Source organism: Lontra canadensis, unplaced genomic scaffold (genome assembly GCF_010015895.1).
Source record: "Lontra canadensis isolate GAN:19392208 unplaced genomic scaffold, GSC_riverotter_1.0 scaffold53, whole genome shotgun sequence".
In the NCBI taxonomy this organism is placed as follows: domain Eukaryota; kingdom Metazoa; phylum Chordata; class Mammalia; order Carnivora; family Mustelidae; genus Lontra; species Lontra canadensis.
Window position 1 is genome coordinate 9,046,901 of NW_022631047.1, and position 65,517 is coordinate 9,112,417.

Consider the following 65,517-nt stretch of genomic DNA (forward strand, 5'->3'; position numbering starts at 1 on the left):
AGAAGTAGAATCAAAATGAAATATAAAATTGATGATCTGATTCCAGGTTGGTCTCTCCAGCTCTGACAACAATGAATACATTTCTCATTAGTCTAAGAAGAAATCACATTTCATCAACCAAGTATATTTTTTTCTCAGAGAGAACTTTTTTAGAATCATGTTTTTAAAGAGTATGTTCACATATTAAAGCATTCAGTTCACTTGAGTTTTCCCCATCTACTTGTGGAATTTCAACCTCGTTATCATGGTGTCAAAGAGTATGAGCTATTTCCCAAGCCCTGCCGTACATTACAGAGTCCCTAGAGTACAAGTCAGGATCTGCCAGCTCCCTTTAGATTCTTTCTGAACATACATCCCTGCTTTAATACAGGGCACATCTCAGTCTCTACACACATGTATGTGAATACACACACACACACACACACACATACACCCTCATAATTGGATTGTAAAATTCCTGTATGACATTTTATGTGCACTTTCAAAATTAACAATATATTTTAAAATCCTTTCTGTCCTATTAGAACATCTATATTATTTGTATGGTTGCCAGTACTTCCCTGTATTATTGAGTCATAACTTATTTATCTAATTCCATGTGTTGTATATTTATTTTTTCAATTACAATGCTATGAAAAGGTTTTATGAACCTAATACATTTGTTCTACATTGACCTAATGGAGAAGTCATTATTATTTTCTCAACATGACCATTCTGAAGGTCTCTGATATAAATTGCCTAACAGAGCATCAAAATACTTCAATCATGACAAGTCCCTCCACCCACATCTATAAAACCCAATAGTTTCTGATTTATCTATCTATATTCCTTCTAGATCTCCTCTACCTGGGTCTCTTCTTTACCTTCTTGTTCCACTTGGATACAAATCTATGGGTCAGTGCCAATTTGCCCTTTATCAACTTGCAGTAAAGAAAGATATCAGTTGATATAATTCACTTAGAAGGCTTTATAATTGGACAGACAGGAAATGACAATGTCCTGAAGAAATAAGAAGTGATGGAGAGGAAAGACAGAATTTAAAAGGAGACGATGACTCACTTAACATGAGAGAAGAGTGAGAAGGAATCTGTATGGGCTTGAGTAATAAATAAGAAATATAACCTAGGGGTGAAATAAGAGATGAAATAGAAAGAGATAGTTATGAAGAATTGGATTGAAAAAAGGTGGGTTGTTTTGTTTTGTTTTGTTTTGTTTGAGAGAGAGAGTGAGCAAGCACATGAGCATGGTGGGCAGGGCGGGAGAGGGAGAGGAGAGAGAGAATCCTAAGCAGACTCCACACCAAGCTCAGCGCTAAGCCCAAAACAGGGCTGGATCTCCTAACTGTGGGACCATGACCCAAGCCAAAACCAAGAGTCAGACGCTTAACCAACTGAGCCATCCAGGTGTCCCGAATTGGACTTTTAATTGATCCATGAAAATTTCAGCAGGGTAAAGAAAGCTTTATCCACTCTTTCCCCTACCCAATCTCCCATCCTCAACTTTTAAATTCCTAGGCACATCTGGTGCCTAGGAATTGCTTAAAAACAGATGATACCACATCTCAAAGGAAGAGCATACATGAATGTTCAGGATTGGTTTTTTTCCCATGAGTTAGTCTTGGTGAGAATGAGGGTATGAATATGGACCAAGTTTAGAGTCCTTTGTCTAAGAAAGAGAGACTGGAACATTCATGAACCCAGGCAAACTAAGCCCTTGAGTAGCCCATTGGAGAGGTAAGAAAACAGGTTAGTATACTCACCTTGTATTTCTTTGGAGGGAAACTGAATTGAGATAAAACTTGCAAAGTAATCAACAAAGCAAAAAGTAGTTTATTCAGAATATTTCATTTTAAGTAATTTCACATAATACAATTATAAGTCAGCACTATTCTACTGAAATACAGGCAATTAGAGTATCTGATTTTCAATTCAATAATTTTCAATTATTTTATTTTCAATTCAACATCATGAGAAAACCATAGTGGATGTTTGAGGGGCATTTAGTTCAATGTCATCATATCCAGGACCCCCCTCTTCCCCCTGAAGCAGCCAGGGACTAGCTTCTTCTTTCCCAGGACCAGCTACTCCTCTGGAGAAGTGTAGAGAAGAGCCTGAAACATTAAAGAGAAGTTTGATTAGAACGGGGACAAAGAGACAGGACAGTGCCCCATGGTGGAAGCAAGTCAAGTCATGATGACAAAGCATCAGGTAATATTCAAGAAAGCTCAGACAATTTAATATAGTTACAGCAAAGTTATATCAAGATTATCCTATCGGGATCCAGTCCATGTGGGTCTCCAGAAACACTATTATTACAGGAGATCTATGGCCAACACAGGTGTTCTATAAAGACATATTTCTCAGCGAAGAATGGCCTAAGAATGGTAAGAATCAGAAGAAGGGACATACAAGTGTGCCTGGGTAGCTCAATGGGTTAAAGCCTCTGCCTTCGGCTCACCCAGAGTCCTCGGATCGAGCCCCACATCAGGCTCTCTGCTCAGCATTGAGCCTGCTTCCCTTCCTTTCTCTCTGCCTGCCTCTCTGCCTACTTGTGATCTATCTCTCTCTCTTTCTCTCTGTCAAATAAGTAAGAAATAAAATCTTAAAAAAAAAAAAAAAAAAAGAAGGGACATGCAAATTTCTCCTTTCACAATTGACAGGTCTGAATTCAGAAACAGGGTACAGGAGACCTGGAAAAATCTCAGGTCCTCACTGACAATCCCACTCTGCACTTGATGGCCTTGACTTGTGTTCCTAAATGCACCCCAAAACAATCACAGCATCCTTCCATAGTTTCCACACCCCCAGGGTCACATTGGCCCTCAGAGGGAGAAATACTCTTCTCTGGAGAATGAGTATCTTCATTTGACCACTGAAATGTCTGGAACAGATTGGCCCTGAACTGCCTACAAATTGAGACTCTATAATCCACCACCATGGCTGTAATTTTCAAAGCTATCATATATGATAGACTTTGTACATATTAGTGCTAACATGATTGCAGTGCTTCTCAAATGATCAAATGCCTCACAAATTCCAATATTGCAATATTTCTTAAGTCTCTGAATGCCTTTCAGAGATAGGACAGTGCAAAAGTGTTATAAGAACAGTCATTCTGTTTTTGGACTTGGTAAACTAACCTATGTCTCAAGGCAAGCACCTCAAAGATGAAGATATGCAGATGCAGATACTGAGAATATAGAGTGATTCTCTCCCACCCCCAACACCGCCCCCAAGGAATGTGACAGCACAAAAGAAAGGAAGATGGTCAAAGGATATGGGATCATCTGAATTTTGAATCTATAAGAAGGATCAGCAATGAGGAGCTCAAATTAACCCTTTCCAGGACAGAGACAAAAGATTACAAGAGATCAACTAACCCTACTCACCTGTTGGAGAGGCCCTCACCACATTCTCCTCCCCTGGGGGCACTTCCCCCTCATTCATCCAGGAGGCAAAAGGAGCCTCAGGCACTGGGACCTCTTCAGCATTATCATAGCCCTCACTAGGGACATCAGTCTTCTGAGCTGGGGGTTTAGATGGAATCACAGTAAATGGGTTGGCCTGGAAAATATCTAAAATCCCTTCTGCCACAGAGAATCTGATAGCTGCTAACCAGAGGCACTATTCACTCTGTGTTTTAAAAGGTCTTTTCCAAGGTCATGTATTTCATTTTGATGAGTCCATAAACCAGAAAAATAATCCAAACCTCTCAATATTTCCTGATTAAAACTACATATTTCAGAGAAACCCTTGCACCAGTATGCCTTAATAAAATATTTGTTCAGTTACACTTTCCAGATGCTATTTTTCAAAACAATGTGTATGTTGGAACTGAATGAGGATCGTTCTGGACACAGACAGCCCAGCCTCACCATGAGGCACATCAGAGCAAGCAGAGAAGAAGGAGAGAAGAGATCCCACTAATCCCGGTCAAAGGAAGACTGTCTCTCTTGAATCTCATTTCTATGAAAGGAAGTCCCCTGCCCCCAATACCCAGCCGAGACAGTTCACCTCCACTACCTGGAGCAGGTTGAAAGTCAGTGTTGTCCTCACCATCCCCAGTGTAATATGGCAGTTTAGTCACAGAGTCATCTGACAGGGCCCCTAATGTGGAGAAAAACACAAAACGAAAAAAATCATAAAGCAGACAGCACACACCCGTGGGACCTGTGGTAAGGCTGAGAAGAAATGCTGGAGCACGTGTAGCTCCTGTGGTATAAAGAGAAGGCTCAGAGCTCACAGGAGCTCAGCGGAAACCCATCCATTGCCTTTGGAAGGGCTGCTTCTGTGAGCATGAGGGAGTATGGGGTCTGCAGAGAAGCCTTGGCTCACAGACAGTGTGGATGGGGGAGGGGCTGACATCTAGAGGGCCCAGGAGGGCAAGGAAGGGATACACACCAGTGCTGCCCAGCAGATCTTCCTTCGTTGCCACAAGATAGTCAATCTCCTCATACACAGCCTCGTTGGGAACGTCTTCGAAGATGGCTAAGGCTGAGCAAACCACCAGCAAGTGAGAAATGTCCCCGAGTTCATCCCTGAACCAACAAGCAGATCATTCTCCCCAGCGGTCAACATGGAAAAAGCCTCAGGGCTGCCAGGACTCCGGTAGAGTCTCCTCACACCCCGTGTGCCATGTCTGCACCTCTCTGCCTTGTCTGGCCCTGTGTCCACAGCTCAGCCCCTATTCTTTCTTGTCTCACAGAGAAGCCATGACTGACGAGTGTTCAATCCTAAGACAGCCCTTAGAGTTTCATGTGGGGCAGATGGAGGTTTTCAAACACAGTTTCCCCCTCCCACATGGCAGGTGTCTCTGGCCCTGGCCCTGTCTCTGGCCTCCATACACTTTCCATGTTACCCTGTACCCCTGTAGCCCACCTCTGCGCTTTGCTCTCCATCTATACATCTGAATCACCAGGATGATGAGGACCAGGAAGAGAAGGGCCCCCAGGATGAAGCAGAGCATCTCAGACAGGGAGAAGATGCCATGGACAAGATTTGGGCCTCGTCTGATCCCTAAGGAGAATAAAGCCAATAGGATTTGGAGAAGGGCAAGGGCATTTCCTTTTAGCATTTCCAGCCCGGGCAAGTCCCAGCCTCAGACATAACAGGATTGACAGTGACCCTGGTGGATACTCCCCCAGGCTTTATTCTGAGATAAACTGAATTCTACTCCACTGAGGTCCAACGGAGTGCTGGGCCAACTTACACAACTGTAGCCCCCTTTCTTCAGGCTTCTCCAGACCAGAGCATCAAGCAACTCCTGGGATAGGCATCTTGCTGCAGGGGAGTGACACTCATGGGCAAGTGGGAAAACCTTAGATTCTGAAGCACAGGAACCAGCCTCCCTTGGCCCAAGGGCAGTGGAAATTTGAAGGGAGTGAAGGGAAGTTCCCCAAGGAAAATGCCCTAAGACCTCCCACCAGCAGATGGCTCTTTGGGGTCTTTCCTTTCCTGTCAGATTCCACAGAACAGGTCCCCCAAATCTGAATATTCTCCCCTGCCTCCAGATTGTGGCACTGTACCTCCTGTAGGAGACTGCAAGCTTCTTCTTCCACCTAGAGAGAAAAACAGGAGTTTGCAGTCCGGGATTGGATCAGAGTGCAGGGCAGCCCATTTTCTCTACCTGAGCCCTGGAAATCACTCCTCAATTACCACAACCTCAATGTTGAGACCTCCCCCTCTCCCAGATCCAGGGCTGACAGCATCTAGATGCAAACGCAAACTTCCCATTTTATCTGAGCCCACCTCACAGTCCCACCCTCGCTCCAGCTCAGCCAGAGCCACTCACCAGAGCACCGCACCCCAGCGTCCTCCTCGTGCTTGCAGTTGTTCTGGCCCCAGGGGTCCGTAGCACAATCCCACAGGGAGGGCTCCCTGCCCCTGCATTTCACCTCATCCAGCCAGATGCTCCCATTTCCCGGCCCAAACGCCGCCTTCTGCAGTGCCTCGAGGGCAGAGCCACAGCCCAGCTGCTGACACACCACCTCCGCCTCTGCCAGGCTCCAGGAGTCATCACACACCGTGCCCCAGGAGCCCTCGTGCCAAACCTCCACTCGCCCTGAGCACTCAGTGTCTCCTCCCCTCAGTCGGAGCTTCTCTTTGTCTGAAAAGGCAGCAGCATCTTCTGTTACTGCCCATGGTGGGAAGGAAGGAGCCCTTGGGAGCCAACAGGGGAGAGGGGAGGGGCTTTATGTACCTGTGCAGAGAGCAGCCGTTGGACAGCTCCTGGGTCTCACTCCTGCAGAAGCAGACAAGGGGGCACTGCTAGATCCGGGACAGCAGGGGGTGCTCTTCCCCAAACAAGATTATCTGAAATGCTTGGCTTCAGCCCAAAGGACAAGTGAAAATAACAGCCTTCCTAATTAGTCTAATGGGCTGAATTACTGAGACATTCGCTAAAAATCATAGCCATTATCTGTTTATTTGTTTACTTGTTTCTCAGTTTCCACATTCCACAATAAAACACAGACGTGTGTGCATACACACACACACACACACACACGCACACAAACTCCATGAGAGGAAACACTTTGCATGTTTTATTCATCTCTATGTTTCTGCTATATGTACGTGGTATATTGTATGCATTCATTCAACAAGTGTGCATTGAGAACCTTTTATAAATACTATGTATAGGGGCTTGATAAATATTTATTGAATAAATTGGTGAATAAAATTCAGTAAAATATAATTCCTTTAAATTCTTGCTAATAAGTAAGTTAATAAAGGGAATAAAAATTGATATTAATGGTTTGTGGTAATAATAGTGGATTTTTTTAAATCCTGAATCACATACATAAGTTGCATTCACTATTCCATTTATATTTTTAATGGAAAATTACATAACAGACTATAAACTTTTCTTACCTATTTTTCAGTATGACATGTGCACAAGCAAAGATTACTATGTTAAGAGGATACTTTTGGTAAAGAACTGGAATAAAGAGGATTCAGAGAAAAACGGTTAGGTAGACAAACTGCTAAGGAGTGAGACAGAAATGTTTACATGATACACAAATATATTGACAAAAAACTACATGGAGAGAGGACACAGATAACAAACATGAGATGAAAAAAAGACAAAAAATGGAAACCAAAGGAAGAACAGAAATTCAAAAAATTACAAGAAAACAGAAGCATACATGGTACTTGTCATAAAATACCAGAATTGGCATATACTTTCCATGTGATCCTATCCAATTTCCTACCCGGTGAACATCTCAGAAAATGATGGCAGGACCTCTTTGGGTGGTCGCTCACTTTCAGCACTGGAGTCTTCACTATCACTCAACTCATCAAGTTTGATTGTAGAAAATTATCATCAATATAAGGTCTTAGAATTTAATATCCCTTCGGCTTTTAGGGACACAGAAACAAGAAAAGGAGGTAAGGAAAGAGAAGCAAGGAAGGGAGTGAGCTCTGCCTTTGAAATATCTATCACCATGCTGTCTCCTGGCTGTGGACTTCAGGCAACTCCTAGCCTATCCCCCAAGATATACCTGAGCTGGCAGGGAAGGGGGAGGGGGAAAGAAGGAACTGGAAAAGAATGTTAAGGGAAAGGAAAACACTACGAAAATGCAAAAAAAGTAAGGAAGAGAGGGAGAGAGGGAGGAAGAGGAAGAGGCCATCCCATCGTGACTCCAGTGTTCTTTTACCTCACAGTATTGTTCATTCCCTGAGGGACCATCACAAGGTGAGATACCTTTATGCTACTTGTACTTAGAATGAACTCAAATCTGCCTCCTTGTAAGCCCCATCTATCAGCCTGGTGTCCTGCCCCCTGCATCAGCTAGTTCATGGTGATTCTTCTCCTTCCATGGTAAAGTCCTTCAAACGTCAACAGTCAAGTTACATCTATTCTGGCATTTCTGCTAATTAGCCTAGTTACAGACTTCCTATGACATGGTTTCCAGTTGTTTTCGCTCTAGGGACACATAACCCAGACAATGAAATGTGCCAGTGTCACTTCTAAAAGTAGATCACCCTAGGGACGCCTGGGTGGCTCAGTGGGTTAAAGCCTCTGTCTTCGGCCTAGGTCATGGTCTCAGGGTCCTGGGATCAAGCCCCACATTGGGCTCTCTGCTCGGCAGGGAGTCTGCTTCCTCCCTCTCTCTCTGCCTGCCTCTCTGCCTACTTGTGATCTCTCTCTCTCTGTCAAATAAAGAAATAAAATCTTTAAAAATAAATAAATAAAAATAGATCACCCTATTACACAACAACAAATCAATCCACTTGGTAATTAAAATAAATCTATTTCCCACACTGAATACTACACTTCAGCACCTTACTTCTCACTCTTTGCCCTTCACAGTTTCTCAAAAGTGTTGTATACTTTTCTAACCATCACCTTATTGATACTTTTACTTCTGGTTTCTACCCTGCTTCAAAAATGTTCTCATTAAACAGTCAATAACACACAATGCCCTAAATCTGTTGGGTATTTTTCAGCTCAAGTGTTCTTGAAACCTCAGTAGAATTTAATATATATAAACATCCCCCTTTCCTTGAAAGGAACCCGAGTTCCAAACACACAGAGTTTGGGTTCCTGTTTCTCTGTCTGCTCTGTATCAGACTCCATGTCTGTTCATAGACTGTACTATCTTTTAAAAGTTAGTGTTCCCTGGAGTCTGTTTAAGGAGCATTTATATTCCCAGTGATCTCAACTCCTATCTAACAATCAGGGAGATGGAGTGACTGCCAAGAGAAAAAAAAAAATGAGAAGGAATGAGAAGCGAACCTGCTGAACACTGCTGAAAATTCATGAATACTGGAGAGGAAAGTCTGCTACATTTCATTATCAATTCAAAGGAATAGTGGACCCTAACACTTAACTGGATGAGTTTAGAATAGTAGAAGAGGGGAAATCGTTGAGGACCCTGAGTGGTTACTGATCATACTTTGAGAAACTTGGCTGTGGACGAGGGAGAAAAGAGAGGGACAGTAGCAAGGAAGTCAAGGAAAACTGTTCAGGTCTTTCTCAAAATGTGAGTCACACAAACCCATATATATACATTGATGAGAATAAACCAGGAGATGGGGGAAGTCGACGGCACTAGAAGAGGGAATAAAAGTGAAGACTTTGACAAGTGCAGTTAGGATCCACAGCCTGAGCAGAAGAGCTGGCCTACCATGAAGCCTGAGGCCACTGATCCAGGAGGCCAAGCAAGTACAGAGTGGGTGCAGAGACCATAAGTAAGAAGATTTGGTGAAAGGCAGAGGAAGAGTTTGCAGCCAACTGTTCTAATTTCTCAGTGAGGTAAGAGGCAAGATCATGATTTGAGACTAGATGGTGGGGATCAGGTGTTGACAATGTGAGGAAAGCAGAAAATATATAAAACACAATTTTAAATTTAGGGCAAACACACATATTGAAGAAGTATAATAGTCCTCAGAGACACTATGGAACCCCCAGTAGAGATTGGGTCCATGAATTCAAAAGTAGAGTAGCCACTTGACTATGTGTTCTTTCCCCACCTTTGCCTTAGTCCAGTGCAGACAAGGAGTACTCAGGTAGTTGACTTTAACCAGGTTTGGAGTTTGTCAGGTGAGGCTGACAAAGAGGAGGCAAGGGAATTGTATAAATTAAATGAGAAGGATTATAATGTTGGATCATATTATCTAATCTGACTAAGAAAAAAATGTGTGGTTAGATGGAGAGTAGAAAAGTAAGAAAAACTGATAGGGGAAAAGTTTGGGCATCTCCATTAGCACAAGAAATTATTTGAAATGGAGCATTCTGGGTTAGGAGCCATAAGGATTGGAAACACTGGTCAGAGAATGGAAAAAGGAAATCAAGATTTCAAGCTGTACTGTTGCTGGATATCAGTGGTGTATGCATGAGCAGAGATAGGAGGAAGCCAATGAGCTGAGAGGTCAGGCTGCTGTCTCAGTTGTATTTAAGGATATTGGAGGAAGTACCAGTGGTTCCAGGAGTAAGACCGAAATGAGGAACCTGGTGAGTCTGGTGTTGCAGTCTTCAGTGGACAAGGGGAAGTGACCTGAAAGTTAGGATGATGACAGCAACAAGCAGAAGTACTAGGTGGTATTTATTGCCTCATGGCGTGAATTTCAAGTAGCTGGATATTAAGAAGAGATACAGAGGAGGAATATTTGAAAATGGCAACTGAGAGCAAGAAGTATATCTATTCCAAGTCTCAGAGAAAAGAGTGTTGAGAGGGGGAAAAAAGAGCCTCCAGGTGAGGGAGAAATCAGTGTTTTCAGGGAAAAAGCAGGTTTTGATCCAAACACCAAAGTGAAGGGAACTTGGAGGACATAAGAGTGTTTGAAGATGATGGGCTCCAACTACAGCAGGCTCTGTAGAACATTTTGGAAGAGTGAGATGAGGGGGACAGATTAAGCACTTGGTAGTTAATGAAAGGCTCAGAGGATATAGGATCAGCCCCGAAAACTGATCCTGAGGGCCACTTAGAAAACAGAAATTCAATCAGAAAGTCATGGCGTTATGAGGCTACTGACTTCTCAGCAGTTCTCCATGATGAGGCAACCAAGAAGATAAACAAATTCCTCTCTAACAAGAATGTCTTCCTGGGCTCTGCCTCAGAGAGGTCTCTGGCTCTGCTCATCATTCCAGGGGAACCCTGCTTCCCTCTCCCTCACCATTTTCTGCTCTGGCCATGATGGGATTTTTTTCATGCCTCAAAGATGCCATGTTTCCTCCTACCTCAGTATGTACACTGACCCAAGCGATCTCTCCACTTTCTTCCTCTGAGAAACTCTTACTCACCCTTCACCTTTCACTCTAACTATGATTTCCTCTTTTACACCAATTCCACAATTCCACAGCACTTTCTAACTCTTCATGAAATTTCTGCCTAATGAGAGTTTTCAACACTGGACTGTAGCTCCATGATGGCAGAGACTACATTTTCTTCTCTTCTCCATCCTCTCACCTGCAGCATAAACTTGTGCGTACAAGGCACTCAGTTACTATCTACCAAAAGGCTGACCGGAGGGCTAGTCCGATTGGTGTGGATACACTCCAGAGTAAAGTTACCATGAGCTTAAGAGACAAAACAATCAGGGTTGATTCCTTACTTGGCCCCTTATTCACTTTAACGTGTTGGGATATCACTTAACTATTCCTAACTAATTGGCAACTGCTTAGAAAGTTTATCAGAGTATTGCTTGTTTTCAATGCAATCCTTCTGGTATTTTTCATATAAACTTCTATTGACACCAGTTTCTTTATTTTTTCCTATGAAACGAGATTGGAACATGTAAGATAAATAATCATCCAAACTTCATGTTGTACTCTTACCTTAAACTTACCCTTTGATTTGAAGATAAAATCTCACTAACAACATCCTACAGGACTGGTACAGACACATGGAAACAGTAAATTACCTGCACAGGAGATATAAGCTTCCTCTTGTGAAGAACATGAGTTGTGTCTCCAGGGGTCAGAAGGACATTGCCAGAGAGAGGAATCGGTTTTCCGACACTGGATTTGATCCACCCACCGAAGTCTAGAACCTTCCCTGGGAACTATGGAATCGCTGACCGTCCCACTGTCTCCACAGCCAAGATGTCTACAGATGATGGACAAGGTGATGTCTGCCATGGGGCTGCGGCAGACACTGCCCCAGGTCCCATTGTAGAAAACTTCCAGCCACCCACCACACTCCTGGTCCTCGCTCACCATCCTGAGCTTCAGGAAGTCTAAATTGGAAGGCAAGAGAGGGGGAAAGAGTCCACAGTAAGCATTCCATTCAGTGCCCTTGATTTTTTTTCTCCATGCCAGAGACTATTAACACTCATCCCTGACTCTGCTGAGGAAGGACCCACTAGGTGGCAAGACTGAAACTGACCTCCCTTTTACCTGATTTTGTGTGTTTGTGTCTGGGTTTCTATTTCCCCCCAGTGATGTAGTAGAATATGAACAGAGAAGAATAGCCACCTGGGCACTCTACCCAGAGGGAAAGCTGAATCCTGCTTCCTGACAAAACTTCTGACAGAGTATATGAAAGGGAGTGTGGAAAGTGGGGTGATAAGCAGAATAATGGCCCCCCCAAAGGTGTTATGTAAATATGTTACTTTACATGGCAAAAGAGACTTTTCAGACATGATTAAGATAAGGACCTTAGGATTGTGAGATTAACCTGGAGCAGTGTGGGTTGACCAGCTAAGCCCAAATCCAGTCATCTCTTCAGATCTACTATCCTTAAAAATGGGAAATCTTTCCAACTTCAGTCAGAGGGAAATTGAGTGAGGAAGAATGGTCAGAGGAAGGCAACTTGTTTTCAGCCTGAAGAGAAAGAAAGGGATCTACCCTTCAGCCAGTGAATGCACATGGCCTTCTGAAACTAGAGAAGACAGGGAAAAGGAATCTCCCCCAGAGCCTTCAGAAAGAATGCAGCCCTGTTGACACCTTGATTTTAGTCCAGTAAGACCCTTGTTGGACTTCTAATGTACAAAACTATACATTGATAATTTGTGTTGTTTCTACCACTCATTATATGGTAATGCATTTCAACAGCAATAGGATCTCAAGACTTTACCACTAAAGAAAGCTGAAGATGGAGCCCTGCTTTCAAATGGAAACTGTAGGAAATGGCTCTGTCAGGAGCTCTTGCTGTGAAGGAAGGACCTGAATCTCAGATGCCACAGGAGGAAAAGAAAGCACCTAATCTTTATATCTAAAAAGACAGGCAATGTGGAAGGAAGTCTTCTCCTCTGGCCCTTTCAGCAGCACCCCTCAGGGCTCAGACTCCCATCCTCCAGAGCCCACACCTCCTCTCCCAGCTTGTAGACAGAGCGCAGGCAGACCTGAGCAGATGACCCCTGCATCCTTCTTGTGTCTGCAGTCATGTTGTCCCCAGCCCCGGGAAGGACACTTCCAAATGTGGGACTCCTTTCCTGTGCACTCCAGGTCGTCCAGCCATATAGGGCCCAGTCCCTCCCCGAAATGAGCAGAGACCGTGGCATTGAGGGCTTCTCCACAGTCCAGCTGTCTGCACACCACGTGGGCATCACTCAGGTCCCAGCTGTCATCACAGATGGTGCCCCAGGAGCCCTGGTAAAGGATCTCCACTCTGCCGGCACAGGGACCGCCTCCGTCCACCAGGCGGAGCTGTCTGCGATCTGAGGAGAGAGTCAAGCCACTGGAGCATTTCACAGGAAAGGAGAAGGACTTTCTTGTCCCTGGGACCCCTTACCTGAGCAGGTGGCTGCACTCTCCTGTGAGACTGCAGAGCCCTCGAGTTCAGACACAGAGTCGTTGCACTGGGGCAGCACCTGGGTCTGGTTTCCTGCAGAAATAGCACGGTCAGAGGGTTAGGAAGGTTGAGGAACAGGAAACTGAATTAAACTCAAGAGTAACCTAGTGCTGGGGTCTGAGATGAAAGCTGAAACATAACAACAAGTCTACTAGAATTGTAGATTTCACCTCTTTACGGAAAGTTCTGCTTCTGACAATGCCAAATTTTTGTTATGCAGGGTTAGGAACCAGAAAACTTATACATGCCATAATACTGAGCATTTACTGAAGACAAATGAAATGTTTGTCTTCAAAAGGACTTGAATAGGCATGTTCATAGTATCTTTATCCGTAATAGCCCCAAACTGTGATGCCACCTAAAACATGTGACATTCTTGAAACAAAGTAACAGGCAGAAGCTGGATGGGCTGGGTCCATGCTGTCAATGAGGACTTAAGGTGGTAAGGAAAATGTGACTGAAGCTGGAGGGGAAATGAGCAGTGATCTATGTTATGTAAATTAACATACAGTTGCTTTAAGTGACTAGATTGGGAAGAAATTTATTATGCAATAGTAACCAGAAAATACCTTCCATCAGTCTCAGTAACTGAGAGCAACCAGCAAAATCAGTTAGTAAATATTTATTTACCTCGAACCGACAGAATACACATTATTCCCAGGGCATACAGCTCATTTAGCAAGGCTGATCACATTTTATATTCCCCCCACCCACACACAAAATGACATTTTAAAAATCATTAAATTTGTTTTTTGAAAACAATTTTGAAAAATCATTAAAATGTGTTTTTGAAAAAAAATATATTTTTTTGACCAAAATAGGATTAAGCTGGAAACACAGGATTTATACTGTGCAACAAAGTAAGGAAGATTGGTGTTCAGTAATTGACTTTGCTAATACTTTCAATTTCTACTTTGAAAACAGCCAAATCCCAATTTGCATTCAGGCAGGATGGTATGTAACACCAATTTACCATGCTTCCACTATATTTAATTCTCCTGATTATGGCCACAACTCAAATTGAAAGGAGAGTCTACATAATAATTGGCCTGCATTCTTTAAAAAGTTGATGTCATGAAATACAAAGCGAGATTCAGGAAGTGTCCCTGATTAGAGAACATTGAAAGGAAGACAACTGAAGGCTGCATATTTCCTCAACTCTTTTTTTGTTGTTAAGTACATATTAGGGACAGTTGGGAAATTCTGAATCAGACTTATGAACTAGAAAATAGAATTACAACAATGGTAATCTGTCAGAAGATGAATGGATAAAGAAGATGTGCCATATATAATGTAATATTATTCAGCCATGAGAAAGAAGGAAACCCTGCCACTTGGGGCAACAGGGATGGATAGTGCAGGCATTACACTAAATAGGATAAGCCAGAAGGAGAAAGACAGGTACTACATGATATCATTTTTATGTAGAATCCAAAAAAAAGAAAACCAAAATCAGTATGATGCTAATAAGCAAAATAAGTCAGTCAGAGAAAGACAAATACCGTATGATTTCACTCATATGTAGAATTTAAGAAACAAAACAGATGAACAAAAGGGAAGGAGAAAAAGAGAGAGAAGCAAACTGTAAGACTCTTAACTACAGAGAATAAACAGGGTTGATGGAGGAAGGTGGGCGGGGAGAAGGGCTAAATACATAATGGGCATTAAGGAGGGCACCTGTGATGAGCACTGGGTGTTGTAAGTGATGAATCACTAAATCCTATGAACTAGAATTTAAATAAAAATTTGAAAGAGAACCAAAATCAAAATCATAGAAATGTGGAGTAGCATAACTGTTGCCAGCGGCTGGGTGATGAGGAAGTAGCGAGAGTTGTGGAAAAATGTACAGACTTCCAATTATAAAATAAATCAGTTCTGAGGGCCTCATGCATAACGTACTGACCATAGTTGATAACACCGTATTGTATAATTGAAATTTGCTGTAAGAGTCTAACTTAAATGTTTCACACATACACAGAAAGGTAAATTTGTGAGGCCATGGCTGTGTTAATTAACTAGAATGGGGGGAATCCTGTCACAAAGTATATGTATATCCAGTCACCTCATGGTACACTTGGATGGTCCTACAGTTTTGTCAGTTATACCTCAATCAAGCTGAAATTTTAAAAAATTTTTGCTAAGAAATTGTCCATTTTGGTTGAGATTGGAGTTAATTTACAGATGAACTTTGAGGTAGCTGACTATATTTAATATTTTCAATTCAGTTATATGGTTCATTTTAAACATCTTTAATCTCTCTTGGTGGTTTATGTTTTTTATCTTATCAGGACTAGTACATCTTTTCATTTTATCATCTTTTTATTGATACTATTTGCTAATGTTAATTTTAAAAATTTTGTATATATTTTGTACATGATTTTGTATCCAGCAATGTTATAATTAGACTGTAACTGCTAGTAATCTAACTACAGATTCCTTTGAGTTTTATGCATTTGTGCATTTTTTGCAATCATGTTGTAAATTTTATTTCTTCCATTTTAGTTCTTATACATTTAAATATTTTTGCCCCCCAGTAAATTGTTGGATTAAAAAGGTAATAGATATTAATATCATCTCCCTCATCCCAGGGAAAAATATTTCAATATTTCACCATTAGTGTGATATTTGCTCTGGATTTTTGTTATATGGTCTTTAACAGACTGAAGAAAACTCCTTCTATTTTCAATACGCTAAGAGATGTTATCATGTATCATTCTTGAATCTTTCCAAATGCCTTTCCACATCTGATGAAAAGATTGTGTGATTCTTTTCTTGTTTAGTTTTGTTAATTGGTACATCTTATACTAACTGCATTTCTGGGACAAACTCTATCTGGTTGTGGTGTATTAATTTTTTTACATCTCCAGATTTAATTTGCTTACATTTACTTCATGAATTTTGAATCCATAAAGAAAAGGTGGTCTGTAATTCACCTTTCTTCTAATATCCCAGTCAGATTTTTATATTTATGGGTCTTTTCTGATATTTACAAGATTTTTGCAACTTTTCTGTAAGGTTGTGTTTGTTTAAAAATAAAAAGTTTAATGCAAAGGAAAAAAAGAATTAATACCCAGTCTTCTAAAAAATTAAAAAAGAGAGAGAGAATAATTCCTGCCTCACTTATAAGAGTTGGAAAAGTGTGTCTGTAAGAGGTGGTAAGCTCAGGAGTCTCTTATGACTCCTGGACAAGATCTTGGACAAGATCATCAAGCTCTTTTTGGTGAAAAATAACAAGCTAATTATAAAATTCATATGGAAAAAAACAAGAATGATCAACACTGATCAACAACGATCTTGAGAAGAAAAACAATGAAGTTAAAGGTATAATTTTACCACATATCAAGACATACTACATGGACATTGAGGAGGGTATGTGCTATGGTGGGTGCTATGGTGAAGTGTGTAAGCCTGACAATTCACAGACCTGTATCCCTGGGGTTAATAATACATTATATGTTAATAAAATTTTTTTAAAAAGACATACTACAAAGTTATAATAATTACTGAACTGGGGCATTCATGCCAGAATAGACAATGATACAATAGAAGAGATTGGAATCCAGAAGATGACCCAGATATACTGTAGACTCATTATGACCAAGATGGCACTGTAGTGGGGAAAGTGTCTTTTTAAGAAAGGATTCTGAATGGCTAAAATTAACAAGTCAAGGAATGACAGATACTGGCAAGGATGCGGAGAAAGGGGAACCCTCCTACACTGTTGGTGGGAATGCAAGCTGGTGCAACCACTCTGGAAAACAGCATGGAGGTTCCCAAAAAGTTGAAAATAGAGCTGCCCTACAACCCAGGAATTGCACTACTGGGTATTTACCCTAAAGATACAAATGTAGTGATCCAAAGGGGCATGTGCACCTGAATGTTTATAGCAGCAATGTCCACAATAGCCAAACTAGGGAAAGAACCTAGATGTCCATCAACAGATGAATAGATAAAGAAGATGAGGTATAGATATACAATGGAATACTAAGCAGCCATCAAGAGAAATTAAATTTTGCCATTTGCCACAACGTGGATGGAACTAGAGGGTATTATGCTGAGTGAAATAAGTCAATCAGAGAAAGACAATTATCATATGATCTCCCTGATATGAAGAGTTTGAGAGGCAAAGTGGAGGGTTTGGGGGGTAGAAAAGGAATAAATGAAACAAGATGGGATCGAGAGGGAGACAAACCATAAGAGACTCTTAATCTCACAAAACATACTGAGGGTTTCCAAGGGTAGGGGGTTAGGGAAAGGGTGGTTGGGTTATGGACACTGGGGAAGGTATGTGCTATGGTGAGTGGGTGAGTGCTGTGAAGTGTGTAAACCTGGCAATTCACAGACCTGTACCCCTGGGGCTAATAATACATTATATGTTAATAAAAAATAAAAAATTATAAATTAAAAAAGGAAGGATTCTGAGTCTATTGGATATTCATGTAAAAATGTGAAATTTGATCCCTATCACATATGAAAACCAATTCCAGGACTGTATAACAAAATGTGAAATAAAGATAACTAAACCATAGAGGAATATCTTCAGGATCTTAGGGCAGACAAAGTTCTCTTCAAAGGACATAAGAAGCAGTACGTGGGGGAAAAAAAGTTGATAAGTGGAGCCTTATTAAATTCAAGAACTTGGCTTATCAACGAACACCATTAAGAGAGTAAAAATGAAAGGGCAAGAGTTAAACACCCAAAATAAATACATACATATTTATACCACAAGTCATTGTCACAGTTATCTGCAACATCACTATTTGTAATCATTGAGAGGTGGAAATAAATAAAAACTCCACTGTCAGTTGATGGATCAATAACTGGTCACATGGGTCATTCAATGGGATATGCCACAATAATAAAAATGAGTGAAACACGGTTATAAACAACTACATGCATGAATCGCACACACAGTATGGAATCAAAGAAGTTAGATGAAAAATGAAACATACTATATGATTTTATATAAACTTCAAAATAGGAAAAAACTATTCTATAGCATAGAAATGAGGAGACTGGTTTTCTTCAGACAGAAGGGTGGGCATAGGGAAGGGTAGGGTATGAACGTGGCTTCCGGGGTGCTGCTAATGATCTCTTTGTTGATCTGGGTTGGGGTTACACAGTATTCATGTTGTTATGATTCATTAAAGTACATGCTTACTACTTACAGACTTTCTCTGCAAATAATACTCAGATTTTTTTTTCAATTCTAACGCTTTTTTTTTAATTCTTTTCAGCGTAACAGTATTCATTGTTTTTGCACCACACCCAGTGCTCAATGCAATCTGTGCCCTCTCTAATACCCACCACCTGGTTCCCCCAACATCCCACCCCCCGCCCCTTCAAAACCCTTAGATTGTTTTTCAGAGTCCATAGTCTCTCATGGTTCACCTCCCCTTCCAATTTCCCCCAACTCCCTTCTCCACTCCATCTCCCCTTGTCCTCCATGCTATTTGTTATGCTCCACAAATAAGTGAAACCATATGATAATTGACTCTCTCTGACAGATATATTTAAATAATAGGGTTAATTTTTAAAGATATCCCTCTTAACATTCCTTGCCTTGAACTGAAAGGCAAATGAACAATGAAAAGAACCATGTTTTATCATGGATTATCTCATTTTTAAAATAATTTTTCCACAATCTCTGCTTTTAAGGACATTTCACTCAAGAAGCATCCTGATTACCAGTTAGCCCTTTCCTCTCTCTTACCTGAGCAGATCACTGAGGCTGTGTTTCCACGGGTACAACTAGGAATGCCCAGGGCAGTCACAGGGCAATTCCACAAAAAAGACTCAGTCCCTGAGCAGTGAAATCGAGCTTCCCAAATTTTATCACCTCCTTCCACAGAGTATGCTCCTTTTGGAGTAGAGACGGCAACTCCACAGCCAAGCTGTTGACAAACAACATTGGCATTGGCCATATTCCAATGTGAGGCACAGAGCGTTTTCCACTGTCCAGAAATATGCATCTCCACTTGTCCCTCACACTGAGAGATGCCATTTTTCATGAGCCGGACTTCTGTGTACACTAATGGGAGAAGACAATATTTCAAACAAATCTCATGTCTTTTTTACCCCAGGAGAGTATGTGGCAAGGTTGAAGTCCCACTCTGCATCTCACCTGAACAGAAAACTTGAACAGCCCCACGGTGGCATGCATCTCCTGGACAGGACTCGCTGTGGCAAAACCGGAGCCTGGGTTCATGCCCCTTACACTGGAATTCATTAGGCCAGACTCTATCTGACTCTCTGATAGACATGTCCTCCAGGAAAGACACAGCTTTGCCACACCCCAGCTCTGCACAGATGACCTGGGCAGTGAGTAGCGTAAAGTTCCCATCAGACAGTGGAACCCAGTCTTTTCCAGAAAGAACTTCTACCCTCCCTAAGCAGGGTCCATCCCCTTCAGCTAGACGCACAAATCCTAAAAGAAAAAAGAAAACCAAAGCAAGTAAGTGTTCATGATTCTGGTTTGGCAATTAGAAGTGGCAAGTCATGCATAATAGTATATGACCATTACATGTCATAGTTAAAGGTTTTACTTTTCCCAGGCAGTGGGAAGGAGAGGAGGACTTAACAGTTGGTATCAGAATGGGACCTCCCTCAGTCAGTTTCTGAAGACAGATTATTTGGAGTAGCTGAACACTAGGAAAATATATTTTGGGGTTGGTTAGAGAAGCAAATTCCTAATCTGAGACCAGTTAAACTGCATAATATGTAGGCATTCAAACCTGACTACAGAGGTATAAAGATCAGAACCAACAGAGGGACATGGTTGAGTCCATGACTGAGGATAAGAAAAACCATGAGATCTGAATCCATGAATGCATGACAGCCTGCAGACAGACTGATGCCTTGATATTAGAAATAGAGACATTATAACTAATCCATAGTTGTGATTCCAAATCTTATCTATCTGATAATTTTTTATGCCAAAATATTCCATGAACAACTTAGGTGACCTAAGTGGGAAAGAACATGAGTCTAGATGCTAAGAAAGCTCAGAGAGTCAGGAGAGGAAGGGCAGGGTTCCAGCCATCTCTCTTGAAACCCTAGGATATAAGAATAGCCACCTTCCAATCCATGAACACACGGTAACTTTTCCATTTATTTGTATATTCTTTCATTTTCTTCATAATTTTTTTAATTTTTAAAAGAGTGAGCATTTAGGGGTGCCTGGGTGGCTCAGTGGGTTAAAGCCTCTACCTTCGGCTCAGGTCATGATCCCGGGGTCCTGGGATCAAGCCCCGCATCGGGCTCTCTACTCATCAGGGAGCCTGTTTCCCCCTCTCTCTCTGCCTGCCTCTCTGCCTACTTGTGATCTCTGCCTGTCAAATAAATAAATAAATAAATAATCTTTAAAAAAATATATTAAAAGAGTGAGCATTTAGGGGTGCCTGGGTGGCTCAATCATCAAGCATCTGCCTTCTCCTCAGGTCATGATCCCAGAGTCCTGGGATCAAGCCCCGCATCAGGCTCTCTGCCCAGCAAGAAGCCTGCTTCTACCTCTCCTACTGTTCCTGCTTGTGTTCCCTCTCTCGCTATGTCTCTCTCTGTCAAATAAGTAAATAAAATCTTTTTAAAAAATTAAAGAGTAAGCATTAAAAACATGCAGAAATTGGACAGATGACTGAATTAGCTGACAAAGTCTTTAAAGCATTTATTAAATGTACTTAATGAAACAAAGCAGCTTTTTAAAAACTAGAAAAAAACAAATGGAACTTCTAAAACTAAAAAATACAATAGCTGGAATGAAAAAATTATCTAATTAACTTAAAAGATTAGACATTGTAGAATAAAAGAATTATGAAATTAAACACAGAACAGTAGAAGTTTTCTCTCTGAAGCCCAGAGAGACAAAAGACAGAAAAATCACCTATGAAAATGCATCTCAAAACTGAATGAAAATAAAAACATTTTCATACAAATAAAAAATGATAGAATTTGAGGCCACCAGAACTGCATTACACAAAAATGTTAAAGTTCAAGCTAAAGGAAAACAGTAACAGATGAAAACATGAATCTATGTTTTCAAAGCTATAAAGACCACTGTGAATGATTATCTGTGGGTAAATATAAAAAAAATTTTGTCTCATTTTTAAAATAATAGAATATTTAAGGCAAATATAACAGCAATGTGTTATAAGATTTATGACTTTATAAGTAAAACGTATGACAACAATAGCAGAAATGATAAGAGAGAATGGAAGCATACAATGTAAGGTCTTATATGTTGTGATATAATATCATTTGAAGGCAAAATGTGATTACAGAGTAATAATTTCAACATTATGGTAAACTCTAAGCAAAGCAATATATCTAATAAACCAATAGAGTAAATAAAATAGAATACTAAAAATATTCAAAGATTAAAATAGGAATAAAGAATATATAAGACAACTGCAAGTCAGTAGACTTAAACCAAGCATATCGACAATTACATTAAATTAAATAATTTAAATACTTCAAATAAAAACAAGATAACCATACTGGATAGAAATAAGACTACCACTTCAATTATATCTCAATAAAACTGGGGAAAAAGAGGGGCGCCCGGGTGGCTCAGTGGGTTAAGCCTCTGCCTTCGGCTCAGGTCATGATCTCAGGGTCCTGGGATCGAGTCCCGCATCGGGCTCTCTGCTCAGCGGGGAGCCTGCTTCCTCCTCTCTCTCTCTCTGCCTGCCTCTCTGCCTACTTGTGATCTCTCTCTGTCAAATAAACAAATAAAATCTTAAAAAAAAAACTGGGGAAAAAGAGTAAGACACACCACATGTTGTCCACAAAAACATATATACATTAAATATAAACACAGAAAGGGGGGTGTCTGGGTGGCTCAGTCAATGAAGAATCTGACTCTTGATTTCAGCTCAGGTCATGATCTCAGGGTTGTGAGATCAAGCCCCGTATCCAGCTCCATGCTGAGGGTGGAGCCTGCTTGAGATTCTCCCTCTCCCTCTCCCTCTGTCCCTCCCCCTCCCTCTCTCTCTAAAATAAAATTAAAATTTAAAAAAACTAACACAGAAACCAATTAAAAGTGTCAGAAAAGATAAACCATGCAAGCACCAATCTAAGAAGGCTGTCATTATCTATGTTAATATCAGACAAACTAAGACTATAAGACAAGGAATATGTTCAAAAATAAAGAAGAAACATTTCACGATGATAAAATACAAAAGAAATCATTAAATATCAAAATTAGAGGGACACCGCTAAAGCAGTGCTTAGAAGAAAATCTAGAGCCTTGACACTTCCTTGATACATACATTAGAATACAAAAGAAAAATTAAATATAAATGGTCTAAGATTCCAACTCAAGAATCTACAAAAATAACAGCAAATCATAACCAAAAGAGAAGACTGTAAACTAAGAAACAAATCAGCGAGGTAGAAAACAAATACAATAAAGAAAATCAACAGAGTACATTGGTGATTCTTTTTAAAAGAATAGTAAAATTGATCATCTTCTAGTAGACCTGATCAAGAAAAAAATGAGGAAATAAACAAATTAACAATATCAGGGATGAAAAGGGGGTTATCATTATGGATCCTATCAATATGTAAAAGATAATAAGATATGAACAAATTTTGTCCTAATTTGAAAATTTTATTTATAATAGGATGAGTTCTTGAAAACTAATTAATTGAAAAACACAATTTATCAAAAAATAAAAAATGGCTCAGTGGGTTAAAGCCTCTGCCTTCAGCTCAGATCATGATCCCAGGGTCCTGGGATCAAGCCTGGCATCGGGCTCTCTGCTCAGCAGGGAGCCTGCTTCCTCCTCTCTCTCTCTCTGCCTGCCTCTCTGCCTGCTTGTGATCTCTGTCTGTCAAATAAATAAATAAAATCTTTTAAAAATAATAATAATAAATAAATAAATATAAATGGAAATAAAAATAAATAATAAAAATAAAAAATAATAAATGGAAAATCCAAGTATTCCTATATTTGTTAAAGAAGTAGAACTCATATTATATTGAGGCACGTGGGTGGCTCAGTTGGTTGAACATCTTCAGCTCAGGGGTCAGGTTGTAGTCCACGGGTCCTAGAATCAAGCACCTTGTTGGGTTCCCTGATGAGCAGGGAGCCTGCTTCTTCCTCTCCCTCTGTCCTACCCCCCTGGCTCCTGCTCGCTCTCACTCTCTCTCCTTCTCTCTCCCTCAAATAAATAAATAAAATCTTAAAAAAGAAAAGAAATAGAGCTCATATTGCAAAAACTTCCCACAAAGAGAATTGAAAGCTTCAAATACCCGCGGAGCTCAAAAACAACTCCTGCACTCCCACAGAGGAAGAGAGGGAAAGAAGAAATGAGAACAAGAAGTCTAAAACAGTAGCTGTAGTGAATGTATGAATTAACATGGATCTCCGGTCCCCAGCCTCGCCTCTTGAAGTTAATAGCGCGACTTCATCCTCTTGCCATTTTGTACCTCAGTGCTGTAGCCCCTCCTAAGTTGTGAAGCCCCTCCCCAATCTTTTTCCCAGAACCCTCTGAAATCCCCTCTTTATTTCAAACAAGCTCCTCTGTACTCTTCACAGATCATTCTTTCTACCTCTGGATTTCGGCTAAACACAATATTTCTAACGATCTACTAGAGGCTGAAATTTCTCTTTCATACCCCTTTCCTTAAAATTGAGAGAAAGGAATTCCAAGAATTCAATTTCAAATTTTGCAGAAGGTGTGGTTTCCTATTCTTATCAATGCTACATCACCACCACTTTGACTTCCCTTTATATCATTAAAACATGTTCTGGAAAATAAAGAAACAGACTGGAGAGTAAAAACTGATGACAAAGAGATCAGTCAAAGAAAACTGAAACAGTTCATTAAAATATGAGAATTTAAGTCAAAGCAATGGTAATGGTAATCAGGGAGTAAAAATCAAAACCAAAGTTTAGATGCTGTACCACGTGTCAAACTCTTTTTATCTTTACATATGCTTTAACTGGAATTAATATCAAAAGCATCAATTTTCTTAAGATAATAATAGAAGTAATAATAATAATAATAAAAGATAATAATAGAAGTGCCAACAACACATTACTCAGATACTGATTTATCAAAATAAGGCAGGTCCCCTGTAGTGTTTCCACAATTTATCTGCAGTTGATACCCATGACTAGGACATCATGACAACAAGGAATATTACCTGAAATGTCAGAAAACAAGTTTTCTTTAAAAAAAAATCTTAACTGAAGGTAGTAAACTCAAATGCCCCTTGAAAATAATTATTTTTTTTAAGATTTTATTTTTTTAATCATTTTTTAAATTTATTTTCAGCATAACAGTATTCATTGTTTTTGCACCACACCCAGTGCTCCATGCAGTCTGTGCCCTCTCTAATACCCACCACCTGGTTCCCCCAACCTCCCACCCCCGCACCTCTTCAAACGCTTCAGATTGTTTTTCAGAGTCCATAGTCTCTCATTATTCACCTCCCCTTCCAATTTCCCCCAACTGCCTTCTCCTAACTCCCCATGTCCTCCATGCTATTTGTTATGCTCCACAAATAAGTGAAACCATATGATAATTGACTCTCTGCTTGACTTATTTCACTCAGCATAATCTCTTCCAGTCCCGTCCATGTTGCTACAAAAGTTGGGTATTCATCCTTTCTGATGGAGGCATAATACTCCATAGTGTATATGGACCACATCTTCCTTATCCATTCGTCTGTTGAAAGGCAATATAATTATTTTTTAAATAATAATAAAGAGAATGGGAGGAAACTTTTGAGATGATAGATAGTTCTATGGCATAGATCATGTTGTTTTCACAGATGTATACTTACCTCCAAACTCATTGAGTTGAATATATTAAATACATACAGTTTTTACATGTCAATCATACCTCAATAGAGTAGCTCTCAAAAAGGAAAATTGTGTTCCTCTCTCTCTCTGCCTGCCTCTCTGCCTGCTTGTGATCTCTGTCTGTCAAATAAATAAATAAAATCTTAAAAAAAAGGGGGGGGTGCCTGGGTGGCTCAGTGGGTTAAAGCCTCTGCCTTTGGCTCAGGTCATGATCTCAGGGTCTTGGGATCCAGCCCCACATCGGGATCTCTGCTCAGCAGGGATCCTGCTTCCTCCTCTCTCTCTCTCTCTGCCTGCCTCTCTGCCTGCTTGTGATCTCTGTCTGTCAAATAAATAAATAAAATCTTTTTTAAAAATTGTGTTTAATTTACCTGAGTTAGTATCATCAAAGATACACTGAAGCTACAATTTGAAAAAAATCACTTTTCCAGTGATCTTCCTCATGCAGATCACGAAAATGCTGGCTGGCTATAGGATCGTATTGTTAGGTTGCTATAGACCTAGTCAAGTGTACTCATGTCTCCACCTGTCCCTCCACTTCATCAGAGGGACCCAACTATCCAACTACCTACCTTAGGGAATTCACTGTGATATCTAATAATATCTTCCTCAAGTCAAGCTGTTCTGATGACACCATTGATGGATCCTTTCATCAATCATTGTGATAACTACTGAAAACATCTCTGGCAAATACCGATACCATTCATTCACACTCTAGTTTCATTGTTGTCTTTACTGCCTCCACTTTGGCACACGCCAAATACACTTAGACAGTATTGAGCACTTCTTAGGTGCCACCTCAGGTTCTCATGGCATCAGTGCCTTTAGTATTTCCTTTGCTCCAGCTACTGTACTGTAAATTTTAAAATTTCATATTTTCTGGGGCACCTGGGTGGCTCAGTCAGTTAAGCGTTTACCTTCAGCTCAGGTCATGATCCCAGGGTCCTGGAAACAAGCCCCACATGGGGCTTCCTGCTCACCAGGGAGTCGACTTCTCCCTCTCCTCTGCCCCTCCCCCCTGCTCATGCTCTCTCTCTCTGATAAGTAAAATCTTTTTTAAATAAATAAATTTAAATTTTTCTCATATCTTCCTGCTGCTTCAATGTCTTCATGAACAGGCTGTGAGCACACCACCCAGGTGACCAGGTGTACCAATGAGATAAGGCTGACATCTGCCACCAGTCCCCCTTCTTTCCCTCTCCTGACTATGACCTAGTAACATTCAAATGTATCAGTGAAATCTCCTTATGCCTTTTGCTTGTGTACTCCCCCTTGAGCCCCAATATTGGCATTAACCCAGTAGGTCTTGACTCTCTTTCTTGGCTCTCTAACTGCTTGGTTGAGCTGGCTCCCTTGGTTCTTCTCTCATGTGGCCCCCTTGCAACATTAAGTGACTCCATCTCTCTAGGACTTGTAAGTATAATAAACTTTTTTTCCCTGCACCTCTCCCATGTCTCCTCTTGTGGCCACCCATGAAGGGCCCAGTGATCCAGAGGTTTAGATCCCTCACTGTCCAGGACCAAGCAAGTCCTTAGGCTGCCTTGAGCACCTAAAACTCTAGGAGTCATTGTGTGACTGAGGTTTTCACCCAAGTATGTGATCCTGTTAGTTATTCTGGGAATGAAACTGGAACTATTCCTACTGGGTATCTCTTTGACAAATCAGACAGGCTTTACCTGAGCACACTACTCCAGCATCCCAACTATGGGAGAAGTCTTGTCCAATAAAGTATTTGGGAGGATAATGAGAACAGGCATTGAGAGTTGATTCTGTCCCTTCACAAAAAACATATGCAAGACAAATAGGCCCATTCCCTGATCCAAAATAAGCCTCTCTGAGAGCATCAACAGCATGTCCACATCCCAGCTGTCTGCACACGACATCTGCAGCCTTCAGGTACCAATCGTAACCATACACTGTGCCCCATTCTCCTTCATATTTCACTTCCACTCTCCCCTCACAGCGGTGGCTCCCATTCACCAGCCTCAGCTCCGTAACTGTAAGAGAGACACAGACACAGAACACAGGACACAGGAGAGATTTTAGGCTTTTAGTGGTATGTTGGTAAGTTTTTTAAAATGAGCTCTCTGGGGGAGAAAAAAATCTTTCATGTATAGCATTTGTTGATTTCTGTGGTATAAATATTCCCATTGTGGTCAGTTTTAAGCTACTGCTGTGACACCACTGAACAAGAAGCTAGGAAGAGATGCACGCTGTTACTTCTCACAAGCAGGTAAGACTCAGCTCCATGCAAACCATTAAGGACAGGCCTTCAGATGACTCTAGATGCTGCCTTCCCAAGTAGGTATGCATAAGGCTGGTAGGGGTCCAAACTCCCCCATCTCAGTTACAGTTCATGGCCCAGGAAGTCAGTGGAGGAATATTCACATTCCTTCTCTGTCCCATAGGGAACCGTCTTATCCAGGTTTAGAAGAGAGGACTGTGGTAAGCAGTCTCAAAAATGTCCTGATTATTCCTACTTCCTGATATTCACACTCCTACATAATCCTCCTTGTACTTGAATGTGGCATAAACCTAATAACATTTATCTAGCAATGGGATATGGTAAATTTATTTTCTCACAGATAAATATGGAATATGGAAAATTTATTTTCTCACAGTTTTGGAGTCTGGAAAGTCCAAGATTGAGGCGCTAGCAAGTGAGTTTTCATTCTAAGACCTCTTCTCTTGGCTTATAAGCCACTGCTGTCTCACTGTGTGCCCACGTGGCTTTTTCTCCGTATGAGTACACAGGGAAAGATGGAGAGAGATCACCCTCTTTCTCCTCTTATAAGCCACCAATCCTATTGGATTAGGGCTCCACCCTTATGACCTCATTTAACCTTAATTACCTCCTAAATATCCTATCTCTGAAGACAGTCACAGTGGGAGCTAGGGCTTCCCACTGATTGAATTTTGAATTCAATCCATAGCACCTGGGTAGGTCCATTCTAGGAAGGAAATGAAGATAAATGGGAAGGAGGTAAAGGAGATAGTAGAAGAAGGGAGATATCCTGTGAAGCTTGCTCAGTTTTTTTTTGAAGTCTAACATTAAGGAAAAAGTAAAAGATTGATATAGGATCCTAAAAGTCTATAAGAAACTACTATTATTTATAGCAAAATCATCAAAATAATAACAACATAAAATCATCAAGGGACACCTGGGTAGCTCAGTCAGTGGAGTGTCTGGTCAGGTCATGTCATGATCTCAGTGTCATGAGACCAAGCCCCACACAGGGTCTGTGCTGGGTGTGGAGCCTGCTAAAGAGTCTCTCTCTCCCTCTGTCTTTTCCCCCTCCCCTACTCAAATAAATAAATAAATAAATCTTTTAGAATAACAGTAATAAAATAATGGATTCAGAGGCAGGTCCTGTGCTAAATGCTATAAACACAGAAAATAATTAGACAATGTTCTTGCCTTCAGGTAGCTTGTATCTTTCTAGTTGGTGACACAAGTAAGCAGGTGATTTTATTACTCTGAAAAGTTCCAGGAGACTTCCTTAGTAATAGTAAGCTAGGTTATTTGAACTTGTCTTTTGCATTAAAAAGAAATAAAAAGTGGAATAATGATAAAAGGATCTTAAAGGGTTAAAGATCTGATAAGATAAGAAGGAAAATCAGGTTAACTCTGAAGGGAAAATGGGAATTCATTGAGAGACAGGAAAGTGAAATGTGCTTTTGCCTGAGAATATTAGCCTATTCAAGAAAATGTGTTTTTTAATGGCCTTTGATGGCGAGGAGGCACAAATCAAATCCCAAACCCATACTCAGATGAGACATCTGACAGAAGACAATCTCCACAATAAGCTGGAATATCAGTTGAAATAGCCATGCCTTGTATAAAATTACATTTAAAGCTTGAATCTCTAGATTATCTAGATAATATCAATGTTGCACTTGTATTAAGGTAGCCCACTATTAAAAGTGCCATATCATGTTAGCATAGGGCAAACTGGTATATGGGAACTCTCCTTACTATGTTTGGAGTTTTTCTGTAAATCTAAAATTACTTCCAAATAAAATATTATTTTAAAGTAAAAAAAAAAAAAGTGCCATATCATCATGGAAAAACTAAAATAAGATCCTCACAGAAGAAACTGCCTTCATGCTAGGCCTCAAATTACGTCTATGAAGAAATTTCATAAATAAAATGGCCAGTATGTTGTCCAAAATAGACAAATACACAAAGAAACGGAGGTCCATTAACAATAACCAAGAAAAACTACAGAAACAGAGAGTCACTTCTGATATTACATATATTAAATGTTGGCTATATAAAAACCATACAAACTATAGTCAAAGAAATAAAAATACAGTCTTAAGGATTCTTCAAGGAACCAAAAAAAAGCATGGAAAAAAACTGTAAAACCCAAAAGAACTTCTATGAACGAAAAATATATTTGTTGAAATTAAAAATTTTTCATCAGATTAAATTCAAGTAAAGAGAATTACTGAAGTGAGCAGTAAGTTAAAAATTATCAAGAATGCTGCACAGAGAAACAAAAGAATAAATAATACAGAAAAGAGGATCAGAGACATAAAGTTGAGCAAGAAGGTCTACAGTAAGTTAAACTGAAATATGGGAAGGAAGAAAGGGAGACAGAGACACACACACAGAAAAAAAGAGAATTGAGCAGAAGCAATATTTGAAAAATATTGGTAAAGAATTTTCCAGAACTCATGAAAGACACTAATCCTTAAAGTGATGAAGCCCAACAAAACTCAAGAAAGTCATATAAAAAGAAATTTATATGTAGACACATCATGAGTGTGGTTGATATGTCTAGTGTTCAGCCATATTTCAAGTTTTCTCTGGGCACATAGAAATATCAATTCTTCCTTACCAGTTTGAAGTTAAGTATGAGTTTGTGATCTGCTTTATTGAATGAAGTATGAGAATAAATTACGTGTGGCACTTCCAGATAGAAATATATAAAAGCCACTATATGCATCTAACCACAGTAAGCCCTACAGCCTCATGTTAAAGTAGTGGCATAACAGAGGGAGGCATCCAACAACTTAACAAGTTGAATAATCATAAGCAGAGGCCATGCCTAACTGAAGAAAATGTGTAGTGTAAGAATAAATAAATTTTGTTTATTTAATCTTCTGAAATTTGGGTTATTTGTTATGATAATATAACCTAATTATTCTTGTTAAAATGATGAGAACAGCAGAAAACTGACAAAAAAAATTTAAGACAGAGTAGTCTATGTTTTTGTTGTACTTTTCTGGATGTCTGAAATATTTTAGTAATAAAAATGATTTAAATTTTAAAAAGGAAAATACATTTTTCCTCCATAACTTTTTCTAAAAATGCTTAATTCTGTACATTCCTTTTTAAAAATTTATCATCTTTATTACTGAAAAAAAGTGTTGTGATGAGCACTGGGTGTTATACACAACTAATGAATCTTTGGATACTACATCAAAAAATTATGTTGGCCAACTGAACATAATAAAAAATTAATTTAAAAAAGACAGAATTGGTACACATTACCTCCAATTGAGCAACATCTGTATTAACATATGAGTCCCCAAAACAACAAGAGATGCCAGTACAGAGTAGAGAAGTCTTAGATGATCCAAAAGAGAAATAAATTACCAATCTAAATTTCTACACTCAAGTACACTCTATTTAAGTGACATCACCAAAATGGCAAAGTAGGAAACACCATACTCCATCCCCCACCAAAACAAAATAATAAAGATTGGATAGCTTTCCATGAACAAAGGCACTCTGGGAAAGCTTGGGAGTCCACTTGAGAAATTTTAACGACATGAAGACTATGCATTTTGCCAGCATCATTCCATCTCTCAAGGCAGTATTGCTCAATACAAAGAAGGAACTTCCTAGCTAGAAAGAATGCCCTTCCAGTCCTACCTCTGCCTACACTGATCCCCAGCCAGAAGCCCTAGAGTCACTACTGAGGACCCCAACAGCCTTTGCAGCCATCACAGACCCCCTACAGTGCTTGTCAAGGTCCCTACAGTCATCAAAACTCTGGACCTCAGCAATCTGAGCTGAAGAGATACCGTGCTTCCCAGATCCAGTGCAATCACACACCACAGCACTTGGCACCCTACCTCACTGGGCTCAGGTCACAGCATGCTACAGTGTGCCCTCACTCTCAGGTGAAGATCTTCCATTACCAAAGTCAGTCTATAAAATCCGAAGAGGTTACTGCTCCTACAAATGCACAGACACCTGTGCAGAGCTACAGGAACCAAGGAGAATCAAGGTGAAATGACTCCACTAAAGGAATACAGTAAACCTCCACCACATGATCCCAAAGAAATGGAGACACAGAAATTACCCAACAAAAGATTAAAAATAAATGTTTTAAAGATGCTCAGAGTACTACAAGAAAACATAAGTAAACAATAGAGTAATAGTAGGAAGCCAATACACAAACAAAATGAGAATATCAACAAAGAACTAGAAAACATAGAACCAAATGGAAATTTTGGAGCTGAAGAATACAACGACTGAAATGAAGAATTCAATAAAGACCTTCAACAGCAGTCTTAACAAAACAGAAGAAAGAATCAGTGAGTTAAAAGGCAAATCATTTGAAATTATCCAGTCAGATGAGCAAATGAAAAAGAGTAAAAAGGAATGAAGAAAACCTATCAGATTTATAGGACACCATCAAAAGAATCACCAGAGCCACGGAAGAAGAAGGGAGAGAGAATTGGGTAGAGAGCTTATTTAAAGAAATAATGCCTAAGAAGTTCCTAAAGTGGGGAAGAGACTTAGACATCCAAGTTCATAAAGCTAATAGGTCATCGCAAAATTTCAATCCAAAATCATCTCATCTAAGCCAAACTATAATAAAACTGCCTAAAATCAAACATAAAGAGAGAATTTTAAAAGCATCAAGAGAGAAAAAATTCAATACAAGGAAATGCACAAAAGACAATCAGTAGATTTCTTAACAGAGATCTTGCAAGCCAGAAGAGAATAATATATGTTCAAAGTGCTAAAAATAAAAAAACTTCCAGCCAGGAATGCTTTACCCAGTATACTGTCCTTCAAAAATGATGAAAAGATAAAGACTTTTGTTAACAAATAGAAGCTAAGAAAATTCATCACCCCTAGAACTGTATTACAAAAAATACTGAAATGCATTGTTCACGCTGAAATGAAAAACCTTTAGTTAGTAACATGAGAACATATGAAAATATGTAACACACTGGTAAAGTATATAGTCAGATTCAGAATACTCAAATACTATAATATGGTGATGTATTAACTACTTAACTCCAGTATAAAGGTTAAAGGATACCAGTATTAAAAGTAACTATAGCTAAAGGATGCTTGGGTGGCTCAGTCAGTTAAATGTCTGACTCCTGATTTTGGTTCGGGTCATAATCTCAGGGTTGTGACATCAAGCCCAACATCAGGCTCTGCACTGGGTGTGGAGCCTGCTTAAGATTTTCTCTCTCCCTCTCCCTCAGCCCCTTCCCCACTCATGATCGCCCTCTCTCTCTCTCAAAAAACAAAAACTAAAAACTTTAGCTAAAACAATTTGTTAATGGATATACAATACAAAATGATGTAAGTTGTAACATAGAAAACATAAAAGAAGAAGTGTAAAAGGGTAGAGTTTCTATATGAGATTAAAGTTAAATTATTACCAGTGTAAAGTAGCCTTTTGTTAAAAAAAAATTTTATTTATTTATTTGACAGAGATCACAAGTAGGCAGAGAGGTAGGTGGGGGGGGCGGGGGTGGGGTGGTGAGTCTCCCTGCCAAGCAGAGAGCCTAATGCGGGGCTCAATCCCAGGACCCCAGGATCCTGACCTGAGCCAAAGGCAGAGGCTTAACACACTGAAACACCCAGGTGCCCCTAAAGTAAACTGTTTTATATTAAGGTGTTTTATGTAAGCTCATGGTACCACAGAGAGAGAACCTATAGTAGATTCACAAAAGATAAAGGTAAGAGTCAAATCATACCCGTATGAAAATCATCAGTTTACAAAGGAAGGCAACAAGAGGAAGAAAGGAAGAAGAGAACTATACAACAGCCAGAAAACAATAAGCTGGCATTAGTTAAGTCCTACAGATTAATAATTTCTCTAAATGTAAATGGACTGCACTCTCCAATCAAAAGACTTTGAGTAGCTGAAAGGATAAAAACAAAAAGACCAGATATATGCTGCCTTCAAGATACTCACCTCCGCTTTAAGTACCAACACAGAATGAAAGTGAAAGGATTAAAAAAGACAGTCCATGGAAATGGGAATCAAAAGAAAGTAGGGATAGCCATACTTGTAAAAGACAAAATAAAGTTCAGTCAAAAGCTATAAAAGGGACAAATAAGTCCATTATATAATGATAAAGTGGTCAATTCGTCCAGAGGATGTAACAATTGTAAACATATGCTTCCAACATTGGAGCACTAAATACATTAAGTAAACACGAACAGATCCAGAGGGAGAACTAGAAAACAATAATAAGTAGAGTTCTTCAATATACCATTCCAACAGTGGGTGGACCATCCATGCAGAAAATCAATGAGGAAACATTGGACTTGAACCATACTTTAAAACAAATGAACCTAAGAGACATAAACAGAAAATTCCATCCAACGGAAGCAGAATATTCTTACCAAGCACAGAAGGAAAATTCTCCAGAATAAACCATGATAGGCAACCAAACAGCTCAACAAATTTAAGAAGACTAAAACCATAACAACTATCTCTTCCAATCACAATGGTATGAAACTAAAAATCAATAAAAGGAAGAAAGCTGGAAATTTTGCAATAAAGTAGACATTAAACAACATACTTTAAAAACCAGTGAAAAACAACCAAAGAAAAACCAGTATTATTACTTTGCAATAAAGTAGACATTAAACAACATACTTAAACAACCAGTGAAAAACAACCAAAGAAAACCCAATATTATTACTTTGCAGTAAAGGAGACATTAAACAACATACTTAAACAACCAGTGAAAAACAAACCAAAGAAAAACAACCAGTGGGGAAAAAAAAAAAAGAAAAACTCAAAAGGGAATTCAAAAAAATATCTTGAAACAAATAAAAAAGGAAATACAACATATTAAAACCTATGGAATACTAGAACAGTTCTAAGAGAGAAGTTTATAGTAGCAAGAAATGCTTACATTACAAAAAAATAAAGATCTGAAATTGAAAACCTAACCTTATACCTCAAATAACTAAGAAACCAAGCCAAAGTTAGCATCAGAAGGAAGGAAATAACAAAGATCAGAGCAGGAAAAAATGAAATACAGACCAGAAACCAATAGAAAAGATTAACAAAAGAGTTGGTTTTTTGAAAAGATAAAAAAAAAACTGACAAAACTTTTAAAGAAAAATTAACATTAATCCTTCTTAAACTCTTCCATAAAATTGAAGAGGAAAGGGTGGCTCAGTCAGTTGAGCATCTGACTCTCAGTTTCAGATCAGGTCAGGATCTCACATTTGGGATATTAAGCCCTGAATCCGGCTCCATGCTCAATGTGGAGTCTGCTTCAGATTCTTTCTCCTTCTCCGTTCCCCTCTGCCCTACTCCACTCTCTCTCTCTGTCTCTCTCTCAAATAAACAAATAAAATCTTTTTTAAAAATTGAAGGCAAAGAACACTCCCAAAATCATTTTACATTATCGACATAAACATGACACTGAAGCTACATAAGGACACTACAAAAAAAAGAAATCTATAGGCCAATGTCCCCAGTGAACATAGATATAAAAATTCTCAACAAAATATTAATAAACTGAACTGAACAGTACATTAAAAAGATCATATACCATGATGAAGCAGGATTTATCACTGAGATGCAAGAATGGTTCAATGCATCAAATCAACAAATATAACACCTCAAATATGTAGATGAAAACTAAAAATCATATGATCATCTCAATAGATTAGAAAAGGTGGCAAAATTCAACATGCTTAAATGATCAAATCTCCAAAAATTGGGTATAAACATAACTCAGCATAATATAAGCCATATGTAAGGAGCCCACTTAGTACCATACTCAATGGTGAAAAGTTGAAAGTTTTTTCTCTAAGATCAGGAACAAGTAAGGATGCCCACTCTCACCACTTTAATTCTGTATCGTACAGTAAGTCCCAACCAGGGTGATCAGACAAGAAAAAGAAGTAGAAGACTTGATCCAAAACACAAAGGAAGAAGTAATATTGTCTCCACTCGCAGATATCTTTACATAAAAAAAATCCTAAAGATTCAACCAAAAAGCCTATCTAATCGATGAGTTCAGTAAAGTTGTCAGATATAAAACCAACATACAGAAATCAGTTGTGTGTCTATACACAAAAAATGAAATATCTGAAAAATAAATTTTAAAAACCCACCTCATTTACAATAGCATCAAAAGAATAAAATGCTTAGGAATAAACTTAACCAAGGAGGGAAAGTTCTGGACACTGAAAACTATAAGACTTTGATTTTTAAACATTGAAGAAGACCCAAATAAATAGAAAGATGTAACTTGCTCATGTTTAGAAGAATTAATATTGTTAAGATATCCATGCTACCATAGTCATCTATAGATTCAATGCAATTTCTATCAATTCCAATGATATTTTTCACAGAAAGGGAAAAAAATCTTAAAATTTGTATGGAACCATAAGAGACTCTAAGCAGCCAAAGCAATCTTGAGAAAAATAAAGCTGAAGGCATCACTTTCAAACTATACTACAAAGCTCTAGTATGATACTGGCATGAAAATAGACACATGGACCTTGGAAAAGAATCAAAAGCCTAGGGGAAAAAAAACAATGCAATATGGTCAACTAATATTTGACAAGAAAGTCAAGAATACTCCAAGGGGAAAGGACAGTCTTTTCAATAAATAGTGTTAGGAAAACTGAATGTTTACATGCATAGAAGGAAATTGGACCACTACCTTACACCACTCACAAAAATTAACTCAAAAGGGATTAAAGACTTAAATGTAATAACTTAAACTATAAAACTCCCAGAGGAATATATAGGGGAAATCTTGACATTTACTTGACAATGATTTTATAGATATGACGCCAAAAACAAGCGGAAAACATAAAAAGAAACAAGTAAGAATATGCTCAACTAAAAATCTTCTGTAGAGCAAAAGTAATGACCACCAAAATGGAAAAAGAACATATGAACATATGAAATGGGAGGAACTATTTTGCAAGCCATCTATCTGATAAGGGGATCAAAAATACACGGGCACCCAGGTGGCTCAGTCATTAAGCCTCTGCCTTGGGCTAGGGTCATGGTCCCAGGGTCCTGGGATCGAGTCCCACATCAGGCTCCCTACTCAGTGGGAAGCCTTCTTCTTCCTCTCCCACTCCTCCTGCTCGTGTTCCCTCTCTCACTCTCTCTCTCTCTTTGTCAAGTAAATAAATAAAACCTTTTAAAAATATACCCAAGGGTGCCTGGGTGGCTCAGTGGGCTAAGCCTCTGCCTTCGGCCCAGGTCATGATCTCAGGGTCCTGGGATCGAGTCCCGCATCGGACTCTCTGCTTGGCAGGGAGCCTGCTTCCTTCTCTCTCTCTGTCTGCGTCTCTGTCTACTTGTGATCTCTCTCTGTCAAATAAATAAATAAAATCTTTTTTAAAAAAGACTTTTTTTTAAAAAATCCAAAATATATAAGGAACTCATACAAATCAATAGCAAAATAGAAAGAGAGAGACAGAAAGAAGAAAGAAAGAAAGAAAAAATAATCTAATGTAACAAAACCATAAGAGACTCAACTATAGAGAACGAACTGAAGGTTTCTGGAGGGAGGTGGGTGGGGGATGAGCTAAAGGGACATTAAGGAGGACATTTGTGATGAGTGCTGGCTGTTGTACATAAGTGATGAATCACTAAGTTCTACTGCTGAAACCAGTATTACACTATATGATAGCTAATTAGAATTTAACCTGGAAAAAATTTTTTAATTTTATTTTTTCATTTGACAGAGAGAGTGAGAGAGCACAAGCAGGGAGAATAGCAGAGGCAGAGGAAGAAGCAGGCTCCCCATTGGGGCAGGGCCCCCCCCCCCAACCCAGGACCTCCGGATCATGACCCGAACCAAAGGCAGACACTTAACCATCTGAGCCACCCAGGCATCCCGAAAAAACAAAAAAATTTTTTAAGATTTTATTTATTTATTTGACAGACGGAGATCACAAATAGGCAGAGAGGCAGGCAGAGAGAGAGAGGGAGAAGCTGGTTCCCCATGGAGCAGAGAACCCAATGTGGGGCTTGATCCAAGGACCCTGGTTGCCTGGGTTCAAGTCCTGCCTCTAACTACTTACATCTGTCTCACCTTAGACAAGTGATTGAACTGTGTTTTCTTTCAGTTTTCTGGTCTAATTTTTGAGATAAAAACATCGGTTGCCTTGTAGGGTTGTTGGGCACTCACAGGAATTCACAGAAGTGAAGGCAGTGTCCGATTATCTGCTGATAATCATAGTCACAATCATTGTAGTAGAAATAGTATAAAAAGCTCCAATACAAATCATGACAAAATGACAAACATCCCAAGTTTAAAAGCACAGACGTCATTAGTAAGTAATTCACAAATGAAGGATTAAATTAGCTAATATATACCAGTTTTTGCTTATGAAACTGGCCCAGTTTTTAAAACTCGATAAAAAGCCAATGTTGGTGAGGAGCTATGGAAACTAACGCTCTCATATAACGTTGGTGGGCATAAAAATTTAGTGCAAACATTTCTGGCAGATCATGGCTCTTCATGTATCAAAATCTCTGAAGGTATTTACAGCCTATAAAACAGCAATTCCACCTTTAGAATGTCATTAAGAAAAACTATCATGATGTGATTTTACACTTAAATGCAAAGAAATTCAGAACAACATATTTCATAAAAGCCGAAACACTGAAAACAACTAAATGACCAAAGCAGCTGATTAGGTGTGTATATTGCATTTTGGTCATATAATGAAATAATTGGAAGCAAATAAAATTTTCCATAATATTCCTGAAATGTCCATATTTTCGTCATACTACCATGAAACATTTTTAGTGTGTAAAACAAGAATAACAAGATGTTGAAAATATACTGTTAATTTTTTAAAAAGAGTTTACAGACTAAATACTGAGTTATCCAGTCTTTGAGAGTCTGTTTCTGTGTATAACGACATAAACTGTGTTTCAAAGGATAATCTTTTGCCAATGCCCATCATGGATTTCACAGTGGAGACTCCTGTAGTGTGTGCCCAACGCAGAAATCATCAAATGCTCCGAAAGGCCAGGACTATTGTTTTACAAAGAGCAGGGTCAATGTTGTATGAAAGAGAATAAATTTTTAGTAGGCTACACTGAGTGGTGTTGGTTCTGGGAAAATAAAAAGAATGCTTGCTTTGGTGAAATGTTCTTGCAAGTTAAGTTACTACTGAAGAAATTTCCTATAGTTTTCCTCGTCAGAAGAGGGGGCCTTATATGAGAACACTCATTGTCTCTCGTCCTCATGGACCGAAACCCCCACCTGCACCTCAGAATCATCAAGAGAAGAATCTTCACTGGCATCTGGCCAACCCTCATTCAGCAGAAACTTGGAGGGATGGGGTTTCCCAAGGAGAGTCAGGGAGGGACAGAGACTGAGCTCTAGAAGGAAGACAATCAGCACTGAGAGCAGTCAAAGCTGTAAATAGTCTCAGCCTGGACACGCACCCAAATCTGAAAGAGCTGCCTCCTCCGGACTGAAGCCTAGGCTTTTTGCAGCCCTATCTCTGACGCCCGCAGTCCTCGGAGTCCAAGGCTCAGTAGAAACCAGCTTGCAGAGAGGGACAGAAGAATGCAGGAGAGAGAAAATGTACCCTCCAGAATTCAGAAAGGACCAGTCTAGGATCCCAGTAAGTCAGGAAATGATTCACAAGGACAGGGGCAGGGACTCAGAAGGCTTAATATAACTAAGCTGTGCATCTGTTAATCTCTGTTAACAAGAGGCCTCCTGACATGGCTGCAGGTTCCTCTGCTCTACAACAGACACTTGGTAGGAACAAGCAAGGCCAGGAGGCAAAGCCTCTCCCAGAATCCAGTGCAGGCAAACACCAGAGTCAAGCAGAGAGAAGACGGGGGGACTGAAGGAGAGGTGTTAAAGAGGAGAGCAGGTGTGAGATTATCTATGATCTGGTTATATATGGGACATGGCACTGCCAACGGTGTGGGCTTCACAGAGCAACCGACTCAGCCACTTCTCAGCAGCCCTGTTCCTCCCGCACAGACAGCCCTCATACCCCCTCATACCCACACACAAGCACATAGCCTACAGTCACATAAACATATCAAACATGGAAATCCTGATGAGGTAGTCCTCTGCAAAGTGGACAAATACAGTGTGCAAGGACCCCAGGGACACGGCTGAGGTCAATCGCTGGTCCTTCCCACACACAGGGACCAACCAAACACTCCCTGAAAACAAGGGAGACATTGACTCGGACTCTCACTGACTCATCTCAGTCTGGGTTCAATATCATTTCTTACCAAAGCTCCCACCATGATCAGTTGACACCCCCTATGAGAAGAACCGGTATTCACAGTCAGTGTGGTTCCTTTTTGGTCAAAAACACATGGTTTCCACTGAGGCTTCAGCTCCCTGACTCCAGAAACCTTTCCCTTCACCCCTTACTGTTGATCCCGGGAAACTCACTTTGAGCAGCCACCATGGTGCTAAGGAGGACACAGAGTCCCTGAAGAGAGAGATTCAAAGCCATCCTGACTCCCATGTCCTCAAAGTCACAGTCCCAGTTGCAAAATAACCCTGCGAGGAGGTACCAGGACACCAACAAAAGTCTACAGTAATGGGAGGGGGTAATATAAACACATCCTCTGACATCCTCCCTACTGAGAGCCAATAGTGATGCACTTTGCCATTTAAGATGTGATCGGAGACCTCATCTGCCACTTTCTGAAGCTCAAACACCAATTAGATTCTGAACCTCCAAAATCTCCTTATATGAACAACATGGCCTTTTAACATCATGTTTCCTTAGGTCTCTGAGAACCAGGCCCGTGTCATGGGGGCTGAAGTAGAAAAGCTACATCAAAAACATAAGTGGTTTTTTCTCCCCTAAGGGTCCTGGCTGCTGGTGGTAGACTAAAATCTTGAAGGGTCAGGGTGCCGCGATCTGGACCCTTTGGCCCAGGAGAGGAAGTTTTTGGTGCAATAGAGCATTGTTCTTCCCTGTGTCTTAGCTTATGGCTGGAACAGGGAACCCCAAGGAGGTTTGAAATACAAGAATAATTATCAGATAAGCCAGCAGAAAATCAGGATCGGCAGCACAGGAATTCACAGGTGAATGTGGAGGGCTGAGGTGGGAGTTAGGTGGACGTGTGATTATTGGTCTTTCTTCGTTCTGCTCGGAACCATCCGGACACCGAGGACCTAGAGCAAGAGGGGCTCATAACAAAAAGGGGCTTTGACAGAATCTAACTTTTCCTCTTTAGGGATCTTTCTGAGCCTTTAAAACCACTCCATCCTGCCTACACCTGTCACCCGGGGATAAATTCTCCTTTATGGGATGAGGAGGAGCTCTATCCCACAGGGTATTTACAGACCCGATCTTCTAGAGAGCCGGGTTGGTGCTCAGGGTTCACAGCCCATGGCCTCTCTGTCCCCCACAACCCTTTCTTCATTCCAAACCAATCCCTGGGCATCCCTCGCTTTCCCATCCACTCCCGCCAAACGACTGACCCACTTGCAACATTTTTCTTCCCGCACTCCCCACCCTCCCCACCACCACCCTTTTGGAATCTCTCTAAATTCCCTATCCCTAGTTCCGTATTCCTAATACACATATTCATTCTCTTCATTTTTAATGGTTTTACTCTTAGTCACACCAGAAAAAGAAACAAGGAGAGACAGAACTAAGCAGCATTCAGAATGTATGGGTGCTCACTGAGGTAAAATTAGTGAGTTACTGGGCATCACACAGAACACACCATCAGCTAACATTTACTTACATCCTCTCTACACCATTACATAAAAACACTGTGCCACAGGCTCAGAATAAAACAATGAACAGGACAGACACTATCCCTGAGCTCACGGAGTTCACAGTCTAGCTGGTAGTCAAATATGTTAAACAGACTAAGTGTATATGAAATTGTTTCACAAAGATGTGAAAAATCTATAATGAAAAAATTCTGTGAGTAATAAGAGGTTACAACATGGAGGCTGTGGGAAAGTCAGCTCTCACCAGGGGAAGTTTCTCTTTGGAAGGGATATTTGAGCCGGTACAAATGAAGGAGGTGTAGCGTGCCAGAAAACTCAAGTCCCTCAACTCAAACCTCATGGCCTCTCTCTCGACTCTGCCATTGCTGGTAACCACATCCCAGAATGTTTATATACTGAAATTCTCTTCTTCTAGTTCTTGGTCTTATTTCAACCACCTGTCCTTTACCTCAACCTCTCTCTTCCCTTGAATCTCTTGTTCTACTTGAGATAGAATGCACTAAGAGTTGGAGAAAGAACTAAAGATTAGACCACCAAGAGGCATATGTAAGTTGACTAGGGCTTAAAGATGTAGAGCCAGGCCCCAGGAGGCTCAGAATTTGTAAGAACTAAGCTGATATTATTGAATTTGTGGGGAATGGCGAACCAGAACAAGGACAGCAACGTTACCGTTTTCCTCAAATGTGTAAAATGCCACATAGAGCAATGCTACTTAATGGGTCCTACTATGTTCATGTTTTATTGTGAAACATGACTTCCCATAGAGCAATGCTTTGGTGCAGTCACGGGAATGGAGATTTAACCTCTAACCAGTAGGAGCCTAAAGTTTGGGAGAAAACACATGAAACTCTCAGGTTGAGTCAGAAACTACTACAGAGGACAAAGATAGTTGTAAAATTTGTACAGTAAGCCTAAATAAAAAAAAATAGATAACCAGTGGGAATTAGTGTGATGGAAGAAGGATGGCAAACTACTCTCTACAACTTGCAGAGTCACAGCAGAATGAACTCAGTCAAGCTGATCCGCTGATATTACTTATTGTCAACAGGTTCCACTATTTTTTTTAAGATTTTATTTATTTATTTGACAGAGAGAGATCACAAGTAGACAGAGAGGCAGGCAGAGTGAGAGGGGGGAAGCAGGCTCGCCACTGAGCAGAGAGCCCAATGTGGGGCTCAATCCCAGGACCCTGGGATCATGGCCTGAGCTGAAGGCAGAGGCCTTAATCCACTGAGCCACCAGGCGCCCCAACAGGTACCACTATTAAGAGAAGTTATGTTTCATCTACCTGGCAGGCATCAAAACAAAAGAAAAGGAAGCTTCCTATCAACAAGGGTTCAAATTCACTGCTTCTCTTCCCTTCAGCATTATTTGATGTTATTTCAAAATCACACAGAATCTTTGCTCCCTAGCCAACAGGTTGACAACTCCACTCTCTTGCTCCAGCTCACACTCCATTGATTATTTTATCCTCCCTGTCACCCACAGAGTATGAGTTGCATCCCAATACTGGACCCAGTCTGTTGAAAGGGTCCTCTAAACACAAGACCCAAGGTTCATCAGCTCAGTATCCCCCTACATAAGTAGCTCTGAGCCTCAGGTCCATTGCTGGTTCTCTCATGTGGCTGTATCTGGCGGTGAACTCAGGGTCAGCCTACATCCTCTGAGATTAAACAATTACTTCCTGTAACACCGGTTCTAGCTGGATCCCTCCTCAACACTCCACTGCTCCCCACAGCTGCCTCTCAATCTTTACTCACCAGTGTAAACCACTATTAATCCAGAAGTTTCTGAGGCCACTGAGCCAGGCCTGCAGGGGCTCATGGTCAAGCCTGGATCAAAGGCAGAAAGACCCATGGGTAGTCAGACAGTAGGCCTAGACTTCCTCTCCTGCTGGTCCACAGAGTTAGGGTGGGCCCTAACATCTTCACTTCCATCGAGCATACAAAGTCCCAATTACTCACTTCCATGGTCAACCATTTTTCCTTGGCAGCCATTTTCTCTACATTCAGTCAGGAGAGGAATACAATAAAGTCACAACATCAGGTTTAGTGGTAAATGTGAAAATTCTCAGGACTTTGTACATATTCCTGTTCAGGGTCAGTTCACATTTAGATGGGATAGAGATGGTCCACACGGGCCTCAGAACATTCTGCTCCTTACCTACCTCTGTGGAAAAGATGGCACTGGGTTAGGCCCATTTCCTCATTTGGTTCTTGTTCTTGAGATCTAGAACAGGAGCAGAGAGACAGGCTTTAAGCTGAGAGGAAATGACTTTGGTCTTGGGGGAAAAAGAAAAGGGGATGAATAAGCATTGTGATGCTAACACTTATAGTGAAGAGAGAAGATAATGTATTAAATCATTGTCCGATTATTTCTCTCAGTAAAATAGAAGACAAAAGTACTAGAAGGAAGGAAGTGGTTTGTAAAAGGTTTAGAGAGAGAAGCAAGTTTGCAATTACACCTGATGAGAACTGCATTATTATTCAAGTTACATTATCTAATTTATCTGTTAGAACACTGAGCCTCCAGAGTTAGAAACCTAGAAATCCGGGTATGGAAGCTGGGACCAGCCACTGCCAAGAGTCTCTGCACTGACCTCTCAGCTGTCCTGTTCTTGCCTGGTTCCATTCTTTGCTACTATAGACCAACTCTAACCCATTTTCACCCCAAGAAGCAAAGCTGTCTCTCCTTCTAGCTGTGGTTTGACAAACCCAGAAGAGGACACTGGATGGCCTGGCTTAAGTCTTATGCCCATCCCTGGACCAGGAGCTGTGCTCAGAAGGATGAGCTACTCTCTTCTGGCTTAGCTTGCATCAAGTGCTCAGGGCTGGGAGGGCATTTCCAATAGTGAAGAAGAGTAAGAAAAGACAAGGGGATGGATAGGGGCATGCTGTGCACAGTAAATGCCAAAGTTCCTCTTTTGGGTTCTTGGCCTCAATTCTAACAGAAGCTTGTGGAGGGGAGGGCTTCTCACATAATACCAAACAATTATCCAACACTAGCAGGGTGTCTAAGAATTCAACTCAATTCTGACACAATCTACCCAGAGAGTGTATCAGATTCCAAAGCTTAAGGGTTCAATCCTACAAGACTGCCCCCACTACCCCTCTTCCCCACACACATACATGGTCCCAAGTCCAGGTTGTTACCTGTGCTCCTGACAGAACAGCTACAGATGAAGTTTTACTGGACCTCCTCCCTGGGTCCCTTTAATTTGCTAGAGCATCTCACACAACTCAGAGAAACATTTTGCTTCCTAGATCACCAGTTTATTACAAAAAGATACAACTCAGGAACAGCCAGGTGGAAGAGATGTACGGGGCAAGGGACGGGACGGGAGAAGGGATGCAGAGCCTCCGTGGTCTTCTCCAGATGGGCCCCTCTCCCTGCATCTCCATGTGTTCACTAGCCCAGAAGCTCTTTGAACCCAGTTCTTTTGGGTTTGTAAAGCTAATATAGGGAAAACTCACTAAAATGGAGTTGGAAGGTTCAGCAGGGGGTGCTTTCATGCCTGACCACTGGTAGTCAACCACAGACCCGACAGGAAGAACAGACTTTGCACTTGGATATTACTTTACTATCCCAGCAGGAAGAAAGAAGGCTTCTTCCTTCCCCAGCAACAGCCCAGCCAATAAGAGACAGTCACCGTTCAGCCAATGAAAAGCCACCATACTTAGAGCCCCCAGTTTACTCCAATGGACTTTCTGTTAATAACTGCCTCCTAACTTCCCACTCTCTTCTGTAAAAGAGCATTCCTCTCCTTTGGCAGACTTGATTATTGTTTTGCCATAAGTTCTTTGTCCCAGATTATGATTCCCTGTTACTCCTGAATAAACCATCTTTTGCTAGTAAAATAACTGGCAGTTTTGTTTCTTTAAGGTTAACAGGTTTTATGGAGACTCCATTACATAGTCATGATTAATTATATCATTGGCCATTGGTGATTGATTCAACCTCCAGCTCCTCTCCTCCCCCCAGATGTCAGGGGATGGAACAAAAACTTCCAACCCTCTAACACAATGGTTGTCTCCACTGGAAACCAGTTTCCCTCCTTAGATACTTTCCCAAAGCCACCTCATTCACATGACAAAAGATGCCTTTATCACTTTGTATCACTTATCCCAAAGGTTTTGGGAGCTGTGAGCCCAAAAATGCAGATTAAAAACAAACCTATATGAAAAAATATGTATTTGGTCATCAGAATGACCAAATACATATTTATTATAAATCAGAATGTCATGGTTTCCTAAGGGAAAAGTAGAATGAATCCTGGTAAAGACCATGTCATTAAGAAAGATTAGTCAGCCATGGAACATAAATGGAATATTGAGCAAACACAACTGATGAGGAAATGAAAACTTTTTTACTTGACTCATTTCTTAAAATTAATTCAGAGGGAAAGTTTTCTCTGCCCCCATGGCAGATCCCAGGACTTCTCACTACTAAATAAGGCACAGTCCAAGGTCACTTTAAGTCACAAAACACAAGCCCAGTGCAATAATTAGACCATATCCAGGCAGAACTCCCTTAGACTCAGTCCAGAGGATCCTGCACTTTGTAGGACAGTGCTATGCTGTCCCCTAGCCAGCCCCTTTCTGCAGGTAGGAGAGTCTATGGGGTAGGTGAACACCCCACCAAGACAGAGTCCACGCCGTCCCCTACTAGACCACCTCTGGGTTCTCAGAACCAGGAATTCCATGCCCAAATGGAGCCCAGCCTGCTCCTAGACCTGCATCGACCACTTCCCAACACATCCTCCTAAGATTGGACACAGAGTAAGCAACCCCGGCCCTGAGAAGTCCTGGTGTTTGCTGTGGAAGTAGGGATGCAATTTAGACCACGGCTCCTCAAAGTAGGTCCATCCACACACAGGCTGTATCAGCATCACCTGGGAGGTGGTTAGACTGAAAATTCTCAGACCACACCAGTACCTACTAAATTAGAATCTGGCTGTCACAAACTTTCCAGGTTGTTCTTATGCACATCAAGATTTGAGAAGCCCCAGGTTATGTGGAGCAAGGACACATAGGCTGGACTGAACATACTGCCCTGCACTGAGGAAAAATATTTGGCTTCAGCACTGAGGCACCAAAAGTGTCCAAATCCTCCTTCAAAAACTCCTCCTTTCTTGACACTATGATCTCCTTCCTATCCATAATCTCCTTAACAGGGCCAACTGCCATGGAACCATATCTAATATATTACCTTTGTAAATCTGCATTTAGCTGTCTGGCTTCAGAATTTCCTATCTATTACATTTTGATGTCTCGGTGGCAATTTCAGCTTTAACATCCTACTCCAGAAACATAAGAGAGCTGTCGAAAACAAACAGTGGCTATGCCTTTGCAGGGCTTATTGAAGCCAGAGGATCCCCTTACTTGCCAATATTATGGTCTGGTCTCCTGAAAGCCATCCGACATTGTCTTGTTGGAATGGAAGTGCCATCCATCTTTGTTGGAAAGGTGGTTTGTCAGTTTGTAGAGCTTGAGGCCATTAAAACTTCCAACTAAATATCTAGCTTCCTCTGTTCATTAACTAGGGTTTCAATCATCTCATGCCAACCCCTCCCCCACCCAGAGGTTACAAGCAGAAATGTTTGGTCATATCTAGGTAACGCCCAGCTAATCTGACAGTTACATTTCCCAGTGTAAATGAATAAAAATGGTACTCTGACTTAAATTTTAAATTGTTTTCTGAGAAGTCACAGTCAGTAAACCTCTTCTTGAAAATAAAAACACATTAACAGCTCTCTTAATGATAATAATTTATCACTAATCATCAGCGAGGAAAAGAAAGAAAAGAATGAGGACAAGGAGGAGGGTGGAAAAGAAAGTTCCACATAGGGGCACCTGGGTGGCACAGGGTTAAAGCCTCTGCCTTCGGCTCTGGTCATGATCCCAGGGTCCTGGGATTGAGCCCCCGCGTTGGGCTCTCTGCTCAGCGGGGAGCCTGCTTCCTCCTCTCTCTCTGCTTGCCTCTCTGCCTACCTGTGATCTCTGTCAAATAAATAAATAAAATCTAAAATAAATAAATTAATTATTTTTTAAAAAAAGAAAGTTCCACATATTCATTTTCGTCTAATTAACATTATCTTAAAAATCTTTTCACATAAATTTGTCCACATTTCAGATTACTTACATTTAATAATGCCCAGAAAGGGTATTATTTTATGTTTGTAGAAGAGCAATTTATTATTAGTTAAATGACAAAAATATTGTTTCTTATCATATTGTCATTGAAGTACCTGGAAATCCTTCCATTCTCCTCTAAATCACCCAAACTTTCTTGAAGGAGGAGAAAGAAAATAATAAATTTATCTCCTTCATCCCACTCCACATCTAAGTCACTATGTTTTCTAAGAGTGGCTGGAATGGGGAGTATTTCAGGCACAGGACATGTGTTGACAACTTCCCTCCAACCCCCAAGGTTCACTGCCCACCTTCCATTCATCTAGACATGGAATCTTTACATAGCCTTCACTGGGTTCTGGACTTCTGAGTTGCAAATACTTAAATGATTAATTTTTACAAAAAAAAAATGTTCAAGTCAAACTGTAATCCACTCCATGTATCAGTGTACTTGTCCAATGTGTGAGAACATCAGCTTCTGTGCTGGCGCCCAGGTTCCTGGTTGCAAGTGTGCCAGTTACAGGATAGCCACAAGATGGCAGAACTGGGAATAACAGGTATTGCAAGCCGACTGAGCCAAGTCAAATGTCATCACTTGTTTCTCAACAAGGTCACAATATCTATTTCATGTTCAAATGTACTAGAATGGTCTTTTGACTAAGATCTCAAAGCTCTGTTGTTTGAACTCTGAAAGATATTAATGAAGATACAAACATAGACACTAAACGGATGGACTAGAGATATGGTATGATTGATGATGGTGGTGATGGTGATAGATAGATGATACGTAGATACATACATACATACATACATACATACATACATAGACAGATGATAGACAGCCAGATTGATTCAATGTCTAGACATAAGAGGCTTTTTAATTATGCTACCCTTTTCCTTTATTGCATTTTATTTTATGTGAACTATCCTTTTCAGCTAGTCACCAAATGATCTTCAGGTGAGAAAGAGGCTGTTATAACAACAGATAGAGAATGAAGGAGACAATGTTCAACTCTAGCCTACCGAAATAAGATGTTTAGGTCCCAAAAAGAAAATAGTTTCGAAAAACTATGGTTCTCTAAACTTCAGATGTTTCCCCTTTGTATATTAAGAGTTTGGTTTGGTTCCTATCAGAACACAGTTGTATTATAAACCACAGCTAAGAAAGACATAACATATAATTTAAGGGAACCACCGCAGACAGAAAGGGAAGAGAGAAAGTCTTTTGCTAGAGGGTGGCTGCAAAGGGTAAAGGTCCAGGGAGAAGCATGTGAAACAGAAAAGAGAAGGGGGCAAATGCTGCCTGAAAGCACTAGTGAGCCCCCACTTCACCTCCTTAGACCTAAGGCCAAGAGGAAAGGTGGGGGCAAAAATGAACGCCCAGATGAGTTGAGGGGAAAGCCAAAAGCAACTTGCACCCCATTTAGCCATTGCTGCCTTATTCTGGTTCCCATGGATCAGAGATGTTCCCACATGTTACCCCAGGGTAGATATAGTGAGACAGGCAGTAAGGAAATGCAAGATATAGCCTCCTATTTTAAAACTCAACCTTGGTAACACCACTACCACCCCATTCTTCATGCCCTCTCAAGCTCAGAGTTCCCATAATGCACCCCTTCAGTACACACAAACCCACCCTGTGACCCCCTCACCCTGGCCCTCAGTATTTAAGCACACAGATATGGAAGGAAGCATTTTGTGACCTCCTCATCCCCAGAGTACCCCCCCCACAACATCAGAGACAGCCTCATGCCCCTCCCCATCCTACACAGGAAGTTCTCAGTGGGACAAACCCTGTGAGTCAGTTCACAGCCTTGTCACATTCTCCGCTAGAAGGACCCATCTCATCCAGTTCAGTAAATATAGGTTCCCTGTCCCTACCAAGCCCATTCTTTGTCCTTGAGACTTAGGTAAATTAAAAGGGAGAAAAAACAATTGAACACATGTACATCTCCCCTAAATATTCTAGTAGCTACTTCTTAATTTCCCAAGCATCACACACTTGTCATCTGTTTCTCCCACTCCTAAGTCCCATAGCTGTATGTAAGCCCTGTCTTCTCCTATGTCTGTCATCTTATCATTGTAATGAAAATAGCTGATTATAAATCCGAGAAACGGGATTTGATCTCAGGTGCCACAGTTAGGATGAGGATCTGGTCACTCAGAGTCGATGCTATCCTCCATCTGGAGCCCAGATTTACCATTCCCTCCCCAGTTTGAGTCTCTACAACCTCACCAGAAACCCTTCACCTGGGCTCCTAGAACACAGGGTTTGCTGGAGTCCAACCATCCCTTCCCACAAGAAGACAAAGGCATGCATTTAGTGTAACCAGTTTCATAGGGTCTCACTTTCCTCAGCACTGAAATCTCAGAGGGAAGGCACTGTTCTGGGCTCCAGACCCTGTTCAAAGGAATGATGGTCTGGAAAGGAGGAGCTCAACTCAGGGCTGGCGTGCGGTCTCCACGTACTGCCCTGTACTACAGACCTAGGGTACAGGGTCAACGTAAGCCTTCTTGCCCTCCAATAAAGATAAGATCTTCTTTGACACATGAGGAAATATCAGTGTACAATCTCTTCAAAGATGAAAGGGAGGAAAATTTGAGAGGCTATTCTATTAATATATTTCATACAATACCATTAAATGGTATGAGCAAGGGGTCAAACAACACAATGAACACAGTCGATTCCAAATTCCAGAAACTAATGCAGCCCCATTGCCACAGCAGTGATGAGACAGCCAGTTTCAAAAATATACAGGTGCTGCAGGTTTCTCTGTGTACCCCGAGATACAGAAGACAAACCTCAACATCGACAGCTGAAGACCATGAAGCCTCTTACTCTAGCCTTAATCAGATAGGGCTAAGGTGACAGGATGTTACATATTTATCGTTTGACACATTTCCTATTAAAACCACATACAACTGTAACAGTAAGAAAATGTTGTTATAAAAATATTAATTCAGCATCTTTTATATTGAATACAAAATATAGAAGTAAAGAGCAGAAAGAATTTTGGGTTTTGACTTAGGATACCTGTTTGATTGGCCTTATGGATTGTAAAACAATGTGGTATGTTACAACAGTACTGCGACACCATGTTATGATTTCCAATTGGTCTGTGAGAAAGGGGCGTAAGAGGTTAAGTAATCTCTTCTCTGGAAATCTAATAATTAAACATTCTTGCATGAGGGATAGTTGTCAAGAGCTACCAGAAACAAAGTGACCAAGATACAAAATATTCCCACTATGATATAAAATATTCCTTACAAAAAAAATAAAATAAGTCCTTCTGAATTAAAAAAGATCTTTACAACATTAAGAAGAAATTATTAATTGAGTTGTTTGACCCAAGCATTAGAGATCCAACTCACTCATCTGTATTCCTTTTGTGGATGGTTTCAGGGTTAGGTAAGGCTCCTTTAGCAAAGCCCATTTCAAGGGACCAGAGGCGTAAGTGGGCTCTGATGCAGCCCAGGCTTATGCAGCCTGTTGCAGCATGGTTAGCACCATCTAGCAAAGAGCTCAGCTCTCAATTGGTCTCATTCATTTCTCCACAAATCCAGTGAATGATGCCCAGAAACCAGACCAGATCAAACCTATTAAATTGAAGACAAGCAGACACTAAGTGGAGAGCAAGGACTCATTCTCCACTGCCATTAAAATAAGTCCCCCTGGCTTTGGAAGGAAAACCAGGGAAATTCTTCCTGAAAAAAAGAAAACCAACTCCAACTGAGAGTCTCCATCTGGAATTGACCAAGTGTTTATTGCACTGAACCTGAGCAAAGTTAAAGAACACGTTTTCAGTGGGAGAGCATGAGTTAACTTTTAATTGAAAATTGGAAGTTGGAATTTTTTTTAAACACTTTTTTATTTCTTTTCAGCGTAACAGTATTCATTGTTTTTGCACCACACCCAGTGCTCCATGCAATCTGTGCCCTCTCCAATACCCACCACCTGGTTCCCCCAACCTCCCACCCCACCCGCCCCTTCAAAACCCTTAGATTGTTTTTCAGAGTCCATAGTCTCTCATGGTTCACCTCCCCTTCCAATTTCCCTCAACTCCCTATCCTCTCCATCTCCCCTTGTCCTCCATGCTATTTGTTATGCTCCACAAATAAGTGAAACCATATGATAATTGAGTCTCTCTGCTTGACTTATTTCACTCAGCATAATCTCTTCCAGGCCCGTCCATGTTGCTACAAAAGTTGGGTATGCCTCCATCAGAAAGGATGAATACCCAACTTTTGTAGCAACATGGACGGGACTGGAAGTTGGAAATTTTTAATTCATACAAAAACCCTTGTCAGTGAGCAAGATGAAATCTGTTACAAAAATAGAAAACACTACATTTGTGCATATTTGAGCTCTAGAGGACATTCTCAGGTCCACTAAAGATAGATAATTCCCAAACCTTCCCAATATTTTTTTTCATTTTATGTTTTTTCATCATGATAACTGTACTCTTTAATCCCCATCCCCTATTTCTCCCATTTCCCTACACACACCTCCCCTCTGGTAACCAGCCTATGTTCTCAATAGTTAAGAGTCTGTTTCTTGGTTTGTCTCTCCTTCTCTCTTTCTCTCTCTCTTTTTCTTTTCCTTTTGTGCACTTATTTTGTTCCTGAAATTCCACATATGAGTGAGATCCTATGGTATTCACCTGATGTTCTCTGACATATTTCATGTAGCAATATACTCTCTACTTCTATCCATATTGTTGCAAATGGCAAGGTTACATTATTTTTATGGCTAAGTAATATTCCATTATGTAGATACACCACACCTTCTTTATCCATTCATCAACCCATGGACACTTCAGCTCCATAATTTGGCTATCCTAAATAATGCTGTTATCAACATAAGGGTGCACTTATCCCTTTGCAGTAGGATTTTTGTATTTTGGGGATAAATACCCAGTATTGTCATTCCTGGATTATAGGCTAGTTCTCATTTCAAATTTTTGAGGAAACTCCATACTGTTTTCCAGAGTGGCTGCACCAGCTTGTATTCCCACTATAGCCTAGGAGGGTTCCCCTTTCTCCACATCCTTGCCAACACCTTTCATTTCCTGACTGTTTAATTTTAGCCATTCTGACTGGTGTGAGGTGGTATCTCACTGTGGTTTTGATATGTATTTCCCTGATGCCAAGTGATGTTGAAAACTTCTTCATGTATCTGTTGGCCGTTTGGATGTCTTCTTTGCACAAATATCTGTTCATGTCTTCTGCCCACTTCTTGATTGGATTCTTTATTCTTTCGGTGTTGAGTTTGGTAAGTTCTTTATAGATTTTGGATACAAGCCCTTTATCTGCTATGTCATTTGCAAATATCTTCTCCCATTCTGTCGCCTGTCTTTTGGTTTTATTGAATGTTTCCTTTGCTCTGCAAAAAGCTTTTTAACTTGATGAAGTCCCAGTAGTTCATTTTCGCTCTTGCTTCCCTTGCCTTTGGTGATGTTTCCAAGAGGAAGTTGCTGTGGCTGAGGTCGAAGAGGTTGCTGCTTGGGTTCCCCTCAAGGATTTTGATGGGTTCCTTTCTCACATTGAGGTCTTTCATCCATTTTCGGTCTATTTTTGTGTGTGGTGTAAGGAAATGGTCCATTTTCATTCTTCTGTATGTGGCTGTCCAATTTTCCCAACACCACTTGTTGAGGAGACTGTCTTTTTTCCAGTAGACATTCTTTCCTGTTTTGTCAAAGATCAGTTGACCATAGAGCTAAGGGTCCACTTCTCAGTTCTCTGTTCTATTCCATTGATCAGTCTGTTTTGTGCCAGTACATACTGTCTTGATGATTACAGCTTTGCAATAGAGCTTGAAGTCTGGAATTGTGAGGCTGCCAACTTTGGTTTTCTTTTTCAATATTCCTCTGGCTATTTGGGGGCTTTTCTGGTTCCATATAATTTTTAGGATTATTTATTCCATTTCTTTGAAAAAAAAGTTGATGGTATTTTGATAGGGATTGCATTAAATGTGTAGATTGCTCTAGGTAGCATAAACATTTTCACAATATTTGTTCTTCCAATCCATAAGTATGGAACATTCTTCCATTTTGTTGTGTCTTCCTCAATTTCTTTCATGAGAACTTTATAGTTTTCTGAGTACAGATTCTTTGCCTCTTTAGTTAGATTTATTCCTGGGTATCTTATGGTTTTGGGTGCAATTGTAAATGGGATCGACTCCTTAATTTCTCTTTTTTCTGTCTTGCTGTTGGTGTATAGAAATGCAACTGACTTCTGTGCATTGATTTTATACCCTGACACTTTGCTGAATTCCTATATAAATAAGTTCTAGCAGTTTTGGAGTGGTGTCTTTTGGGTTTTCCACTTAAAGTATCATGTCGTCTGCAAAGAGTGAGTCTTTGACTTCTTCTTTGCTGATTCAGATGCCTTTTCTTTCCATTGTCTGATTGCCGAGGCTAGGACTTCTCATACTATGTTGAAAACAGTGGTGATAGTGGACAGCCCTGTCGTGGTCCTGACCTTAGAGGAGAAGCTCTCAGTTTTTCCCCAGTGAGAATGATATTCGCTGCAGGTTTTTCATAGATGGTTTTTATGATATTGGGGTACACACTCTTTATTCCTACCCTGTGAAGAGTTTTGATCAAGAAAGGATGCTGTACTTCGTCAAATACTTTTCAGTGTCTATTGAGAGTATCATATGGTTCTTGTTCTTTCTTTTATTAATGTACTGTATCACATCAATTTGCATACTTTGAACCAATCTTGCAGCCCAGGAATAAATCCCACTTGGTGTGGTGAATAATCCTTTTAATGTACAGTTGGATCCTATTGGCTAGTATTTTGGTGAGAACTTTTGCATCCATATTCATCTGGGATACTGGTCTGTAATTTTCCTTTTTGATGGGTTCTTTGTCTGGTTTGGGTATCAAGGTGTTGCTGGCCTCATAAAATGAGTTTGGAAGTTTCCTTCCATTTTGTTTTTTGGAACAGTTTCAGGAGAATATGTATTAATTCTTCTTTAAGTGTTTGGTACAATTTCCCTGGAAAGCTGTCTGGCCCTGGGCTCTTGTTTGTTGGGAGATTTTTTATTACTGCTTCAATCTCCTTACTTGTTATGGGTCTGTTCAGGTTTTCTGTTTCTTACTGGTTCAGTTGATAGTTTATACGTCTCAAGAAATGCAACCATTTCTTCCAAATTTGCTGGCATATAGTTGCTCATAATATGTTTCTATAACTGTTCTTATTTCTTTGTTGTTGGTTATGATCTCTCCTCTTTCATTCATGATTTTATTCATTTGGGTCCTTTCTCTTTACTTTTTGATAAGTATGTCCAGGGATTTATCAATCTTATTAATCCTTTCCAAGAACCAGCTCCTTGATATGTTCTACTGCCCTTTTGGTTTCTACTTCATTGATTTTTGCTCTGATTTTTATTGTTTCTCTTCTTCTTCTATGTTATGCTTCTTTGTTGTTCTTTCTCCAGCTCCTTTAGGTGTAGGGTTAGGATGTATACTTGAGACCTTTCTTGTTTCTTGAGAAAGGCTTGTATTGCTATATACTTTCCTCTCAGGACTGCCTTTGCTGCATCCCAAAGATTTTGGACAGTTGTGTTTTCATTTTCATTTGTTTCCACGAATTTTTTAAATTCTTCCTTAATTTTCTGGTTGGCTGATTCATTCTTTAGTAGGATGCTCTTTAGCATCCATGTATTTGAGTTCTTTCCAACTTTCCTCTAGTGGTTGAGTTCTAGTTTCAAAGCATTGTGGTCTGAAAATAGGCAGGGAATGATCCTAATATTTTGGTACTGGTTGAGACCTGATTTGTGACCCAGGATGTGATCTATTCTGGAGAATGTGCCATGTGCACTAGAGAAGAATGTGTATTCTTGTTGCTTTGGGGAGGAATGTTCTGAATATATCTGTGATGTCCATCTGGTCCAGTGTGTCATTTAAAGCGCTTATTTCCTTGTTGATCTTTAACTTAGATGATTGGTCTATTTCAGTGAGGGAGGTGTAAAAGTCCTCTACTCTTATTGTATGACTGTCAATGTATTTCTTTGATTTTGTTATTAATTCATTTATATAATTGTCTCCTCCCGTGTTAGGGGCATAAATATTTAAAATTGTTAGATCTTCTTGTCATACAGACCTTTTAAGCATGATAAAGTGTCCTTCCTCATCTCTTATTATAGTCTTTGGCTTAAAATCTAATTTGCATAATATAAGGATTGCCACACCAGCTTTCTTTTGATGTCTATTAGCATGGTAAATTGTTTTCTGCCCCTTCACTTTTAATCTGGAGGGGTCTTTGGGCCTAAAATGAGTTTCTTGCAGTCAGCATGTCTATAGGTCTTGTTTTTTTAATCAATTCTGATACCCGTGTCTCTTGACTAGGGCACTCAGCCCAAATATTCAGGATAACTATTGAAAGATATGAATTGAGTGCCGTTGTATTGCCTGTAAGGTAACCGTTACTGTATATTGTCTCTGTACCTCTCTGGTCTGTTACTTTTAGGCTCTCTCTTTGCTTAGAGGACCCCTTTCAATATTTCCTGTAGGGCTGGTTTGGTGTTTACAAATTCTTTTAGTTTTTGTTTGTCCTGGAAGCTTTTTTCTCTCCTTCTATTTTCAATGATACCTAGCTGGATATAGTATTCTCAGCTGCAGTTTTTCTCATTTAGTGCTCAGAATATATTGTGCCAGTCCTTTCTGGTCTGCCAAGTCTCTGTGGATAAGTCTGCTGCCAATCTAATATTTCTACCATTGTATATTACAGACCTCTCGTCCTGAGCTGCTTTCAGGATTTTCTCTTTGTCACTAAGACCTGTAAGTTTTACTATTAGGTGACAGGGTGTGGACCTATTTTTATTGATTTTGAGGGGGGTTCTCTGTGCATCCTAGATTTTGATGCTTGTTCCCTTTGCCATATTGGGGAAATTCTCTACTATAATTTGCTCCAATATACCTTCTGCCCCTCTCTCTTTCTTCTTCTTCTGGGATCCCAATTACTCTAATATTGTTTCATCTTATGGTATCACTTATCTTTCAAATTCTCCCCTCATGGTCCAGTAGTTGCTTGTTTCTTTTTTGCTCAGCTTCTTTATTCTCTGTCTTTTGGTCTTCTACATCACTAATTCTCTCTTCTTGCCTCACTTATCCTCGCAGTAAGAGACTCCATTTTTTATTGCACCTCATTAATAGCTTTTTAAATTTCAACTTGGTTAGATTTTGGTTCTTTTATTCTCCAGAAAGGGATTTTATTTCTCCAGGAAGGGATTCTATGATTTCTTCAAGCCCAGCTAGCATCTTTATACTCATAATTCTGAACTCCAGTTTCTTCCATCTTATTAATGTCTGTATTGATTACGTCCCTAGCAGTTGATACTATCTCTTGTTCTTTTTTGAGGTGAGTTTTTCTGCCTTGTCATATTGTCCAGAGAAGAATAGATGAATGAGAGAACAGAACGCTAAAAGGGTGACAATGACCCCATAAAAATATACACTAACCAAATCAGAGGAGGCCTGAAACTGGGTTGGGGGGGGAGGAGAAGAAGAAAGAAAAAAAAAAGTATGATTAGGCTGGTTACTAAAACAGAGCCACATATTTTATTTGAGTGTATTTTGGTCTGTTAGGAGAAACTGCCTCCCAAAATTTTAAAGAAAGAAAACACACACACACACACACACACACACACACACACACACACAAACACACACACACAAATAAGGGTAAACACGATGAAGGGATGAAGTAGGACTGTAAAAATGAAAATTTAAAAAGATTTTTAAAAAGGAATTGATAAGGGTGCCTGGGTGGCTCTGTGGGTTAAGCCTCTACCTTTGGCTCAGGTCATATCTCAGGGTCCTGGGATCGAGTCCCGCATCAGGCTCTCTGCTTGGCAGGGAGCCTGCTTCCTCCTCTCTCTCTGCCTGCCTCTCTGCCTGCTTGTGATCTCTTTCTGTCAAATAAATAAATAAAATATTTTTTAGAAAAAGATTAAAAGGAATTGATAAGAAGTTGGTTGAAAAAAGAAAAAAAAGGGAGAGAATGTGTTCAGGCTGGAGACTAAAATAAAGCCATATGCTAGACTTAATGTACATTTCAGTCTATTAGAAGAAACTGTATCTCAAAATTTTAAAGAAAAAAAAACTTACATGTATACAAAAAATAAAGTAAAATACAATAAAGGGTTAGAATATGACTATAAAAATGAAAATTAAAAAAGATTTTTAAAAAGGTATTGATAACTGTACACAAAGATAAACTCAAAATGGATAAAAGACCTCAATGTGAGACAGGAATCCATCAGAATCCTAGAGGAGAACATAGGCAGTAACCTCTTCAATATCAGCCACAGCAACTTCTTTCAAGATATGTCTCCAAAGGCAAAGGAAACAAAAGCGAAAATGAACTTTTGGGACTTCATCAAAATCAAAAGCTTCTGCACAGCAAAGGAAACAGTCAAGAAAACAAAGAGGCAACCCACGGAATGGGAGAAGATATCTGCAAATGACAGTACAGACAAAAGGTTGATATCCAGGATCTATAAAGAACTCCTCAAACTCAACACACACAAAACAGACAATCACATCAAAAAATGGGCAGAAGATATGAACAGACACTTCTCCAACGAAGACATACAAAGGGCTACCAGACACATGAAAAAATGTTCATCATCACTAGCCATCAGGGAGATTCAAATTAAAACCATATTGAGATATCACCTTATACCAGTTAGAATGGCCAAAATTAGCAAGACAGGAAACAACATGTGTTGGAGGGGATGTGGAGAAAGGGGAACCCTTTTCCACTGTTGGTGGGAATGCAAGTTGGTGCAGCCACTTTGGAGAACAGTGTGGAGATTCCTCAAGAAATTAAAAATAGAGCTTCCCTATGACCCTGCAATTGCACTACTGGGTATTTACCCCAAAGATACAGATGTAGTGAAAAGAAGGGCCATCTGTACCCCAAAGTTTATAGCAACAATGGCCACGGTCGCCAAACTGTGGAAAGAACCAAGATGCCCTTCAACGGATGAATGGATAAGGAAGATGTGGTTCATATACACTATGGAGTATTATGCCTCCATCAGAAAGGATGAATACCCAACTTTTGTAGCAACATGGATGGGACTGGAAGAGATTATGCTGAGTGAAATAAGTCAAGCAGGGAGAGTTAATTATCATATGGTTTCACTTATTTGTGGAGCATAACAAATAGCATGGAGGACATGGGGAGTTAGGAAAAGGGAGTTGGGGGAAATTGGAAGGGGAGGTGAACAATGAGAGATATGGACTCTGAAAAACAATCTGAAGGGTTTGAAGAGGTGGGGGGATGGGAGGTTGGGGAACCAGGTGGTGGGTATTAGAGAGGGCACAGATTGCATGGAGCACTGGGTGTGGTGCAAAAACAATGAATACTGTTACGCTGAAAATAAATTTTAAAAAAAAAGGGAAATCACTGCTGTGTCTAATTAATCTGTACAAATGTGTTTACTGTCTCCAAATTGGAAACTTCTTGACAGCAGGGACCGTGTCTTATTCTTCAATGTCTCTTTAAGACCAAGTAAACTGCATAGTAAAAGCTTAATAAATATTGGGTAAAGAAATGGAGGGGTGCCTGCATACTCAGTCAGTTAAGTGTCTGCCTTTGGCTCAGGTCATGATCCCAGGCTCCAGAGATCAAGCCCCACATCCGGTTCCCTGCTCAGAAGGAAGTCTGCTTCTCCCTCTCCCTTTGCTACTCACCCTGCTTATGCTCTCTCTCAAATAAATAAATAATAAAATCTTAAAAAAAAAAAGAAAGAAAGAAAAGAATTGGATACATGAACAAAGATGAAAAACCCTGCAGTTCATAACTATTGGGTTTCATGGAAGCTAGGAAACAGGGAAGACACAAATCTGACTAATCACATTCAGCACAGACTAAATTGGAGGTGAGACGTCAAAGATCCCACCAATTAGAGGAATCAGATAAAAATGTCTTCAACACCCACTCTGGGGAAATTCATCTGTGTTCAATTTCTATACAAAGTTATACCTCACAAGCTTCTCCAAGAAAAAAACTGACAGCAGTGCTATCAAAAGTTTGAAGGGTATGGCATAGACAGGAAATAACCATCCAATATTCCCTGTTCTAGGCACTAATGACTAGTTCTGGACAATGAAATGCAGGTAGGTATCACATGTGTCCCTTCCCAGTGGAGGTAGTGAGAAGCCCAGGTATACCTCTCTAGTCTCTCAATTTCTTGCCCTGGAATCTGCATGTTCCAGGAGGGACATTAAGAAAATGGCAGAGCCTTCAGTCAGCCTGGGTCCCTGAGTTCCTAAGAAGCACAGAGCCCTCCACTGACCGCAGAAGATTTTAGCATGGTGATAAATAAGTCTGTGTATGTGTGTGTGTGTGTGTGCGTGAACTACTGAGACTTTTGTGTTAATTTGTTCCAGCAGCATAATGTAGTCTATTCTGATTGATGTGAAGGAGAAAGAAGACTTGGAAAGAAGATGGAGTCTGCCATGTGAAGAAGGTGCTTCTTCATAGTTTTCTGCATCCAGGTTTCTTCTTCTGTATTCATTCCAAGCTGCTCTCTCAGATCTCAGTGTGCTTCCTCTGTTGGACTCTGCTGGTTCCCAGACTTACTGACTTGGTTTCTTGGTTTCTGACTTAGTGACAAGTAGATGGAAAACCCCCTTTTAAGAGTAACTGGGCTTGGCTGCACCTCCTTTCTCCTTTTACCCCAGTCTGTGCTAATAGCCACACCCCCATTTCTCTGCTTTCATCTCTCAACATCTTGATCTTTATCCTTAACCATCTCTCCTTTCTGCCAGGTTACTCAATTTATGACCTTTGACTTTATTTTTATCCTTCCACATTCCCATATTAATGAAAAGACATTGTGTGCTTTAAACGTCTTCCATTGCTTCTTGGTTTCCTGAGCAAACCTGATTCCTGGATTTAGGGCACCATGCTCAGGCTTTAATTACTTTCATGGCCTTCGGGTAAGAAAGAACTTCCCCAAATTGATTTTTTTTTCCTCATTCCTAAAAATGGCACACTCAAACCATATGCCCTTGTGAACACAGGGTTGGGGCCCCTCCCAGGGCCTTGGAAGGGCCCATACAGTACAAGGCCAGGAAGTTAGGCTTTATTAGCTTCATGATTAATCCTCCTCTGCTCAGAGCTTAGGTAATTAGCCAGTCCAGAGCAATTTGATTTCTTGTGGGCAGTGATTCTTAAGCCACTTAAACCCAAGGTTACTGCTAGGATAGTTTGCTCTCCAACCAGAAGGCATTTCAAAATCAAATAAAAGAAGAGCAGAATCTGGGCATCTGAACCATCTATGGTTGGCACTCAGACCTCAAAGCTGGGTGCTCCCACAGGGGTGCTGCGTTGCACATGGAGTTTTGATGCAGCTTAAAGTCCTGCCTGCGGACCTGCTTGAAAACACTGAAAATACAGCAAAATTTCTTCCTCCTTTCAACATCTAAAAAGTCTGTAAACAGGCTCTCTTTTCTTTATCTTTGAATCCTTCCCCACCTGGGGATGTTAACTAAGGCCCCTGCAGGCTGCAGACATCTGCTGAGGTCCCGTAGGGCCAAAGATTGGAGTAAAGCCTATATTCCCTATTTTACCTCCATGTACTGCTACCAGAGTGCCTGAAATTTTTAACTCATTTTTTTATGCACCACTTAATCTCCTAAACTAGATGTGGAGGGGAGGGGCTCTGTATTTCCAATGTCTATAACGTACTAGTTGCTCAACTAATATTTTATTGAATGAGTAACAGTGTATTGGACACTTAAGAGAAATGATCTTGTGTAAAAAGAACTCTTTTTGAGAATATTACTTAGGTAATTGATATTTTAGCTTTAAGGGCATATGATTTCAGCAATTAATAAATGCCAAATTTAAGAACAGAAGAAGCTTATCATCCATGAATGTATCATTAGCAGAAAATGCTGCCAATCTCTCTGCCTGCAAAGATACCCAGGACAAACCACAACATCCTAACAGGTGGAAACTTATTACATCTTAATCAAATACAACGGAAGAGACAGGGCATTTACATATGTATTTATCATTTGGCTGCTTTTCAAGTAAAACCACACAGGAATACAGCAGGAAGAAAAGAATATTACTAAAAAAGTTCTGAGGTAGAGAGAGAATCCTTTTGCTTATGCAAATAGCTTAATTAGTCTTTCACATCTTCAAAGGAGAGTCCTCTTGAGCTGATCTTGAAGAATAGTTTAAAGAACAAGACAACTAAATTGTTCTGTATGATAAAGTAAACTACCAATAGGAGTAACAACAGACAGAGAAGAGGAGCCAGAAGGTCAGACTGCAGGAGTAAGAGATGTGTGCGCCTCACAGATTACTATGAGGATTTTCCCAGGAGACTCAGTGGTTCAACAAGTCTGATCCTCCCTGACCTGAAACTTATGGCTGCTCTCCTGAAGTAGAAAGAAACTAGTCATTCAAAAATGAAATGGAATTATCATCCGCAAACCTGTTACTACATAATACCCCATCAGCTCCAGTAACGTGGCAGGAAGTCACCTGAACAGTAAGAAGGGACAAAAGGGAATCAAAAGAAAGTATGGAAGAAAACCAAGAAATAGGGACTTATCTGTACCCATGTAAGACTCTGTAGAGAAAGGGGCAGCAGTATAGAAAAGTTAATAGAAAAGTTAATAGATGATCTCTTCCATCCTCTGGATGTCACAGATGCTCATGAAGTTTGGGTTCTTGTTTTTATTTTTAAGATTTTATTTATTTATTTGACAGAGATCACAAGTAGGCAGAGAGGCAGGCAGAGAAAGAGGAGGAAGCAGGCCCTCCGCTGAGCAGAAAGCCCTATGCAGGACTCGATCCCAGGACTTTGGGATCAGGACCTGAGCCAAAGAAAGAGGCCTTAACCCACTGAGCCACCCAGGCGCCCCAAAGGGTTTGGGTTCTGAAAATGAAGGGTTGCATGGCTTTCCAGTTGTTAGAAGTCGTGGTGGCTTGTAAGGGCCTATTTAGCCAGAGCAACTCCATCTTGATTAAATAGCCATTTTGTTGTTTGTGCAGTAAACTTACATTAACCCCCCCACCCCGAGAAACTTACTTAGAAGCAAGTCCAGGAAACCAGTAAAATGTAGTCGGCTAGTTCCTGATAACAGAGCCCAGAATACAAGGACGAGTCAGGCCAGATGGAGACACCTAATCAGTACGAAGCACTGTTTGTAACAGTGAGAAGGTCTTGCCCAAACCAAAACGACTCCATCCTGGGAAGGACGACCATCTTCTTATTCACACTGAATATGTTAACAGACTAAACCTTCCCGGAAAGTACTGTTTGTAACAGTTCCTGGTATGCGGTAATCTTGAATAGCAAGTCACCAGACCAGATGGAACTAGCCAGTCAGCAAAAGACACACGAACCTGGCGGGTTAAAAATAACAAGATATGGGTTGCAGTTTTACCCAATAAAAGGTAGCCTGTGAGATTGGGCGTGGTCGCTCTCTTCGGAGGCGGCCCTGGCCGGTCAGTCTGACTTCTACTGCTTGGCATAGAACAAAGCTTTGCATAACTTTCACTTTGTCTCAGTCTCGTTCCTTTAATAACGGACCCCAACAGGCTTTTCCACGTTGGCTTTTAAAGATGGGTAAACACTGTTATAGCAACAGGAAACCTGCTTACCCAGTCAAAGCTCTCAAAAGAAAATACCAAAGGGTACACCTTTGTGCCACCCAAACTGTTAGCAAAATGGTACTTGGTGGGGATAGAGGAGTGTCAATGAGATTCCGTACAAACAATTATGGTGCTACAAATAAATTCTCAGAGAAAAAGCAATTGCTTGGGTGAAGAAAAGATCAAGATATTGGAACACAGAAAAGAGTAGTTTCTAGAATCCAGCTAGAAATCCAGAACGATTTCTTATACCAATTTACTGGAATGATTCCTGCAGAATTTTCCCCACTCGAAATAGTAGAAGAGAAGCCCACAAAAATGCTCACAACAAACAACATATATTTTTTAAAGAAAGTTGTATTCCTCAAAGGAGAGAGATCCCTGAATGATATGGTTAAGATCCTTTGGCGCCCCCTGCTGTTGGTCCAGGGTTGGCAATACCAAATGGTTTGGATTCCTTCTATCAGCTGTTTTTTCTTCTTACTGGAACATCTGCATATGACGTTTTCTTCTTCTGTTGGGTCATTTATTCAAACAAAGAGATTGAGAGTATTTGGTTCTTTTTTAGACAAACAAACAAACAAAAGTGCCTTGAACTAGCTTAAAGTGAGAAGCAGCAAAGGGCAGAGACTAAGGACTCCAGGGTGAGTTGGCCTCCCTTTGAATCTTGGGTATGACTTGTGCTTTCTGCTAACGTGATCCAGACAACTTAGGGTTACTTGAGCTGAGAACCAACAGAATGCAAGAGAATTTCCAATATGTAAGAGCGGTAGCAGGAGTTTTTGCTGCATAGTAATGGTTGCCAGATGCTGTTAGTGGAGTCAGGACTGGAACTTTTTTAACTGGTAAAGCCTATGTAATCCAACTCAAAGGAAAAGTGATTTAAACTCTGCCCTCTTGGGAGCACATGGGTGGCTCAGCTGGTTAAGCATCTGAGTCTTGGTTTCCTTCAGGTCATGGTTTCAGGGTCATGAGATCAAGTCCTGCAACAGGCTCCATGCTCAGTGGGGAGTCTGCTGGAGAGTCTTTCTCCCTTTCTATCTCTGCCTGCTCCCCCCCCCTTCTCTCATAAATAAATAAACCTTTAAACTCTGTCCTCTTGGAAATGTTAGCAATTATTTGAAAATTTTACCGATTTAGATAGATATTAACCTACCTGGAGACAAATGGGTTCTTTCTTTGTGACATTTGAGATTAAGCCACTCAGCAGGAATCAGGCGATAAGAATTCCCAGGGTACCAGAAAACTTTTGCTAGAGTAGAGATTAGAGGAGAACAGAAAGATAGGGCCCCAGTGGCAGCCCTTCATCAAGACAAGGGACCAACTGCTGTAGAGGATAGAATAAATGTATGGTTTGCTGGAAATCCTAGAACAAGCTGTTTTATGTGGTTTCTTTTTTTAAAGATTTTGTTTATTTGACAGACAGAGATCACAAGTAGGCAGAGAGGCAGGCAGAGAGACACAGGGAAGCAGGCTCCCTACTGAGCAGAGAGCCTGATGCGGGGCTCGATCCCAGGACTCTGGGATCATGACCTGAGCTGAAGGCAGAAGACTTAACCCACTGAGCCACCCAGGCACCTCTGTTTTATGTGTTTTATTCTGAGATTGGGGATGGTGTTTTCCCCCTGATTCAATTACATCTTTTCTTTTCCTTTCCTTTCTTTGAAATATAAGGCTATCATGAATATCTAGAGTGACCAGACAACAAGTAAAGGTTTGCTTTCCCATATGAGTGCCCAAGAAAACTGAAAGATTGTAAGTAAAGAACTCAAGATGACTTCAGGATCCCAAGGAAACCCCAGCCTTTTCATTCAGAAGTAGCATCTGCTATATATTTTTACAGAAAAGAAATAAGTAAATTGAATAAAACCAGCAAGAAGAAACTTTGGAGATTCCAGATCTAAACTCCTTTCAAATGTATTATTAAAAACTGAAAGATATTTTATTGAAAACCTTCTTGTTGGGATCCTAACATCTTAAAACCCAAAAATAGAAGTTATGAGGGCAAAATAAATTTAAAAATTAAATTTTAATACAAGTTCCCTTGGATTAAAGAAATGGTGTGTGAATTTCAGATATACAAGATTTCTCTATATATTTCACCAGGTTTTCCCACAGTATAAAATAAAACAGCAAATGTAGCATTATAGCTTAGGTAAGACTTTAGATTTTTCTTTCTAAAAGGCTAGATTATGGTGCTACAAATTATGGTGCTACAAATAAATTCTCAGAGAAAAAGCAATTGCTTGGGTGAAGAAAAGATCAAGATACTGGAACACAGAAAAGAGTAGTTTCTAGAATCCAGCTAGAAATCCAGAATGATTTATTATACCAATTTACTGGAATGATTCCTGCAGAATTTTCACCACTAAATTACATACACTTGCTTTAGAGACATAGTTGCTACCTTTGCCATTATTTAACAGCATGTAAATGTATATATATGCGTAAATGGGTGTTTAAATAATTTTATGTAATTAATATTTAAATTTAATAATTGAAGTAATTAGTGTCTTTATAAAAGGGTTTTCTTAATCTTAGTCATTAGCACAAATTATGTAGACTGCAAAGTTACCTTACATCCACAATCTGAGTAAAATTTTAGGCTGCCACATTTCTCTGATAAATTCAGATTATTGACAGTAATTATATTGTTCATTGAAGCTAGCTTCTCTATAATTCCTAAAATCCCAAAATGACTTTACAACTTTGGAATAATACAATATGGTAATAATTCATTGAGTCTATATTTATGTAAAGAT

At 40.2% G+C, this 65,517-nt stretch overlaps 1 protein-coding gene across 1 annotated transcript; it reads right to left on the reverse strand.

Moving 5' to 3' along the window:
* Positions 1-1,948: 1,948 nt before the first annotated feature.
* LOC116877752 (antigen WC1.1-like) lies at positions 1,949-39,812 on the reverse strand. The gene is made up of 14 exons (XM_032874682.1): positions 39,687-39,812; positions 19,362-19,664; positions 18,951-19,268; positions 13,178-13,270; positions 12,789-13,103; positions 11,367-11,681; positions 6,199-6,240; positions 5,791-6,105; positions 5,525-5,557; positions 4,878-5,015; positions 4,401-4,493; positions 4,023-4,106; positions 3,389-3,526; positions 1,949-2,110 (listed from the first exon to the last, which is right to left on the reverse strand). Exons 1-14 carry the CDS (start codon positions 39,760-39,762, stop codon positions 1,965-1,967), a joined length of 2,409 nt encoding a protein of 802 aa, XP_032730573.1. The 5' UTR covers positions 39,763-39,812; the 3' UTR covers positions 1,949-1,964.
* Between the last annotated feature and the right edge of the window lie 25,705 nt (positions 39,813-65,517).

Bases quoted from the DNA above. Each gene is read 5' to 3' on its own strand.
- LOC116877752 (XM_032874682.1), bottom strand. From the start codon at position 39,762: ATGGGAGTCAGGATGGCTTTGAATCTCTCTCTTCAGGGACTCTGTGTC. The intron at 19,269-19,361 runs GTGAGATGCAGA...TTCTCCCATTAG, and splicing joins TGTTCAAGTTTTCTGTTCAG to TGTACACAGAAGTCCGGCTC. The intron at 11,682-12,788 runs GTCTGCCTGCGC...CTTCCAATTTAG, and splicing joins TGCAGGGGTCATCTGCTCAG to ACTTCCTGAAGCTCAGGATG.